This window comes from Elaeis guineensis, chromosome 7 (assembly GCF_000442705.2).
Source record: "Elaeis guineensis isolate ETL-2024a chromosome 7, EG11, whole genome shotgun sequence".
NCBI classification, from domain to species: Eukaryota; Viridiplantae; Streptophyta; class Magnoliopsida; order Arecales; family Arecaceae; genus Elaeis; species Elaeis guineensis.
In genome coordinates, this window is record NC_025999.2 from 30414693 (window position 1) to 30486781 (window position 72089).

At 36.1% G+C, this 72089-nt stretch overlaps 2 protein-coding genes across 6 annotated transcripts; one reads left to right on the forward strand and one right to left on the reverse strand.

Moving 5' to 3' along the window:
* The first annotated feature begins 3947 nt into the window (after positions 1 to 3947).
* Positions 3948 to 29891, forward strand: LOC105061383 (probable uridine nucleosidase 1). 3 transcript variants are annotated; one of them, XM_073261106.1, is made up of 9 exons: positions 3948 to 4174; positions 23339 to 23454; positions 23631 to 23690; positions 27208 to 27390; positions 27585 to 27689; positions 28950 to 29046; positions 29136 to 29243; positions 29332 to 29467; positions 29537 to 29891. In XM_073261106.1, exons 1-9 carry the CDS (start codon positions 4075 to 4077, stop codon positions 29643 to 29645), a joined length of 1014 nt encoding a protein of 337 aa, XP_073117207.1. In that variant the 5' UTR covers positions 3948 to 4074; the 3' UTR covers positions 29646 to 29891. The 3 variants fall into 3 exon arrangements, with proteins under 3 accessions (XP_073117207.1, XP_073117209.1, XP_073117208.1); XM_073261108.1 differs by lacking the exon at positions 3948 to 4174 and adding an exon at positions 5301 to 5318; XM_073261107.1 differs by lacking the exon at positions 3948 to 4174 and adding an exon at positions 20475 to 21180.
* A 2352-nt stretch (positions 29892 to 32243) lies between these two features.
* LOC105061384 (protein HIRA) lies at positions 32244 to 48150 on the reverse strand. 3 transcript variants are annotated; one of them, XM_010945407.4, is made up of 10 exons: positions 47792 to 48150; positions 46665 to 46940; positions 46267 to 46518; positions 45789 to 46186; positions 44633 to 45686; positions 35038 to 35248; positions 34646 to 34886; positions 34357 to 34479; positions 33139 to 33256; positions 32244 to 32683 (listed from the first exon to the last, which is right to left on the reverse strand). In XM_010945407.4, exons 1-10 carry the CDS (start codon positions 47897 to 47899, stop codon positions 32513 to 32515), a joined length of 2952 nt encoding a protein of 983 aa, XP_010943709.2. In that variant the 5' UTR covers positions 47900 to 48150; the 3' UTR covers positions 32244 to 32512. The 3 variants fall into 3 exon arrangements, with proteins under 3 accessions (XP_010943709.2, XP_029116617.2, XP_010943711.2); XM_029260784.2 differs by having other exon boundaries at positions 47787 to 47924; XM_010945409.4 differs by lacking the exon at positions 47792 to 48150 and having other exon boundaries at positions 46267 to 46521; positions 46665 to 46854.
* Positions 48151 to 72089: the final 23939 nt, after the last annotated feature.

Consider the following 72089-nt stretch of genomic DNA (forward strand, 5'->3'; position numbering starts at 1 on the left):
TATACAGTAACCATATTCATGTAGGTTCTGAGTGTTGCGATTGCGACTCTTCGACCTATCCGAACATCGGGTACCATTGCTAGATGGTCACTTCGATTAGTACAGGAATTGGTTCCTGTGCTACCGGCTTAGGTTCGAACCTGCGGGGTCACACACATTAGAGGTTCCTATCTGATCTGATGGCTGATGTAGAATCCTACATGTTTGGGACTCAGTGATCGAGAATCAGGATTCTCTGATCATGAGTTCCACACATTATGGGTACCGGGGTCAAGAGTCCCACTGGTTGGGATTTTTCTATCAGGATTACATATCGATGAATTCTGATGCCCGATTGCCCATCGGATTTGGACTCAGTATTTATGAGAGGTCTAATTAGTGATTTGATCGCTAATTAACTCAATTTGATTGATAATTATTTTTGGATCAAGTCCAATTGAATTGGATTCAGTTGGGTTTGATCCGATTAGGTTAAGAGTTGACCTAATCATCGAGATGGTTTGGTCCCTGATTTGATCAGGGGTTGGGCTTAGTCAATTTCTGATTTGATTAAGATTTTATTGAGCCTAATTAAGTCTAATTTAGTTGGTTTAAATTAGTCTAATTGGACCTAAATTATTTGGTTCAATTAGGTTGGTTTAAATAATTAAACCACCTTGACCCAATCTCTATGCGCCACCTCACTTCCATTGCATCCATTTGAATTCAAGAGAAGGAACTTCTCATGAATTATTTTCTCACACCAAGCCCTCTCCATGCCCCACTTTAATGTGCCATATGAATGGATAAGGATGATTGGTTGGCCATTCAAATTCAAAATAAAGTTTGAATTTGAATGGGCAATCAATCTTTGCACCTTATCCCTTTTTTTACGCCCCATTTATTACATGAGAAAAAGTTTCTCATGAAATCACTCCATGTACAATTTAAGCCACGCCTCACACCTTTAGTGGATAAGAGATGAGTTGGTGTCCATTTGAATTCAAAATTTGATTTGAATTCAAATGTGCAATTACTCATCTTTATCCTTTCTTTTGGATAAGACGTTTGACGTTCTTATAAAAGGAGGAGAAGAGTGGGGCATGCAAGAAGAAGATTTTTGGAGAAAAATTTCGGGACGTGAGAAGTCTTGTGCATGAGAAAGAAGTTCATATCCTTCCAAGAGAAAAAGAAAGAAAAGAAAGAAAAGTGGGTGCAAGGTTTCTGGTAAGTTCCCTAGAGTTTTAGCCTGGGGTTCGGGAAGAGAGAAAGTGAGCTACGAGTGTCATGAGCCCACAAAATCTCAAGGAGATCTTCAACATCTCTCAAGCACATCTGTTGACGATCCGAAACATCCGAAGAATCGACAGACATCGATCGAAGGAGTTCGATCAACATCGACCGTCAAAAGGGCTCTACAACGAGCTAGCACTGTGAGGAGTCGATCAGACCGGAAGCTTCGTGTGGACGATCCGCAGAGGCCAGACATGCTGTGTGGCTGTGTTGCAACGATCAGACTCTTCCGATGGTGATCAAATTGCGGTGATCTACTATCCGCACAAAAGTATTGTGTTCTGAACACATTACAGTAAAGTGTTTACTATTTAAATTTGAAATTCAAATTTAAATGAATGCATGCTATATATCATATTTAGATCCTAGTGTAGGATAAATTCATATTAATTAATTAGATTAATTAATATTTTTCCACTGTAAAATCATAATTTTGAAAAAAAATTAAAATTACCATTTTACCCCTGCACTGAATTTTCCCCACACCACCGTCGGTCGGCTGCAGCAGGGCTGTGTGGGGTCGCCATCGTCAGGCTGCGGGGGCCCACCGTCGGGCCGCGCGGGGCCGTCGTCGGAGGCCCGCCACCGAGGGCTCGTCGTAGGGCCCACCGCAGGGCCGCAGTCGATCAGCCGCCATAGGGCCGTCGCTCGGGCCGTCGCTGGGGAGGGGCCACTGCAGGTGGGGATGGGATGGGGTGGTCGGCCAAGGGAAGGGGAGGGGTGGGGCGGCCGACCAAGAAAAGGAGAGGGATGGGCGGCCGGCCAAGGGAAGGGGAGGCGGGGAGGGGCCGCCGCTGTTGGGGAGGGGCCGCCGCGAGTGGGGATGGGGCTGGGCAGCCGGCCAAGGGAAGGGGAGGGGCGGGGCGGCCAGCCAAGAAAAGGGGAGGGGTGGGCGGCCGACCAAGGGAAGTGGAGGGGTGGGGCGGCCACCGCCAGCCCATCAACGGGCCAACGACATGGGGGGCGTGCGGGTCCGCCGCCGGCCGGCTGTCACCGACAGGCCAAGAAAAAGGAGGGAGAGAGAGAGGAAGAGGAAGAGGAAAGGGAGAGGAAGAAGAGGGAGCTCACTGCCATCGGAGCTCGCCGCCGTGTTGCCAGAGAGGAGAAGGAAGATGCGGAGAAGGAAGATGCAGGAGAAGAGGGAGTTTTTTTTTTGTCTTAAGCAAGAAAAAATGCCAAAAGGATTGACATTTTTGAAAACGCCATTCCAAATGATATTTTTTATTTCAATTTTTTTATTTTTTCTCCTTTTTTATGGTATCTTTAATTTTTTTTTATTTTTTTTGAGTTATTTTTATGGGATTTTTAATAAAAAAATTAATTTAAAATAGAGATAGTAATTTGAAATGATATTTTTTATTTGAGTTAAAGTTAAAATTTTTATTTTTTTAAATTTATATTTATAATTTTTATTTTTTTCCCATTTTTTCACTTTTTTTATGGCATTTTTTATTTTTTTGAAGTCAAATTCAAATTTTTATTTTTTTATAATTTAAAATTTTAATTTTAATTTTTTTCTACTTTTACCTTTTTTTATTTTTATGATATTTTTTTAGGTATTTTTTTCTTTGTTTGAAATATTTTTTAAAAAAATTAATTTGAAATAGAGAAAGTAATTTGAAATGATATTTTTTATTTGAATTAAAATTAAAATTTTAATTTTTTTAAAATTTAAAATTATAATTTTTATTTTTTTCTAATTTTTTTCTTTTTTATGATAGCTTTTATTTTTTAAAATTTTTAAGATATTTTTTTGGAATATTTTTTTAAAAAAATTAATTTAAAATGAGAAAAGTAATTTAAAATAATATTTTTTATTTGAATTAAAATTAAAAATTTTATTGTTTTAAAATTTAAAGTTATAATTTTTATTTTTTTTATTTTTTTATGATATTTTTTATTTTTTTATTTTTTAAGGTATTTTTTGGGATATTTTTTTTAAAAATTAATTTTAAAAGGGGATTGTAATTTGAAATGATAATTTTTATTTGAATTAAACTTAAAATTTTTATTTTCTTAAAATTTAGAATTTTTATTTTTATTTTTTTTTCAATTCTTTTTTTTCTTTTTTTACGATATTTTTTATTTTTTTTATATCAATTTTTTAAATATTTTTTTTAAAAAATAATTTGAAATGGAAATACTAATTTGAAATGATGATTTTTATTTGAATCAAATTTAAAATTTTAATTTTTTTTAAATTTAAAATTATAATTTTTATTTTTTTATTTTTTTTAAAAAAATTAAACTTATCATTTCAAATGATGTTTTTGAAAACGACATTTCAAATAGTATTTTCAAAATTATCATTTGAAATGATAAGTTTATTTATTTATTTTTTTTATTCATCATCTATATAGAAAAAGTAGTGATGTGGATACTATAAAACGTCATTCTAAATATTATTTTATAAAATTTATATTAATTTGATAAATAAATTAAAAATTATATTATTTTTATAAATAATTTTTTTTAAAAATTATTTTAGTAAAGGAGTCGACTTTCTTTTGTACATTGAGCTTTTTTTTCTTGGAAAGTCAACGGGTCCACGAAATCTGGGGCGCGTCCAATCACATGCACCACGTGTATTCTTTGAAAGAAAAAAAAAAACCAATTCCACCACGGAAAAGAAAAACGTATACAGGCGGAGGAACTATTATATTATATAAGGAAAGGAGGGAAGAGTGGGAGAGGAGAAGAGAAACGTCTTTCCCCTGTTCCCCTTTCCTCCTTTCTTTCCTCCTCCCGTAAAACCTAATTTTTTAATCTCCACCGGAGATAAAGCGAGGGAGAAAGAGAGGGATGGAATTGAATGACAATGCCGGATCTTTGGAGAACAGCGGAAATCACCGGCCTTCTGTTGGGTCGGAGAAGGTCATCATCGACACGGATCCCGGGATTGGTATCACTTTATGTTACTTGAAAGCGATTGCTTTGCCTCTTTGATTTTTTTTTTTTCTTGATTTGCTGTTTGCTGTTTAAATTGGGAGTTGTAGTGGAAGTTTTGTATAATTCCAAATGTTTGCTTGTGTGTTTCTCTTTTTGGAGATTTTATTTATCTGAGAATAAATCAAATAGAGAAAAAGTTTATGTTTGATGGATTTTTAATATTTCTTTCGATAATTTTGATGGGTATGGAAGAGAGAATCTACTAATATAAAAGATTGCTTCTTTCTTTACGACATTTTTTTTTTGTTGCTTCACAAGTTTCTAATTGATCGAGTCAGCTAGGTTTATTGGTCTGACTTGGTTAGGTTAGGATTAAATTATAACAAATACTTGGTTTCTGGGTCGTTTTCATAACTTTTTTCCTGTCCTTTCTTGCTTGATACTTGTCACCAAAGACAGAAAGAAGGAACAGGAACTTGATCTTGGATAGGATGAGATGAGAAAGGAATTAGAGAGGCTGGTATCAACCGTGCGTTTAGCACTTGACTGGGATTTTCCATTAATTTGTGATGCAGCTCATCAAGCCGTTATTTTATTTTATTTTATTTTATTCATCAAATCATTATTTTTTTAATTTTGTTTGTGGTGTTTGATTCAATCCAACTTAATTATTTTGAAAAAGATTGGATTAGTTGACCCAAATCTGAACCAAATCTTTTTGTTTATTTTTAGCCAAATGGGGATGCCAATTTAGATTTATGGAGACCACGTGATTCTTCAATAGATTTATTTTATTAGAGAAGAGAGAAAGAAAAGAAAAAGAAAAAAGAGAAAAAAAGAGGAAAGAGAAAAAAATGATATTTTTGGACCAATCAAAAATGAAAAAAAAAGGAAGAAAGACGGTTATAAATATTGGCTCTTGGATCTTGGAGAAAGAGAAGAAAGAAAAGAGATTTCACAAAAATTCTAAATCGTTCTCTCTTTACGTACGACATCCTCACTATCTTCTAATTTGTGGTCACTTTTTTCTCGCATTCAGATTGATCTCTCTTTCCTTTTCACTTCTTCTGGATTCTCCTTGCCTTTCATTCTTTTCGTGCTGGAATTTGTCTACTGCGATGCCGCTAATCTTGGAGGTTGTGGATACCCCATATCTGGTGAACCGATTGCAACCTTGAACCTTCTTTATCTTTGCCTTCTCATCTAAGATATCGTAACCTATTACCTTTTTAATCTTCCATCAAAATCCATCTATATTTTTTTAATAATTAAGCTTGAAAAGATTCAATTCCTGGACATTTCTTTTGGGACTATTATATATACATGGTGTTGGTGTATTGAACTTAGTTATTGACCTTTCATTTTTAGTTCTTATGATTGTTGTTAATCAAAATCTAAATTATGTTGCTATTAAAATATGCTTTATTTTTTGTGCTAGACTCTTAAGTTAACTAAAAAAATCTTATCAAATTTAGATTCAAAATCTAAAATTGTATTTTATCCTTTAAAGCCCTCTTTCCATTACACTGCTGCAGTAAAATGGCTGTAGCACTACAACAGCGCTTGTGGCTACATTAAGTGATATCAGAGCAAGTTTTGATCCAAGAACTTTCATTTATATGCATTATTAGAACCATACCTCATTGCACACATATTGTATGAATTTGTCCCACCTGCACTTCATTGTTGTCTAGAAAGATTGAAAAAAAAAGCATTAAAAATCCATCTCTTGCATTTTGTTGGCTATTTATAACTTTTTCAAATTATCAACACCTCATTGTAGGATCATTAGCATCTCAAAATGACGAACAATCACTTAGAAAACCTTAGGGATTGGATAGAGGCATATGAAAGAGAACAAGAGGCTATGAGAAATATGCAGAATCAATAAAATCAAATATAACAAATATTAAAAGCCATGAACATGACTCGTCAACATAATGGGGATGGAGCTACCAACTTTGAGAGCGACCCTGATGTAGAAGGATTCGACCTATCTCTTAGGAGAAATCAGCCAATCCAACATCAAGTGAACACCACATGTTGGGATCAGGGTATTAAAGTAGGTGTTGATGAGTTCAAAGGTAAACTAGAAACCAAAGAGTTCCTAGATTGGATCAACAAGCTAGAATATTTCTTCGAGTGAAAAGAGTTCCCCAAGGACAAAAAAGTCAAGTTTGTCTCCCTTAAGTTAAAAGGTCATGCCTCAGTTTGATGGAAGACTAGGAGAAAATTGCCTCTTGGGAAAAAAATGAAAGAGAAGCTTAGAAAAAAATTTCTTTCAGCTGATTATCGACAGATCTTATTCCAAAAACTTCACAATCTTAAGCAGGGATTTAAGACGGTGCAAGAATACACTGAGAAATTTTATATCTTGCAAGTCCGTAATGACCTTAAGGAGGATGAAGAATAGCGAATAGCTTGCTATCTTGTTGGGTTTTGCCCTTAACTTCAGGATGAATTAATCATTTGCAATTTTCTGTGGATCGATGCGGCCTACAATCACGCACTTATGGCTGAGTCTAAGTTGAAAAGGCAAACATTCCGATAGGGAAACACAAGTGAGAAGATCACTGTAGGAACCTAATCAACCTCAAAAACTGACACCCAATCCCCTCTAAAATCTGTTGTTGATACTAAAGATAAGGAGATTTTTGGTCCTAAGCCCTCAGGATCCAATATCACTTATTACAAGTGTAGGCAGCTGGGCCATAAGTCATCTGAGTGCCTTTGAGATTGTTTCAGCCTAAGACAAATTTGATTGAAAATGTCTATGAGAGTAAATAGGAAGAAGAAATAGAAATGCTATAGAAAAATGCTAATAGAGATAGCAAGATCCTCGATGAGATTGCTGAAGTTACCGAACCGAACCTAGTGATGAACCGAGTCCTAGTAACACCTAAAACTGCTAAGGACAATTGGAAACGATGCAGTCTTTTCCGAGCTATCTGCAATGCTGAGGGAGAAATTCTGCTGTCATAGTTGACAATGGGAGCATGGAGAACTTTATCTCCCAAGAGATGGTTGACAAGCTTCCGTTAAAAATTAAGAAGCTTGCACAACCTTATCAAATTGCCTGATTTAAAGATAAGGATGAGGTTTCAGTAATGCGAGAAAATTTAGTTAAATTTTTCATCAAGAAGACTTATACTGACGAGATTTGGTGCAATATAGTGCCCATGAATGTATGTCGCTTCTGAGAAGACATTGGCAGCTTGACCGTAGCACCATACATGATAGGAAGAATACATATATAGTCACTAAGGACAATAAAAAGATTAGGCTGATTCTGCTTAATAGTACATCAAAGTCGAAGCCTAAGTCAGATTTATTATAAAAATCATCATCCACTGAGGGGCAATTTGCGATGGCCTTGAATGAGTCCCAATTTGCCAAAAATCTAGCAAGATCTCCTATGGTTTATGCCTTGGGGATAAAAAAAATAATTGAAACTCTTGAGGTTTCCTTGGCTATTCGACCATTATGAAACGAGTTTTCTGACATCATACCGAAGGAACTCCCTGATGGCCTATCTCATATTAGAGATATCCAGTACTGCATTGATCTGATGCCAAGGGCGAGCCTCCCGTATGTAGTCCATTATAGGATGAGTCCAATAGAGCATGAAGAATTGCATCGACAGGTCACTGACTTGTTGAAGAGGGGGTACATTAGTGAGAGTATGAGTTTTATGGCTGTGCCTGCTCTCCTTGAAGGAAAAAAAAGCCTGTTTCTAGCAGATAACCAGGGTTGCATCTAAAATTTTCTATATATTGAACTAAATAAAGATTAAATCTTTATCTGTATTGCAGTGGAATAGGGATCAAATCTCTGAAATCTGGATTCAAATCCTCGCGTAGGCCTAGATCTACAGGTCCTCTACTTCGTGCACATACCAAGCTCTGCAGGAAAGCGGTATGAAGCTTCAGATTGAAGCACCTTCGCAAGGCCACCAAGGGAGGGAAGAGAGATGCTGGGTTGATGCCTCATACCAGCAAGGAGGGCACCTAAAGAAGGCCCACGGCAAGAGAGGAGGGAGCGGCAAGAGAAGGGACATGCCAAAGGTGGGACGGCCACAATGCCTCACGCTTTTCTCTCTCTCTTTCTCTCTTTCAGACATTCTGATTGCTTTTTTTTTATAGGTAGAGATCCTATTTATAGATGATTCCCCATGACCCAATAAGATTAGGATTCTTAATTCAAATAAACTTTGAATCAGTCCATAACTTATTAAAGGAGTCCTAGTTGAGAAAGGATTGGCACCTAACTTGGCACCTACGTGCATCCACTCCCACACCCATATGGGACGGCTCATAACCAGCACCATACTAGGTGTTGGTCGGCCATGGAGGTGAGAGAGTCAGTGAAAATGGACTCTAAGGATCTCATCCAAAATTGGGTCAATTTGAATCTAATTCGAAGCTGATTCGAAATAATTTCGAAAGGTTGTCAATCCTAAACTATTTAGGATTTAGAACTAAGTCTAACTTGAAATTTTGAACCCAATAAAGTCTAATTAAATTAGATTTAATCTGAAATTAATTAACATTTTAATTCAATCTCTCATAGACTCCTTAGATCATAGATCAAAAACTGTTCATCTTCAAGATTAAATCTGAATCTCATATGTAGTGCTAGCTAGACATAGTCAACTCTTCAATTCCATATGATCCATAATTTAATTCTCAATCAAGTTAGTCTATATGTTCAATCAGGTCGAGTATTTCTAAATTGGACATACAAATATAGGCCAATATTTTTTTACGTCACCTGACTTTTGACGTGACTCCACAAGTTCGAACACTAAGCTGGTAGCACAGGAACCATTTCTTGCACTAATCGAAGATACCATCTAATAATAATTTTCGATGTCTGGATAAGTTGAATAATCGCAAGAGAATATTTCAGAATCTATGCATATGGTTACCGCATAATTCATCCCTTTGACCCTGAATGCTCTAGGATGATCCAGGGTTAACATCAATCCTAAGTATTTCATTCAGATTGTATTTCAACCTTTCAAATCCATCTCATGGATTATTTTGGCCTAAGATTTTACTAAATTGAAATACAGCGATATATCAGTTTCTATAATCCGGAGGGATCAATCTCATCTTGATCCACACACAAACTTCACAAGTATTTGAGCGTACCTAGTAGTATTTCGTCACTGTATTAGAAATTCAGATAATCCGGCACCAAAGCACAGTGAGTTGCTTGCAAGTCACTATAGTGATCTCAAGTTTGAGAGATATTTATGCTCATACACTTCGCGAGCAACTTTTGACAGTAGAACGCTCAGCAAGTGAGTCCCTTATTCAGTGACGATGTACTCCTAGATCTCATCTGTATACCATACCAGTGTCACCATACTCCTTGGTTAAGAGGACAACCAACCCATATGGCACACAACGACATTCACTCGATAAACGTCATCGTCCTGTAATAACGTATCATTTGATCACGAACATGTTTAAGAACTATACGATAAATCCTTCTTTATCGAGTACTAATATAGTTCTAAGAACTTCATCACAACACAAGAGTTCTACAAGGAAGATGCAACTTTGTAATGAATAATGTCAAAATAATTTTTATTTATCAATGAATAATTCATATACAGAAGGAACTCAATCGTCATACGATTGATTTTAGGACATATTTTCCAACAACTCTCATTTGGACTAAAGCCAATCGGGACAGTATTTTATATCCATCTTTCATTTGAAATCATCGAACTCTTTGATCTCAAGAGCTTTAGTGAAGGGGTCGGTTAGGTTCTCCTTTCCGTCAATCTTCTGAAGCTCGATGTCATCTTGGTCCACGATCTCTCGATCAGGTGATAGCAGCACAGAATATGCTTGGTGCGCTGGTGCGATTTTGGTTCTTTCGCCTGAGTTATGGCTCCAGAGCTGTCACAATATAGCAGGACAGGGCTATCAATAGGATGTGTAACTCCCAATTCGGTGATGAATTTTTGCAATCATACTGTCTCCTTTACAGCATCGGGTGCAGCAATGTATTTCGCTTCGCAAACAGAATCGACTATAGTATGTTGTTTGAAACTCTTCCAGCAAACAGTTCCTCCATTCAGGATAAATATGTAGTCCGATATGCTTCTGCTGTCATCACAATCTGACTGAAAACTAGAATCAGTATATTTCACAAGTTTCAGATCAGTGTTTCTATAGATAAGCCATTGGTTTTTAGTATTTCTCAAATATTTAAGGATTGTCTTCACAATTTTTTAATGATTTTCACCTGGATCAGACTGGTACCTACTCACTATCCTTAGTAAATAGGTCACATCCAGTCTCGTACACGTCATGGCGTACATGATAGATCCTACTATCGAAGCATATAGTATTCTACTCATACGCTCTCTCCTGAGGGATTGTCGGACAATCCTTCTTGGAGAGAATAATTCCATGACCTATCAGAAGATAGTCTTTCTTAGAATTCTCCATATTAAACCGTTTTAGTATGGTATCAATATACGTGAATTGGGATAGACCAAGCAACCTTCTAGATCTATCCCTATAAATCTTCATTCCTAGGATGTAGGATGCTTCTTCCAAATCCTTCATGGAGAACTGTGATGGTAACCACAGCTTCATACTCTACAAATTTAGGATGTCATTTTCTATTAACAGTATGTCATCTACATACAGTACAAGGAAGATGACTACAGAATCGGTAGTCCACTTGTAGACGTAAGACTCTTCTCCATTCCTAATGAAGCCATGCGTTTTGATCACCTTATCAAAATACATGTTCCAACTCTTAGATGCCTGTTTAAGTCCATAAATGGATCTATTAAGTTTACATACCTTAGACTCGTCTGTGGATATGAACCCTTCAGGCTGTATCATATACATCTCTTTTTCCAGCTCTTCATTAAGGAAAGCAGTTTTGACATCCATTTGTCAGATCTCATAATCTAAATGTGCAGCTATAGCAAGCATAATCCGGATGGACTTTAGCATTATCACAGGGGAGAACATCTCGTCATAGTCAATATCATAATACTGACAGTAATCTTTGGCAATTAGATGGGCTTTACAGGTCTCTACCTTTTCGTCCGCTCTTTTCTTTTTGAAAATCCACTTACACTCTATGGGTTTTATCCCTTCGAGTGGATCAACCAGTGTCTACACACTATTGATCTACATAAACTCAATCTCGGACTTCATAGCCTCAAGCCATTTCTAGGAATCGAGCCTTTGCATGGCTTCCATATAGATGATCGGATTCTCATCGTTCTTATCTAGTTCGATGGCGTCATCATCCCGGACCAAGAAATCATAGTATCTGTCCGACTGATATTGTATTCTACTGGATCTCCTCAATGGTACTTCTACTGGCTTCGGATTCGATTCTTCAATCAAATCTAATTCTGTGTGTGTCGGTTCTTCTACCTCATAAACTTCACTAAGTTCAATTTTATAAGCATTAGCTCCTTTAAGAAACTCTTTTTTCAAAAAGACTATCCTGTTGCTGACAAACAATTTTTGATCTTCAGCGAGATAGAAGTAGTATCCTTTAGTTTCTTTTGGATACCCTACGAACAAACATTTATCGGACTTAGATCCACGCTTATCTGTCTTTAAACGCTTGACATAAGCTGGACACCCCCAGATCCTAAGGTGTAAGAGCATCGGCTTACGTCTAGTTCATATCTCATACGGAGTTTTATCGACAGATTTGCTCAGCACTTAATTCAAAATATAACAGACAGTTTCTAGAGCATATCTCCAAAAAGAGATTGACAGACTCGTAAAGCCCATCATGGATCAGATTATGTCTAACAAGGTTTGATTCCTCCTTTCTGACACCTTGTTATATTATGATGTTCCAGCAGTAGTCTACTGTGAGAGAATCACATTCTCTTCTAGATATGTCAGGAAGTCACTGGTGAGGTATTCATTTCCTCGATCTGATCGAAGGATCTTAATACTCTTCTCAGTCTGTTTTTCTACTTCAGTATGAAATTGTTTGAACATGTCAAATGATTCTAATTTATGCTTCATAAGATAGACATATCCATACCTCGATAGGTCATCTGTAAATGTAATAAAGTAGTAGTATCCTCTTTTGGCACTTATATTCATAGGTCTGCATACATCACTATATGTTAGACCTAGGACATCGTTGGCTCTTTCATCTTTTTTTTTAAAAGGTGATTTAGTCATCTTATCAAGCAGATAGGATTCGCAGGTTGGTAATGATTCACAATCATCTATTTCAAGGATACGCTCCTTGATTAATCTGTTAATCCTATTCTTGTTCAGATGATCAAGCCTATAATGTCAAAGGTAGGATTCACTAACATTGTCTATTTTAGGACGTTGACTAGATGTGTACATTACACCAACAGACCGTGATATTATGTATATGCCATGTCTTAATTATCCTCGCATAATTATAGTATTATTCATAATGATATCACAAAAATCATCCTTTATTATAAACTTAAAACTAAGTATGGTCAAAAGGCCTACAGAGATGACATTCATCAAAAAAGAAGAATAATAATGACAATCATCTAATATGACACTATTAAATTCGAAGACAAGTTGCAAAGTTTTCAAAGTCAGAACTGGAACAAGGCTTCCATCTCCAATATTCAGAAACCGCTCGTCCTCTTGAAACTTCCTACTTATCTGCAGTCCCTGCAATGAATTGCATATATTAATTGGACTTTCGATATCCAATACCCAGGTAGTAGTATCACAAATAGAAAAATTTCAAGGAGTTATCATATAAGTACCTTATGAAGTAACCATTTGCTTCTTTCTCTTGTTCTTAGGCCGGTTTGGATCAAGGGTGGCTATGTAAGGAGGATAATTTTTTTTTCAATGATCCAGCTTCTTGCAAAAGAAGCATTCTGTCTGACTCTTATCGACTTTCGACGTTTTGCTCTGCTTAGGATCGACGGCACAAGTTTTCTGCACTTTCTTCTTTTTTTCTCTCCTAGAGAATCGATGATCTGCAGATGAACCTCCCACAACATGCACCGGCTCCTTCTGGAGCTGGTGGTCCTTCTCAAAAGTTTGCAGTAATTCTAGCAAACCATAGTAGTTCACTGCAGGTTTCGTCATTCTATAATGATTGAGAAAGGATAGGTAGAATTTCGGTAGCGAGTTGAGGATAGCATTTTGTCTAACTGTTCATGCAACGGAAAGCCAAGTTTGCTCAGACGTTCAATCTACTCAATCATATACAGTACATGATCGGTGATTGAAGTCCCCTCTCGCATACGGATATTGAATACTGCGCAGGAGGTTTTGTCTCTCCGCATCTTCAGAGATGTCGAAGGATTCATTCAATATTTGAATAATCTATTCTGACTGCGCATCCTTAAACTTACAGCTAAATTCATCATTCATGACGGCCCTCATCATACAACGCACAGTCGTACGGTCATTGAACCACTTCAGGTAAGTATCTCTCATGGTACGAGGAGCGTTAGCAATAGGTTCTTCAGGTGCCTCATCTGTAAGGATGTACAAAATCCTCTCGTGCTTCAAGATGATCTTCAACTTTTGATACCAGCTATCGAAATTGGATCCGATAAGCTTATCGCTGTCCAATAGTGAACAGAGGGATAGTGTGTTGGCCATAGCTGAAAGAAAAAAATAAAAGCCTATTAGTATATGAATTACTTTTAATCCCGAAGATATGGACTTTAATCTAAAGGTTCTCTCATTATTTTGTACAAATTAATAGTCTCTACCTCCAACTCGAGGAATTATATTAATTCTTTAGCTGGTTCTAGAATCCACACAGACTGTATTTGAGTCCGAGTGTGACTCGGCCAATCCTAGTGCATCCATCGGTAGGTTCATAACCAATTATTTCTCCAAACAACTTCTAGCATTTAGGTTTTGCCTCAGGCATCCCTTCAGCAGGCGTGTGGTGCCTCCACTGAAAATCCTGGTTAGGTCCAACCATTAACATGACAACATCAAGTGCATTTAACAAATGGATATCCAGGCCCGAGTATGGCTCGATCAACCTAAGTATTGATCTGAAGGTATAATAAGATAATCATATGATGGATGATAATTCCAATACGTAATAGACACCAGACGTATGGCGTCTTCAATGCCTATTGAAATATTGGACTAATTATCATGCATCTTAATAGGAGGTTATGAATAAGTTATCACCATAACTGTATCATTTTATGGACCTAATTATTTAGAGGAATTGATTTTATTGACTTGAGAATAAGAGAAGAAGTTGATCTGCAAGTTGTAAATCCTCTCACTGACTTCAACAAGTCATGTAGAGGATTAGACACAAGCTGGTCTAAAGACACCTAAGTCAGTCATACTGATTTATCTTGATGGCATGGGTCAGCTTGAATCAACTAGTGATCTAATCAAAATATAATCTACCATGTTGGCCAAGTAAGTGAGATCAGTGGGAGGGATATGCCATTAACTCACCGTAGATGCTATCTAGGTGAGTAGCTCCCAATTAATAACACTTAATCGAATCTGTCGGACTTACCTTAGACACCAATTGGTTAATTAGTTTTGATTTGATTGACCAGAAGATTCAGGCTCAACTACGGAGCCATAATCATGGTCCATTTATTAAGGTAAAAAATATGGACTTAATTAAACTTCAACTATTGAGATTGATCTAGAGAAATTCTGACCTAATCTAATTCAACTCTTGATTAGATTTAATCAATTTTTCTACTTAGTCCATATATGTTTCTAATCCTAGATCTAACCCAATAAAAGGACCTGATTCATGCTAACCCATAGCCCATCGATTTATGTGGTATCTTAATGATCTTCAATTTTCAAATTTAGATCATTTAAACTTAATTTAAAATTAAGTGTGTAAAATATGTGCTTCAGTTTGTAGAACTATTCTACCAGAGTTTCAAGTGAAGCATACTATATGTTTCAAGTTATGAAAACAAATTTTTATAATATGTTTAACAATTAAACATGCATAGTTATGATTTAAACTTTATACATACATCATATGCATCATGACAACTTTTAGATTAATACCGATTATATCTAGTATAACATATTTTTTAGATTTTAAAATAATTTTATATCTGAATTTATCTTATTGTAATGAATCATAAATCGCTTTAGATCTAATCTAAACATATTTATGATCAAAACAATTTATAAAAATTTGTTTGCTTTTCTTCTTTATGAAATCGGATCACAATGACACCTCTACACATCATAAAAGTAATCCGTCGAATGGACAAAAGAGGGAGATTAATCTTTTCGATCTTTTATGATCGGACGGTCTGATGATCTCACAATCCGAGTACTGGACTACTAAGATCTGAAATCTAATTTCAACATGTAATTTTGACAAAACAATTTATGTTATGAATATGTCCTTGATCTTATCAATCATATTCTTCATCTAATCTAATTAGATTTGATGCATCATATACATCATATCAGATCTGAAACACATTTTATACTGATTATAAAACATCAATTTTAGATCTGATATCATATAAAAAATTGATTAGATGTAAGCATGAATGCATAAAGATTAATTTTCTGGTTAAATCTGTTTTGATGTAGTTTAGAATTTTGTTAGAAATTAGATCTGAAAATCTATCAAAACATATTCAATTCAGATCTAAATTAAGTCCAACTTCATAACTGAAATAACAACATTAAAATTTTGTTAAAACTAATTTAAAATAGATTTTAAATCAGGTTGTTATTTCAATAAAAGTTAGCACCAATAAAATTCTGTTATAACAAATTTATAACAAACTTTAATCAACCATTGATTAGGTTTATATAATCCAATCAAGATCAGATCATAAATTTTATTTAAATAGATCTAAATCAGATTTAATATCTAATATAAAATTTTAATTACATACAATATGTAAATAATCTAGAAAAAATCAGTTATGCATCCATGTATCAAAGCCTAGCTTTGATGCCACTTGAAGGGAAAGAAAGTCTGTTTCTAGTACATAACCAAGGTTGCATCTAAAATTTTTTATATATTGAACTAAATAAAGATCAAATCTTTACCTAGATTGTAGTGGAATAGGGATTAAATCTCCAAAATTTAGATTCAAATCCTCATGTAGGTCTAGATCTGTAGGCCCTTTACTTCACGCGCACGTCAAGCTCCGTAGGAAAGCGGGATGAAGTCTCGGATTGAAACACCTTCGCAAGGCCATCAAGGGAGGGAAGAGAGGTGCTAGTGTGGCACCTCACACCGGTAAGAAGGACACCTGAAGAAGGCCCACGGCAAGAGAGGAGGGGGCGGCAAGGGTGGGATGCTCACAATGCCTCACGCCTCTCTCTCTCTTTTTCACACAATCTGATTACTTTTTTTCATAGGTAAAAATCCTCTCTATTTATAGATGACTCTCCATGACCCAATAAGATTAGGATTTTCAATTCAAACAAGCTTTGAATCAGTCTATAACTTATTAAAAGACTCCTAGTTGAGAAAGGATTGGCGCCTAACTTGGCACCTACATGCACCCACGCCCATACCCATATGGGACGGCCCACAACCAACACCATACTAGGTATTAATCGACCATGGAGGTGAAAGAGTCTCAGTGAAAATGGATTCTAAAGATCTCATCTAAAATTGGATCAATTAGAATCCAATTTGAAGCTAATTTGAAACAATTTCGAAAGACTATTAATCTTAAATTGATTAGGATTTAGAATCAAGTCTAATTTGAAATTTTGAATCCCATAAAGTCTAATTAAATCAGATCTAATCTGAAATTAATTAGCACTTTAATCCAATCTCTCATTAGGCTCCTTGGATTATAGATAAAAAACTGTTCATTCTCGAGATTGAACCTGAACCTCATGTGTAGTGCTAGCTAGATATAGTCAATTCTTCAATCCCGTATGACCCATAACTTAATTCTCAATCAAGTTAGTCTATATGTTCAATCAAATCGACTACTTTCAAATTGGATATATAAACATAGGTCAATACTTTCCTATGTCGTCTAACTTTTGTGCGTGATTTCATAGGTTCGAACACTAAGTCAGTAGCACAGGAATCATTTTCTGTACTAATCGAAGATATCATCTAGCAATGATTTCCAACATTTGGATAAGTCGAATAATTGTAAGGGAATATTTCAAAACTTATGCATATGGTTACCGCATAATTTATCCCTTCGATCCTGAATGCTCTAGGATGATCTAGGATTAACTGTCAACCCTGAGTGTTTCATCCACATTATATTTCAATCTTTCAAATTCATCTCCTGAATTATCCAGACCAAGATTTTACTAAATTGAAATACAGCGATACATCAGCTCCTATAATTCTGAGGGATCAATCTCATCTTGATCCACACACAAACTTCGCAAGTACTTAACTATACCCAATAGCCTTCAGTCACCGCATTAGAAATCCAGATAGTCCGGCATCAAAATACAGTGAGTTGTTTGCAAGTCACTATGGGATCTCTGGTCTGAGGGACACTTATGCCCATATGCTTCGCAAGCAGGTCTTGATAGCAAAATACTCGGTGAGTCACTTGTTCAGTGACAATGTACTCCTATATCTCACCTGTATACCATACCAGTGTCACTATACTCCTTGGTTAAGAGGATAATCAATCCATATGGTATACAAACGACCTTCACTCGATAAACGTCATCATTCTGTAATGATGTATCATTTAGTCGCAAACATATTTAAGAACTATACGATAAATCATTCTTTATCGATTACTAATATAGTTCTAAGGACTTCATCACAACACAAGAGTTCTACAAGGAAGATGCAACTTTATGATGAATAATGCCAAAATAACTTTTATTTATCAATGAATAATTCATATACAAAAGGAACTCAATTATCATACGATTGGTTTTAGGACACATTTTCCAACACACCCAAAAAGGACAGAACATGACGGATGCGTATAGATAGTCGTGATATCAATAAGATCACACTGAAGTATAGGTTCTCCATCCCTAGACTCGATGACATGCTTGACATGCTAGAAGGTGGGAAGAAATTCTCTAAGGTCGATTTGAAGATTGGATATCATCAGATCCGTATCTGACTAGGAGATGAGTGGAAAATGGCTTTTAAAACCAAAAGACTATATGAATGGTTGGTTATACCCTTTGGGCTATCTAATGCCCCAAACACTTTCATACGTACCATGAATCAGGTATTGTGGCCGTTCATTGAGAAATTCATCATGGTATATTCGACAATATTTTGATCTATAGCACGAGTCTTGAACTCCGTCTGAATGATTTGCGACAAGTGCTTCAGACCTTGAGAGAAAATTCGTTGTATCTGAACCTTAAGAAGTGTACCTTTTTAACTGACAGTCTTATCGTCCTAGGCTATATTGTGTCTGCCAAGGGGATTAAACTAGATCCCGTTAAGATTAAGATGATTCAAGGCTTGACAATCCTGAAAACCATAACTGAGATTCGAAGCTTGCATGGACGTGCGTCGTTCTATCGATGCTTCATTTGAAATTTCAATTCCTTGATTGCCCCGATCATAAACTGTTTGAAAAGGAGAAAATTTTGTTGGACTCTTAAGGTGAAACAAAGCTTCAAAAGGGTTAAGGACAGGCTCACAAGCACACCCATACTTGCCCTATCTAATTTTGATACGGTATTCGAAGTTGATTGTCATGCCTCACAAGTGCGAATAGGGGCTACATTATTCCAACAAAAGTGACCCATAGCCTTCTTTAGTGAGAAATTGAATGATGCTTGATCGCATTATTCTTTGTATGATCTCGAGTTCTATGCGATTGTGTAGGCCTTGAAGCACTGACGATCATATTTGATTCATCGGAAATTCATCCCTAGCTCAGACTATGAGGCCTTGTGTTATTTGAATTTCTAAAAAAATTTTTAACAAGAGGCATGCCAAATGGACTGTAAATCTATAAGAGTGCACTTTCTATTTGAGATATAAGTAGGATATAGTTAATGAGATTGCTGATGCTCTTAGCCGTAGGATCCATCTCCTTATCATTGCTTCTTTACAAATTGTAGGACTTGAGGCTATTAAAGATTGGTACAAAGATGACCCTTACTTCAGACCTATTATGAAAAATGTTTGTCTTCTGACACTAGTTTATCCTCCAATTTCTACGTTGAGTCTAGATACCTTTTTAGACAATCCAAGTTAGGCATCCCAAAGGGTTCGCTGAGAGAGTCCCTAATTCAAGACCTACATGGTACTGGTTTAGGGAGACACTTCGGATAGGATAAAACCTGGGGTTAGTTCAAGAGCGCTACTGTTGGCCAAACATGCATAGGAACGTAGAACGATTCGTTCAATGTTGTATGACCTGTCAAATATGTAGGGGTCAAAAACAGAACATGGGCTTATATACTCCTCTACCCATTTCCTCTGCTCCTTGGGAAGACGTCTCTGTAGACTTTGTTCTTGGCCTACCCAAAACTTCACGACATATTGACTCAATCTTTCTGGTTGTAGATCACTTATACTAAAATGATCCATTTCATTCCTTATAAAAAAGATATTCGATGCATCATATATTACAAAACTATTTTTTAATAAAATTGTGCATTTGCATGGCATTCCTAGATCAGTCACATCAGATAGGGATACTAAATTTATAAATTATTTTTGGAGAACTTTGATGACCAAATTAGAAAGTAGATTAAATTTTAGTAGCCCATATCACCTGCAAATTAATGGATAGATAGAAGTAGTAAATCGATCTTTGGGCAATCTTTGAAGATGTTTAGCAGATGAAAGACCAACACAATAGGATTTAATCTTACCACAAGCTGAGTTTGTATATAATAGTTCCATCAATAGAACCATTCGAAAATCTTCTTTTGAAGCCCTTTATGGCCATCCTATTCCCCATTTTCTTGATCGAACATTCATTCCATATTTTGGTAGAGTTAGTGCAGAAGCCGAGTCCTACTTGAAATAGATTCAGGAGGTGCAACAGTAGGTTCACAAAAGGTTGCGGGATTCTACTACTAAATAGAAGGCAACAATGAACCTACACCATTGAGGTATGGGTCTTAGTAAGGGAGATAGTATTTTGGTCTATTTTATGAAGGTGATATTCCTAGCCAGAAGTTATAGCAAGCTGGGTAGGAAGAAGTTTGGGCCGTTCAAGATTCTCAAGAAGCTGGAGAAGAATGCTTACCTTATTGATCTGCCACTAGAAGTGTCTGCCTCTCCAATCTTTAATATGAGTAATTTGTTCGAGTAACATGGAGAAACACCCACTACTACACATGTCGAAGTGCTATTTTTCATTGCAGATGCAGAGATGACATCAGAGGGCATGGAGCAGGTTTTGGATGTTCGCAAGATTGGGACATGTCGGGATACACATCACCAATATTTGGTACATTGGCAAAGACGTTGAATGACTGATAGCAGCTGGATTTCAAAAATAGAGTTGCACTAGTTTTGAGAGAATCTGTACCAAAGCTATCAGGAGGCTATCTCGACGAGGTCGAGATTTCTCCCATCCAGGGAGAACTGATGCTGCACATCAAGCCATTATTTTATTTTATTCGTTAAATCATCATTTTTCTTTATTTCATTTGTGGTGTTTGACCCAAATCTGAATCAAATCTTTTGATTTATTTTTAGTCAAAGGTATCCAACAAAATTATCTTATTAGAGAAGAGGGAAAGAAAAGAAAAAGAGGAAAAAGAAAAGAGGAAAGAGAAAAAATGGCATTTTTGGATCAATCAAAAAGAAAGAAGGAAGAAAGAAAAAAGAAGGTTATAAATATTGGCTCTTGGGTCTCGCAAAAAGAGGAGAAAGAAAAGAGATTTCACAGAAATCCTAAATCTTCCTGTCTCTGCATATAGCTTTCCCTCTATCTTCTAATTCATGATCGCTTCTTTCTCGTGCTCAGATCGATCTCTCTTATTGGAGTTTGTCCATTGTGGTGCCACTAATCTTGGAGGTCGTGGATATCCCGTATCTGGTGAACCGATTGCAATCTTGAACCTTATAGATCTTTACCTCTCATCCAAGGTAATCGATATTTCACGTAAGCTCATAAGCTATTACCTTCTTAACTTTCCATCAAAACCTATCCACTTTCTTTTAATAATTAAGCTTAGAAAGATTCAGTTCCTAGATGTTTTTTTTGGGATTATTATATGTACTTGGTGTTGGTGTATTGAACTTGGTTGTTGACCTTTCATTTTTAGTTCTTATAGTTGTTAATCAAAATCTAGATTATTGCTACTGAAATTTGTTTTATTTCCTATACTGGATTCTTAAATTCAACTTAAAAGATCTTATCAAATTTAGATTCAAAATCTAGGATTGCATTTTGTCCTTTAAAACCCTCTTCCCACTATACTGCTATAGTAAAGTAGTTGCAGCACTGCAACAGCACTTGCGGCTACATTAAGTAGCATTGCAACAGCACTTGCGGCTACATTAGTTTGCCTCCTATTCTTTGATGTATTCACATTTAAATTACCCTTCCTAATCAGTATAGCCAATGTGTCCTCTTCTATCTCTAAGTTGGAACCTGTATTTAGTTTGATTGTCCCCCCAAGTTTTTATAACCTGAACTTTAATTAATTGTCTCAAAAATTATAATTATTAACTTGCAATACATCTGCTTATTCCTAAATAGCACAATTATATTTGGTTAAAGGAAAATGAGTAACATGCATTAAACCTTGTTATACAATCATTGGCAGCATAGTGAAATCAGATGGAATTTTAGTTCCATATCCATTTCTTTGTCACATTACGGTCCATAGAGTCCAACATTCCAATGACAGGTGTAATACATATTTTACAACTTTCATGTCTGTAATAGATATAATTATATTAATAATTTCAATAACCTGTTTTATGTATGCACACATCCTATCATATCTTTATTATTTTATTATCTTAATAATTATATTACTTTGGTGATACCTCTTGAGAAAGTTTCCTTCTTCCTATGCTTCCCACTTTGTTAATATCTTACAACGAATGACCAATTTTCTTCCTAGAATACTCGCAGAATAACATTGGGTATGAACTGGAAAGTGAAAACAATGATTGAGAATATTTATTATCTCGCTCAGACTCTTTATAATAATTCACTGCTGGACTAAATTATATATATGTATATCTAGGTGGGCTCTTGAATACTAGACATTGATGATCAGTCAGATACCTAAGCAACTACTATGGATCACCAAATGCCAAAATATACATTGAGCACTACTCAAGTGGCAAACCCTTTGCAGACACCTAGGAGAACCTGCCTAGGTGTTTTCCTAAGTAGTAATCATTATAATAGTACTTCTAAATCCATATTTCCCTTAACATCTTCATCTTCATCTTCATCTATTCACATATGTAGCCTCCAATGTACCCGATTGCATGGTACCTAGCACAATTGATCATTTTTGGTCAGCTAATTTTTCTTTGTGAATCTCATAAATCTATGATAATTCATGGCATATTTTTAATCATAATGATTTTTGTGCTATTATTGGGCTTAAATAAATGATGAAACAATTACTTGTGGTAAACATCTCCCCATGTTTGAAGACCGAACCCTTGTTTTGGAGGATAGGTGCAATCACTAGACTACTTCTCTATTTTCAAGATAATGCACAATACTCCTAACGACATCTCCTAAGCTTTCACCCCAATTGCTTTTCTTTGATCCTGAATATCTCATAGTTTATTGATTTATTTATTCAAATTTTAAGTTCGGGAGTTATCATACTTTAAAAAGTTTTATGATATGTTGAAGTGACTACTTTTGCCCTTCCTAGAACTTGCAACATATAATATCTATTTGAATCAAGGTCCACAATTTCGGTACCAGATTTTCGTATTGATACCTTATTGGTTCGGTACGATACAACCAATATGGTACGATATGCACCCATATTGAATATCTTTCTAACCATTTTTCTTACTTTTTATCTTAGTATGCCTCTATGTGGATCGGTACATACCTTGGCACACATCAGTATACCTCGATATGAGGCAGTACGGGATCTGTACCAATCTAAACTTGAGTTTTGTACTAGTTCCACTTGGTACTATATGGTACGCCCCATGCTAGGCGGTACAGGACTTGTATGGCACGTCTATGATTTGAATCAATGTAAAAAATGTATCTCCTATGACACAACCATTCAATTTTTCTCCCCCTTGATTACAGATGATAGCATGACAATTATGATGGCATTTCAAACACCAGAAATTGAAGTTTTAGGTTTGACTACAATATTTGGCAATGTTAGTGCAGAAGATGCTACTTCCAATGCTTTACTATTGGTATGTATTTTTCCTTGATTCTCATTCTGCGTGCTATAGTATGGTTTTTTTGTGTGTCCAATTGAAGCTCGCTTGCCTGCTTTTCTTGACTTATGACTTATTTCTTTGGAGTATTGTTCTGATGTTTTAGAAACGCATTTATGATGATACATAACATATAATGTGTAAAAGGATAGTGTGAGATCGCAGGGCGTCCAGATGTTCTGGTAGCAGAGGGCAGTCATGAGCCTTTAAAGGTATGACTTCTTGTCATTGACATATACTTCATCTGAGGATTCCGATTTATCAGCAAAATTTTCTTTCTTATTTTATTTTGATGACTATCTTGTTCAGTTCTGAGCATGGGTTTTCATCTAATACAATTGTTAATTTCTTCTACGTTGTGAAATGTTTTCTAGATTTGATTGAGATTGTCGTTGTGCTCATTTGGAATGTCTCTGCAAACTCCAAGTATTATTTGACTTATTTTATATGTTTTCTTTTAATAGTCTGCATTTATGAGTAACCTGGATGATTATATATGATAATCGCAGTATTGCATCTACTTTTCAAGAGTGCAAATGTAGCAAATTATCCATATTTTTTATGCACAACCCCTAAAAATATGTGTTTACACGTTTATGAAGTCATTTATGATTTTGCCAAGCATTCTTGTACTGATAATGCATGATAGCATGAGCATTATACACTGCATGGTAGTTATGTATAATATTAGAAAAGCTGATTATATATATATATATATATATATATATATATGTATGTATATATATATGTATATATATATATATATACATGTACACACACACATATACATACATACATACGTACATACATATATATATATATATACACATCTATATATATGTATATACATATATACATGTACATATATACACACACGCGCGCACGCGCGCACGCGCGCACACACACACACACACATATATATATATATGTATGTATGTATGTATGTATGTAGGTACGTACATACATACATGAATATATATATATATACATGTATGTATGTACGTACGTACATACATACATGAATATATATATATACATACGTACATACATACATGTATATATGTATGTATGTATATGTATGTACATATATATATGTATGTATATATATGTAAATATGTATACATACATATATACATGTACATATGTATACATACATATATACATGTACATATGTATATACATATATACATGTACATATGTATATACATATATACATGTACATATATATAGATGTACATACATATGTACATGTATAGATGTACATACATATGTACATGTATATATGTATATATGTATATATATATATATATGTACATGTATATATGTATGTACATGTATATATGTATATATGTATGTACATGTATATATATGTATATATCTATATGTATATGTATATATATGTATATATCTATATGTACATATATACATATATGTATATATGTGTGTGTGTGTGTGTGTGTGTGTGTGTATCATGCTTCCTAATGATATGAGCCACCAAATAGCAATGTAGTTTTCATTATAAAAGCCATCTAATAATCATTAATAATCATTCAACCCCTAGAGATTCCTTGAACAAACTTTCCTTGATATGATTTCATGTCTATGTGGTGCTATGGCACTTAGAAAATCTAATTTATGTTCACTTCATGTTACTTATGGATATGGATATATTCATTATCTTGTTGCACTCGACTTTGATGAATTTGTGGAATGGTTGGTGTTGTGCAGCTAAGCAACCCAAGAGAGGGAGGGGGTGAATTGGGTTCCACAAAATTTTTAAGTGATATGTGTCACAATAAATGTGCTTTTGAAAATATAAGTGATGTGTAGTGGCAAGTATAGGAAGCATGCTAGATAAGAAAGCAAGTAAACAAATATACAAGATAAGAGAGCAAATCAAGAGATCAAAGCATCACAAATACAAGAGTTTATAATGATTCGGTGTCAAACCCAGCACCTATATCCACTCCTCATGCTCCTATTTGGAAATTTCAATTCACTAATTGTTCTCAAATGATTACAATATCGGATTCCACCAACTAAACACCCTAACTTTCCCCAAGCTAGTCACTCATTTCTCGCGACGAGCAAACCCAATATACTTCGTTTCATGGTACAGATCAATCTTTTCCTAAGTTTTGGTATACCCAAAACTTGTTCCCATAAGTCCAAGAAAGATACAATAAGAAATAATTAAAACTCTTTAATGAGCACAATAAAAACAATAAGAGCACTTTACAAATTAATGGAGAAGTCTTTGAATGCACCCCTCAACTAAAAGTGAGTAGTGAATGCACTTGAGAGAGGTGGTTGGAGTTGAAATGAATGCTTCTTACACTAGATGCTTTAATCTTTTTGGAGAAATTTTTTTCTTGATTATTTTTATATTTTTCCTCCTATTGAAAGTCTTTATAGCCTCAATGAATGTTGGAAAATCATTACTAGCTGTTTAAAGCCATGAAGAGTGGTTAAATGACATTAGATGTATCTTTTTTTTGGGCTGAAAAACTAGCCATTATGGCATGTTAGGGCCCAGGATTTGACTTCTATAAAAAAAATAGAGTTAACTCTTTGTTTGGCCTTATGGCCTAGCAGGGGTTGAACCTCAGGTCACCCTCTGGTCCATGGGTCGACACAGGGATCGCCTCCTGTGGCGTGCCAAGTTAGCCAAGTGTGCCAAGTGCCAGCTTTTCCAAAAATAAAAGGGATGACCCAGGGGTTACCCCCTAAGTTTTTGGGGTAAGCCCTTGATGCTCAGAGTACTGATTTTTCATGTTTTTAGCCTCCAAATATCACGAAATCACCTCTCATCCTTTCGAAATCATCTTTGAATACTTTGAGGCTCTCAAAAACTATCACCCTTGTCTCCAACTTAGAAAATGACCTTCTTCATGCATCCTTATGTGCTCAAATTTTTTTGGACTTTCCTAAAACAACTTTTTAAACTTCTCCAAAGATATGTAGCAATTAGTACTCCTCTCAAATATTTTATAATCATCAAAATCAATTCTTAGGTCAATAGTTGGCATCATGAATTTTAGTTCATTTCATCTAAATCAGAATCTTTAATGGTTCCAAAAAAATCAATTACGATAAAACTTTTGACCTTTAAAATCAGTTAGTATGAGGCGAAGTATTCCCAGAACCACCACTTGTAACACTGAAATTATTTCCAAATTTGAGAAAGGTATCTGTTATCTAAGTTAAGAAAACTGTCGCATAAATGAAACTGAGAAAATGTTTTTTGAGCTGTGATAAGAATTGCATGATCAACTTGTTGTTAATCTTCTATTCTACCTTTTTTTTTGTTGCCATTTTAGTGCATACTGGATGTGCCACACTAGAAAATTAGAGGTTCAAGATTTTGTATTACTTTAAAAGCTCTTCATTAGGCAGGAAAACAATACACTTAGAAGGCCTGATTAAAAAAATATCACTTGTAAAATAATATAGTATTATTTTGATTTGGATGTATATTAGAGAGTTGTCTAGATCTACCTCATTTTTTTAGATTCTTGTTTGAGTCCAACCTCTTTTATCTAAATGTTAATGAAATGAACAAATTGCTTGGTTCATTTTTAGTTACCTGCTAGTGTCAATGTCCTTTTGCCTGGGTACTTTTGTTGCATTATCTTGTCACATATTCTATTCAAGGGAACATAAGTTCTTTGTTAACTTAAAATGAGTCTCTATTGTTATTCAACTGAGAAAGTTACCTTATACTGATAGGGAGGAAAGCCACGTGTTGCTGACTTTGTACATGGATCTGATGGCCTTGGGAATATATTTCATCCACCACCTGTGGGGAAAAAATCTGAGAAAAGTGCATCTGAGTTTTTGGTTGAGAAGATTTCTCAGTATCCTGGTGATGTATCAATACTTGCATTGGGACCATTAACAAATTTAGCATTGGTAAGAGTATTATTCCATCATCTATTTGATTTTTCTGCAATAGATGCTAATGTCTCCTACTGAAATTTATGTTAGAACCTTAAATTGGAAAAGTTATAACTTTAATTAGTTGCAAGATGGTCTGTGTATTTTATATTAGTTTCTTTCCCACCATTATGATTTTGATTTTCTTGACCTGGATTTTGTGTGCTTAGGCCATCAAAAGAGACTCGTCCTTTGCTAGAAAGGTGAAGAGGGTAGTTATACTTGGTGGGGCTTTCTTTGCATCTGGAAATGTCAACCCTGCTGCTGAAGCAAATGTAAAAGAATGGACTCATCATTCTTTCCATGATATGTTATGGTTTTTCTTATCTTCTTTTACATGTTTATGTGTTTATCTTTCCCTAGTTATTTGGTCTTCAAAAGATATTCTGTACCATATAGAAGCTTCTTACTGTAGCATAAGTAATTTTTCTATTATAATCAATACAATTTATTGAAAGAAAAGAATTACCTTAATTGATCCATGAGGGGTCAATTGAGGTAACAATTCAGCAAAAGAAAAGGACTCATTTTCTGACAACAGGAACAGAATTATGCTAAACATAGAGCATGTATGCAATAGTTTCTTCTATGTGTGACTTGAGCAATGAAATTATTATGAAATCCGCCAATTATTCCCAACTTAATTTATGATTCTTATCTTTCCATGTGAACATAGTGACGAAATACATTATTTGTACTCTTGGTTGGATGAGCAGAGAACACGTGATTACCTGAATTTCTTCACATATTGTTCTTAACTTCGATATGAAGTACACTAACCACTATTTATTTCTTAATTCTTCTGAGTTTCTAACAAATTTTTGCAAACCACTCCTAATTACTTGAGTATGGATTTTATCCACATTGAAATGGTTGCTGATTCATAACATCGTGGTTATAACTGTGACAATATATTAAATGTCCCTTAAAATGTAATATACATTCCCTGGCTCATAAAATTGCATTGCTTGCATCACCTTGTATGATAATTTTATTATTGGAGTTAAAGCATGCTTCTTATCTGGTGTCAACAAGGCTGGGCCCTTTGTTATATTTACAGTATTCACTTCAGTAGGCCTTGACACCACCATAAGTATCACACCCTTATCATCCTTCACAGCACAAGGTCTCAAGAATCAGTATACGAGTACCGAGGGCAGGAGTTTGCTGCTTTGGTTTCAGGCCCATATGCATGTCTATTGTCTCACAATATCATTTCTCCATTGATATGTTCTCTATACTTTGGCTTCATACCTGTATTAGGATTTTGCATGTCAAACCAAGTTTCGGTTTCTTATTTTCCTGACCTAGATGGTGAATGTGGCTGGTTGCAGTATTTTAGCAACCATTGGAGACCTAACTCTTGGCTCCATCTCATGAAAAATCTCTTTGAACCTTATTCTGACTTTTCAGTACTTCCATTGGATTTGTTTAATTGCTTCATTAGACTTGCTGATGTAAATATTTTCAAGCCATCATTGTAGTGTTAAGTAATAGAGTTGAGAAAATTCTAAAGATTTTCACTCACTTTGCAGATCTATGGGGATCCAGAAGCTGCTGACATTGTGTTTACTTGTGGAGCAGATATTGTTGGTGTTGGCATAAACATCACTACTCAAGTCAGATTTACAGGTTCTAGTCCCACGCTAGGCTTTTAAGTAGGTTTTTGTGGTTGCTTTGTAATTTTCAACTCTCATTATGTGTGCAATCTGTGATTGCAGATGAAGACCTCTCAGAACTAAGAAATTCAAAAGGAAGGCATGCGCAATTCATATGTAACATATGCAAGTTCTACAGAGACTGGCATGTGAAATCTGATGGTGTCTATGGTATATTTACATTTGTTCCCTATCATTCCTCATTCTTACTTGCAACCACCTCTCGAATGGTTTGACTTAGACATGTTTTATAATTCAGGGATTTTCCTCCATGACCCAGTCAGCTTTGCTGCACTAGTCCGACCAGATCTCTTTACATTCAGAAAAGGGGTTGTGAGGGTGGAGACACAGGGCATCTGTGTGGGCCATACATTAATGGACCAAGGATTAAAAAAGTAGGAGTGTAAGTTGATTTCTATTGCTTGTTCTTGGTCTTTATTGATTCTACTAAACTTTTGGTGCAGGTGGAACACAATTAACCCTTGGTCAGGCTATTCACCAATTTCAGTTGCATGGACAGTTGATGTGCCTGGAGTTCTTGCATTTATCAAAGAACTACTTATGAAACCATGAAAACAGAAATCAGTCTTAGCTACCCATGTGATTTGTGCTATGGATCTGATATGGTGGTGTTAGCTTTTCTGTTTATTTAGAACCTGCTTCTCTCTTCTTCTTTACGGCTGTAAATGTTGGATTTGAAAGCTTGACTTGTCACATTGAGTCACCAAATATTTTGGTGAAAAGCATCCTTTGGTGAAATTTCTACATGACAGCTGTTACATATTTTATTAAGTGAATAGATCAATTTCTATTCCATGATTGAAACATTATCATCTGTTTATCTATTAATGTGAGAACTGCTCAACTACCTGATTTTGCTATTTTAAATGTCTTATGGTCAGGGCCCTATAAAGAGACAGGTTTAATAGCATATGACCCAAAATCTTGATCAGTTGTGTTCAATGATGTGATATTTTGCTCTCAGTTTACTGTCCATGAAAGATGCAATATGGCTGTCTTGGAGAGAGCATATAAATTTTACTGCACTGCAAATAGGGGTGAAATTGGAAAGAAAACAGAAGAGACAAACTGCTCTTAACTAAGAGACTGGTTAAACAACCTGGAGGACAATAAAAACAATTTCAAGCTGATGAATTTTTATTGAATTAAAGAAGCTGGGAGGAAAAGAATGCCAGCTTCATGGTAATGTTCCTGCTTATCTCTGTTCGCTCCTAGCAATATGGTATGGCCCATGGCTATCCTTGTCAACCTTGCATCTGCTGCCTTAATTATAACCAGCAATTGTTTAGATTTCTTCATTGAATTTTCCATGTTATTCGATGAACAACTCCTCGAAGAACTTGCCCGTCCCCTCTCTCTCTCTCACACACACATTATTTTATCTTAGATTTGGTGCGTTGGTCATCCCTTCTAGGAGTTTCAACAGAGACATCTGTGACCTAGCTAATAAATTAACCAAAATGATCCCCTATTGTCCGATCGGTAATCAATTTTCTTGATTGTTTATATTTAAATGGTAATTACAATCTTAATCTATTCTACCAGTATAATCTGAAATAAGGAGAGTGGAGATGCGAATCATTAGAGTTTATATTCCTATAACAAATAATCATCAACAGTGTTCAGTCATAATTGTCTTTATGAAGGAGGATCATGACGAAATTGGGTTGAATAAAAGAGACTGGTTTGTAAGAATCCTTTCAAGTATAAAAGAGACTCGTCTGTAAAAATCCTTTCAAGTAAAGGTGAAATCCATCAAAATCATCAAGAAAATGAATGACTACAAAATAAAAAGCGACCCAACGGGCAGGGTCAACAAATGTTAGAGGTGTTTCCATTGTAGAGTTTTGACTGATCAACATGAAATCTGTCTAAATAATCTCACCATACCTAGGCTACTTAATTATCTGTCCCTATCAAGAGTCAAGTGACCTCATCAACGAAATTAGTAGTCAACGATTCTCTTCTATTTTCATCTCTGGATTTAACTGTCCACTCGTAGCTTCATCCATTCGTCTCTGCTGTATTGACACGAAAGCCCTCGTAAGAATTAGCTATAGAAAAAAATATTTCAAGTTGTACTTGTATTATGTCTAAAATAACATTGGAGGTCTTCAGATGTGTCAAATTCGCCGACGAATGGAATATTATTTGATTCACAAACAAAACTTTATTTCATAACAATCATTAATATTGGAGATTTTGGAAACAAAAATTTGATAACTCATATGCATCTTCTCTCGTATATCCAAACCCACTTCCTCCCTTTATTCCAACAAACTTTTTTTTATTTATCTAATATTATTGATCATCTATTATCTGATTGACTTTTGTTATTAAACGTACATTGCATGCACATCTATGCTAGTCTATATGGAATCTCAGAACATATAAATTCTAATATTCAATAATTTTACTATAGAATCTCCTCTCTCTTTCTTTCATTTTCAGGACTCCAAGACTATGATTTTTTTTATTTAAACTCTTTGATTGAATATCCAAAAATTAGTCCTACTGATGGCTATTAATACGATTCACGGTGAAATTGCTAATCTTATAACTGAATCTCTTTTCATGCCTAAGAGTTGCTCCCTGGGATTGGTGTTCTGCGTCCCCCTGCGTCCACATGTTTTCAGTACATGTCGAACTCCAAAATTCTGAGCTCAGATCCTCGACGGCAAAACCTGTCTAAGTCTTCTATTTTAAACCACCTGCATAAAAGAGTGTTTTTCTGAACTTCCAACAATTTTGCTTGAAGGAATAAATAGTAGCTCTGATAATTATTCATCAGTAATCTCCACGATTATACAAGTGAGAACCAAAATCTTGAGCCAACTCAACCAGTTGACAAACCGGCAACCAATTCGGAGGTTTTTTCATAATCTTGAGCCACTCCGAAACTTTGGAATTTGGGAGGAAAAGAAGCTATACAAGAACTCGAAATTAAAAGGTATAAGAGGAAGGGAAAATTGATAGAGGGGCCTGTTGCAGCTACTAAATAACACAGTCAATAAGTGGAAAAACTCAAATAAAACCGCCAACAACCATCTATTTGTACCTATCCTTGCTGCATTCAAGTGCATCAATAACCATAGAGCACCAATTATATAAAGTGGTTGAGGAATAGAAGAAAGCATGAGATTGGGCTGGTAGTATTTAATAGATTTCATTTTGCATACATTATCCTCTTGTTGCACGGTCAACCGTAACATTATGTTATGAGGTATGAGAGACAACACTAGGAATAAGTGAGGTAAGTCATGAGGCTATTCTATGGCATAAGCTAGATGTTAGCAGACACAGATGATGGCAAAATGCACTAGTTCATCATCTCTTTCAATGCGTTCCTTACATCAACACATACAGGTGATTAATTCCCATGCGTTAAGGCAAAAGCACCCCCAACATAAGCTAAACTACTAGCTGGCATCAATTGTGGAGGCGGCCACATCCATTTGATCTGCATTTGTTTCAGCAGCTTCATATTCAGAAAGGAGATCCATGAACTCATTTAACAACCGCTGGACTTTCCGATTTGATGCCATGGCTGGAAGGATGTCTTCCCTGAGGAGTTTGTGCTTCTTCATTCCCTGCAATAACACCAAGATTCATAACTTGGAAGGGAAATTAAATGGCAATTATAAAGTAGCATCAAAAAAGGGTGAAGCCAACTTAAGCAAAGGAATTATTCCAGCTTGCTAATATTCTATTGTCTCAGAAGGTTTGAGTTATACATGAAAAAAAAATAAAGCAATGATGCCAGCAGGAATAATTATTTCGCAACTGTAACCAGCAATGCAAGACAATTTAATTGACATGCAGAACTGTGTGCAGTACTTATATTCAATTTAAATTGTCTTGCAGAACAGTGTGCAGTACTTGTATTCAATTTACTTTCCCAGATAGGATCGATCTACTTGAGTCTGCTCGTGCATAAGTAATGTCGAATACATTGATCAAATTGTAAGAATAAGTAACAGAAAATATATTTAGTGATAAAGATGAATACAAAAACATAGACAAGTAGAGGTTGAGAAAGCCTCACAAGCACGTAAGGATCCCATGCTCGGTTATTTGCATCAGCAGATGCAGCCTCAGCCATTCCAGTGGGAGGGCCAAGAAAGCTCTCGCAGACTTCACGTAGGCGGGATTCATCAGCTTCTCTGTAACATAGCAAAACAAATTTTGCCCTACTCCCTTCACACTGGATTTAGATGCAGGTAATTGGGGCTTGCTTGCAACCACTGTGCCTACACCTTGCGAGTGCAGATGAAGCACATTTTATGGTTGTTTGCAGCCACAAAAACCTGCAGCTAGACTCAGTTATGGGAGAGTAGAACAGACCCAAGAAAATGGATTATCAGTGCTCACATATAGAATTACAACTTCTCAATGTCAAACATTAATTACAAAATAAAGAGGATGGCTTGGCATATTTACACATGACCAATTCCTATGCACCCATAATAGGCCGCATTCCAACAAAGCTGTACACAATTTTTGTAAGCCCTTTAGGAGTAATGTAAGTTTCAGGAGGCACATGGGATCAGAAATTCTAGTCCATCTATCACTGAGGTCTGATATAATGAATGTAAGCAAGCTATAAAACAGAATTCACAAATTTCTGGTTGCCCAAGGACTTAACTGGTCCAATAATGAAGTTGCTCGAATCAAGTATGATAGGTAACTCCCATCAGAGAGTAGACTTTGAAGGAAAAAAAAAAAAGACACAAACACTGGACAGGCTGGAATCAAATGGTTAAAGTCGAAGTACAAGGTTAACTATGTTTTCAACTTTGAGGTTAAAAATTTACAATTCTGTATAATGCTTTCAGGAAATTTTATCATTTGGTCTTATCAAATGTCTATTATCAATAATTCATTGCTCTGAATCGTTAAAAGAAAAAAAAATTGAAGAGTTTGTGTATTGCTTTCCACAAATTTAAGCTTATCAAATACCCTGTTACCCAGCAGCATTGCAATAAGTCAGGAATACTGCCTAAATCGATAAATATTCTATGAAGAATCCAATCTTCTAGTTTACCTGTTTTCTTTTTAAATTTTGAAGTCAACAGAATGCAGTGAAACAAGATACTGTCATACCATTTTATTACACAACATGCATCCTAAAAATCTGGCTGAAAATTAATTAACTCTCAATTTTAAAGATGAAAGTTAAAAACACAAGCAGCAAATTAAAATAATTCCGACTATTCAAAGCATCATTAAACCATCTACAATAGATAAATGTAAGCACACTAACCTGGCCAAAAACCGGATATAGGAGAGCAAGCACTGGCGATATTCATTAGGTGACCTCAAAGCAAGTGCCGATGCCAGCTGCGTCTCCAGATGAGCACGTGTCTGCACCCCATCATCTGTCACCCTGCAACATAAGTCCACAATAGAATTCCTAATGAATTGGTGCTCATATGAAGATTTAGAAAGTCCCAGCATCTGACACACTAAAGGAACGACAAAATGATGGAATGTTTATTTATGGCTGCTTTAAAGTTTCTTAAAATGGCCAACAATATAAAGGATGAACAAACCTGCTCCAGCTTGGCCTTCTTGCAATGAATTTGCCCACATCAACTTGCAATTTGCCCAATTCACCACTCTGAATAGAACTCAAGTTAAAGGAGCTTGCATAATTGGAAGCTGGAAAGCAATCATCAGCTATCCTTAGCCAGCACATCAGGTTCATGTCAAAAAGAAATGCATGACGAGTTGCAAGAACGACCAAGGGTGAGCCAGACCTCGAGAACCTTGCAGATATGACTCTAATTGTGCCTGACATAGAACCAGATGCAGATTATGTAAATATAATATATCTAGGATGACCATTTTCAGCAATCAAGGTACAGCATAAACATTATCAGACTAAAATCTGAAATGTTTAGATTTTTTAATATTGAAAACATATATTTTTGAAAATTCATACCAGCATCTTTTGCTGACAAATCCTCTCTTGAAGTGACCAAAGAAGCTAAAGAGTCATGCAGAACACATGTCCTGTTAAAAAGATCCCACACATATAACAATCCCCTCTTTGTGACAAGTAATAACTTCCAGCACTCATCACAATCTATAAAAACTGCTGCAGATCCCATCATCATGGCTGGCATTGCTCGTCTTCCACACTTCGTGTATATCTTATCAAATGGAAGGAAAAGATCTTTTCATTATGCTATATAACTATAAACTTCTATGGAAAAATACTAAGTAATGAGGAATTTGCATGTGATTCAGAACAGTTCACATTAATCCAACGTAAAACCAGATAGTTTAGTACCATATACACTAGATGGTATTTGCACAAAAAATTAAATAGATGCCTAAAACACTTTGTCAAAATAACTATAGTCATACAGTACTTGAATGAACGGATTAGTCATGAGGCTTGAAAATGTTCCATAAGAGGCATCATATGCTATTTCCTCACATCAATAATCAGATTTGACATGTCTGTACTACAATGGCACCAAGCTTTGGGTAATGGCTGACTTAAGCTATTGATGTAGTTAAAAAAAATAGACAACAGATTATCCAAATAAGTCTTTCACAAATCCAATACAGGCTGATTGATGTGGAAATCTACCAGTACAAGACACCAAACAATTCATGCACAATATAAGACTATGAACAACTTCCCTAAGTATATATGCACACAAGAAATCCTTAAAATATACAAAAACGGCTTATGTTTTCCCAATTTTCAATTCCAAATATAGCATCAATTAGATTTGTCTTAAAAAGCCTAAAACAAGGTAGACTTCTATAGAAGAAGATGCTTTAAAAACTTCTAAAAAAGATATCTTTTATCTGGTCTCTAAGACCTTTCAAGAAAGAATTTCAATGTTTTTCAGAATTTAAATTTTAGTTAAAATATCTCAAGTCTAAAATCTTTTGCAGGTGCATGCATCTGCATGTTAAAACAAGTGTTCATGCATGCACGAATGCATGTATGAATGTTCGTAAGCATACACATGCCTCTATGTACGAAAACTAGTTGCATAGCACATGCAGAAATTCCCATGAACCTAGTCATTCTAATTAAAGAAAATTGTAGATATAGACTGATAACAATATCTAAATCTAGATCAACATGTAACACTTAGTATGAATTAGAAAATGCTCAATTGATGCTTCTTCTGCCTACTAATTCCATGCAAATAATGTAAATGCAAAAAAAAAAAAGGGGAGATTCCTGTAAGATCATGAGACTTAATGGTTAAGGTGAAAATGCAGTAATATTTAATTCATTATGAAGAGAGTGACAAGATATTGAGTGCTAAATTAGTTGTCCTTTCTAAACTAAGAGATGCATTTAGCCAAGTTGGAGTAACAAGAATATCACAAGAAACTAAACAAAGGGCCACATATTGCTTGTAGCAAAAAAAGCCTTCTTAACTTTATTTCAGATACGATCTCAATGCATCAATGTACATCAGGTTCTCCAAGCTATGGAATGCCGTATCGGGCCGAACTGCCTGATATGGGACGTACCGAATTGGACCGACAGCTAGCCGATCCAGTTCGGACTTCTTTTTCGAAAAATCCTCTGAACCGCACCGAATCGGGCGGTTCGGCACAGTTTGAAGCCATACTGCCCAAAATCGAACGGTATGGCTCGCTTCAGCACAATTTGACGTTAAACCGAACAGTACCAACAAAGCACATAGGGGGTGGGGGGGGTGTGGGTGTTGTGGTGGGACCTAGGCTGTCAATTAATGACAACCAGGCTTCCTTTTCTCATTGAAAGCCGAGAGGCTCTCTCAGAACTCCCGAGAGGTGCTCTCAGACTTTCAACGACACGAACAACCGAAAGCCTTCAAAAAAAAATTAAAAAAAAGAAAAAAATTTCGTCAAATTACAGCACTTCTTCGAGGAGACGATGATTTTCAACCGGAAGTAAGGTAATGTATTATTCCTTTCGTAAATATTTTATTTTTTATGTTTTTGTAGCTAAAAAAAAGGATAAGAACAAAGTAAGAAGATCAGAAAAAATCATGCTAAAATTTTGTGATTTTGGTATGATTTGATCATATATGATAGATCTTTGGAAGACCTATATGATGACACTAAAATCGTTGATTTTTATTAATTATATATTTTTTAAAATATATATATTTATTCATAAAAAAATTATTAAAAAAATAAATTCAAAAAAATATAAAATCAAAGATCCAGAATCATGTTTAAAATGATTCAAGCTACTTGAATCTAACCTCAGATTTTTTTTAAATTTTTTAAATTAAAAAATATTTTTATAATTATTTAAATAATAAAAAATATAATGAAATAAAAAATTATATAAAATTAGTACTATATTTTAGCTAATTCAGAAATATTATTTTAAGTATATAACATATTTTTTTGAATTTATGAGTTTTAAAATTATTATTGAATTTTTTTTGAATTTATATATAATATTTTTTTAATATTATTAAACTGTCGTGTTTTGTTATACTTGCAAAGATGAATAAGAAGAGATTCAGAGTGTGATATTGGTTGGAATCATGGTGAAATACTCAGCTCGGTATCATTGAAAATGCAAATGGTGCAACACAGAATTCAAGGAAGGAGGGATGACTAGATTGAAGCAGCACCTGACTAATGGTTATCCTGATGTATCCATGTGTCGGAAATGCCCACAGGAGGTCCGACAGTTGATGAAGCACTTCGCTGATTCGAAAGCAGCGAAAGAAAGGACAAAGCAGAAGAGGATGAAGATGGACCGTCGAGCTGCAGAGCCACTTTTCTATCACTTTAGAGAGTCAGAAGAAACTTTCACTCTAGATGATGAGGCACAAATTGAAGCTGCCATTCAGGCGAGCTTGGATGATCAGTACCGGCAAGAGAAGATGGTCAGATATAGAGAACGATTTGGACCATCATACTGCGAATCGGGATTTGAATCAGCGACTGATGAGGAAAAATTCAAGTTCAGAAAGACTACCTCAATCAGAGAACCGGATGGGAGGAGCAGACACAGTATTTCATCTTTGTTGGGAGCTTTTGATAGTAGGAAGAGGTCCTCCAGAGATATTCCAGCAGGAGCCACCATTTATGATTTGGATCCACATACTTTTTTCAACAAAGATTCAAAGCAGCAGAGAATTGACACTATAGTGAAAAAGGATAAGAAGGATATATAACGAACTATTAGATCATGATTTCATTTCAGCCATATTCCAGTAAATGTAGCAGGCAATCCTTACTACCGATCTGCCATTTCAGCCATAGAGACAGTCGGCCAGTGTAGATCCGCTAGGACATAAGGACATCTATGGTCAGCTTTTTGACAGTAACAAGAAAGATATGTAGAGATGGATTACTTACAAGAATAAATGGTCCACATACGAACTGACAGTGATGTATGATGGTTGGACCGATCCTACTAGATAGAGCATCATTAATTTTTTTACATACTGTGATGGAAAAATATTTTTTCACAAATCAATTGATATTTCAGATAAAATGCATGATGCCGCATATACCTTTGATCTGATGGAAGAGGTGATTGATTCAGTGGATGAACAGTATATCGTGCAAGTCATCACAGATAATAGGCAACAATATAAGGCTGCCAGAGAGTTGCTGATGGAGCGGTAACCACAGATATACTGGATTCCATGTGCTGCACATTGCATTGATCTTATATTGATGGATACTGAGAAGATTCGTAAGGTACAGCAGGTAGTGAAGATTGTCCAAACTATTATTAGATTCATCTACAATCACATATGGATCCTTTCATTGATGCGGACGTATACTAAGAGAGATCTTGAGACCGGATGTCACACGATTTGCTATCAATTACATAGCACTTGATAGTCTTCTTCAGAAGAAAGCAGTCTTACGTCAGATGTTTGTCAGTATCGAGTGACAGGAGAGCAGATATGCGAGGACCGACACTGATGGAAGTCATGTGGAGAATTAATGACGAGTCAGTCATTCTGACAGCAGACTGAGAAGATAGTGAAGGCTATTAAGCCATTATACAAGATGCTTCACATCGTGGATAGTGAAAGATACCCCCAGATGGACTTCTTATATTATATGATGGAAAGGATAAAAAAACAGATCAGTGAGAATGATCCAAGACATGCTCAAAAATTCATTAACATCATTAAGCGCCGTTGGAACTATCGGATAGGTAGAGATTTACATCTAATCGATAAGCACGGATTCAAAAATATTTTAAAATATTTTTTTCTTATATTTATAAAAGTATACTTAATCAATTATGAAATTTTTCTGCAGCTTACTATTTGAATCTTTAATTTCAATATACCATTCTTGGGATAGATATGGATAACGAGCTTCTTGCTGCTCTTCGTAATATGATATATAAGATGGTGTCCGATCCAAAAATCGCATACTTATGTCTGTAAGAGTATGCTAGTTTGAAACAGATATGATTATTCAACTGAATTCGATCTGTACTCAACGATATATTTATAAATTTAATAAATATTTTTTTTACAGACGAAACAGTTTAGAGAGGGATCAAACAGCTTTAAAGCCCCATCAGCTGTCGTAAGCAAAAAGAAGATGAATCCAGATAAATTACATATCAATAATGAGTAGCATAAATTGACATCATATACCTAATAATATCATGAAATTTGATATGTAATTTTGCTTTTGCAGCTGGATGGTGGATTCATTTTGGAATATTTGCAGAATATTTGAGAGGTTTAGCTGTTCGCATTCTTTCCCAGACAGTCTCTACTAGTGGCTATGAGCGTAATTGATCGACTTTCGTCTTTATCCACGACAAATACAGAAATCGTCTGACACAAGAGTACCTCAATGATCTTATATATGTTCACTATAATTTGAAGTTGAGGCTAAAATACATTCAGGAGAAAGTACAACTGAAGTACACTGATCTGACACTAGATAATTATGCTGACGAGGATGACGATCCGATCATCGAATGACTTGCAGATCAGCAGCAGGAGTCAGAGCTTGATGAGTCGGGATCCCCTCCACAATCAGTCAGTATGGTAGCTAGAGAGATCAGGATGGATCCAGGACAATGGGCAGAAAGAAATATTTCACATAAAGTTCCAACTGATCAGCCACAGTCTGAGAGGACATAAAGGACTCATTCATCACATGACTCGATGTCCGATACATCCTTACAGAGATTTGAGCGAGAAATATTTAGACGAGGACGGTCAGCAACAAAATATCCATCCTCCCAATCATAGAAAACTCAATCACAGAGGGGCATACGAGAAAAATGAAAGACAGTTGCACGTGTACCACTCTCAAGAGTACAGAAGCTATCTGACTTAGATTCGGAGATTAAAGAAAGTGATGATGGTACTAGTAGTCATAGATCTGATGATCAGAGAGACATTGAAGGATAGAAGACCACTGCTTATGAAACAGCTGCAGGATGATATTCGATTCACCGGTGTCCCAATTCACACATGCCATACAAGATAAGGACCATGATAGACGAGTCGATAGAGACCGTGGAGAGCCGATTTCATATAAACGATGGACTCTTAGAGATCGTCCAGCACACGATGCAGCTGCAGATGATCTTGTACGTGGAGTAGGATCTACGGATGTATCTGGATCATCCTCGCATTATCGATCCTATTACCCACAGCCACCTTATGATCCATATAGATATGGTGCATCCGAGGTATCTTCTAGTGATTATTATCCTATGCAGCCTGGAGCATCTTACGAATCAGATTTTGCTACCGACATATTTGAATGGACTCCACAACCATGCCATCATCCCAAAAGATACTTCTCAAAGTCGGAGTTTGAGTGAGGAATCTGAGATGTCTTATAATCCAAAGAGAATGTCTTATCGGATAAATATTCAGGAGTACAGTGCTTCTTGATTAGAGGGATAGACTAATATTCCTCCAGATTATGTCGATGATTGAGATATCTATAAGCATCACAGATACTCGACGAGAAATTAGATATAGAACAGATCTTGAAGTTAGTATATCATTCTTTGTATTTTGTACTTTAAAAGTTTAGATATATTTTAATGCACATTTATATATTTTCTTTTTAATTTTAGGATGATAGAGTTGTAATATAATGTAAATAAATATATATTTGAAATTTTGGATCAAAATTCTCTGTACCGCTATCGAACTCAAAAATTGAACCCAAATATATTAATAATATGCAATATAATGTAATTTTGGGGTTATAATTATGAATTAATAATTTGGAGATCTAAAAAAATGAAACAAAACAATAAAAAAAAAATTGTATCGATACTGAATCGATACGCCAGAACATATCGTATGTTGGTACGGTACGGTACCGATATCATACCATACCGACCCAACATCAGTACGGGTATCAGCATTGGTACCGCGATCCTTGCTCCAAGCTTTATCAAAGCCTGTTGTATGAAGGTCATATCTATAGCTTAGATGGTTGAACATGATAGGCTTTGACCAAGGCCTCGAGGCCTGGAATCATATTACAGGCTTAGCAGTGTGTGATTTCAATCACTATACTGGCCTTCATGTACACCACAACCATCACCAGATTGGCTCATTCCACTGCGTTTTCATGTCATTGATGGAAATAGAAAGTGGGATGCCAAGATAGATAAGTGGCCAAGTTCATCATGAGATAAATTTTATTATTGAGTGGATGGGAGTTGTTTCGAGCACCCTATGAACATCACTTTAGCAAGGAAGGGAAATACGATATAGTGAGAAGACAGAGAGACTTGACTGTTTGATCACTTGATATCTAGCATATCATCTTGAGACCGTAAGAATCTGTAATTCCAATATCTAAGCCAATAGATCAATTGAGCCGGAATTAAGCATGGAATTTGATGGCCTTGGCTTGATATACAGGGTTCATGCATGGATTGGAATCCAATACGGAGATAAATCCATATTTGATATGAATAGTCCAAATAAATGTGGAAAAGAGTAAATATTTGGCATCTGTCAAGAGAGTGGAGAGGAGTTATCTCGCAATATAGCTGTGAAGTCTGGAAAGTTTGGGCCCCAAAGGAGAAGAGAAAAACCTTTAACGAGGATCAAGCAAAACAAATAGGAAGGCTATGAGGCTAACAAATTGGGAAGTAGAAAAGCAACTGACAGAGGACTGCATGTAGATAAGTTTACAACGACTTCCTGCAAGAATTCCAATCCACCGGAGGTATTGCTTTTGGGTAATTTATGTAGACTGTGAATTTCCTTAAGATTCCTGGTGGAATAAATTCGCAAACTTCCAAGGAAACCAAAAGAGATTAACTCCGGACATTTTGGGTTCCAAAAGGTGGAAAATGTTCCCTCTTCTGTATACTTGTTAGAACATTAGGATATATCTCAAATTGCTAGGCGAAGGAAGAACAAAAACTGGTGAACATATATTATGTACGAGCAAATATGAGGATGATGAGCAGAGTCTGTGATAAAACATATCAAATGTACCATAAGCATTACACTAATAGAAAATATCAGGTGTCCACAATTGTGTTAACTGGAGTTCAGACAAGAGACAATCTCAGCAAATAGGGTATTTGACATTCAGGTCAAACGGAGCAAAAAAGGAACCGAAAGCCTGAAATTAACTTGGATGCCATTAATGAAAAAACATGAAAAAACTTTTCACTCAGAGGTAAGTGTCAAGAATAACAATCAATATAGTGGAAGTCACAATACATGGTATGACATGTCATCATCAGAGCACATTTTTTGTAGAAGAACATCATGGTAACCATAATTACACTATTTGCCTACAAAAGATCAATGTAGGTCATTGCTACTATTATCTAACAAGTTTAGGAATAGTAAATATGCCAAGCAATTGGGCTTTAAGAGAATGTCAACTAATTGGCAAACATTAAATAAGATTTGTTAGTGTAAGGTAGCATAGTAAAATCTAACTACAAAATTGATGGAATAAATCTCCATAAAGCAATTTCTGAAATTCAGATGGCAACATAAGCAGATAATCAATTATAATCTTTAGTTAAGTTTATAGGAAGTCGACTAAAATTTTATGATAAGCATGAGTTATAAATGTCAACTATATTAACTCATCCAAAATATAATTGCATTTTGAGTCATCGTTTTACCCTTTCTTGAAGTCAGTAATATAAATATATAATCATACCTCTCTGGTTCATCGGTTCCTTTTTTCGGTTACAAATTTGTAATTTAAACTTTCCTCTCCCTAAATAAATTGTGCTTGCTTGGATATTATGGATATAATCTTTTTTGTTCATCTGAAATACTAGTCCACAGGCACATGGAAAAAACATAATGAAACAAAGGATCTGAAATTATGAATAATCCTGAATAGAAGTTCACATGTCATGGATATTATCAAAACACCCAAACAACTCCAGTAATAGAGGGCTTGAAAAGAGATATGATCTGTAAAAGATAAGAATGGATAAGGTAATTAAACAACACTATATAACTTTTCTGATTTTTACAATAATGCACAGCAGTCTCCTTTACCTGTAGAAGAAAGAGACTGCATTTATCTGCAAATGTGTTGCACATGCGCATATTCCTGTTACTAGCTTAAAATCCTCCCATATATAGCATGAAAACTTTTGATCCTAACATATGTCGTCAGAATGGGTTTCATGAAGTCACATGCTCAGCACATGACTGGAGCCGGACATGGAGACTTTACATCATTTACTAACATGATGCAACTTCTTCGGCCCTACCAGTTTTCCACTCCCCACCTCTACCATTCACTCTCAGGTCTAAGAAATTCATCTCACTTATTTCAGTTTTCACTCTATGGCAGAAAACAAGATTGTTTTAAAAGTATGACTTCACGACTGCTACAGTGGTCACTGTAATGCTTGTGGCCTGAAAACAGTATGCTAAGCACCATAGTGGTGCTATATCACGCTTGAGTATGAAGTAGCCCAAAAATCAGGCATAAGCCTACTACCATAGCAGCCACTATGCTACAGGTTCAAAGTGGGTCAACTATTTCATTGCGGGCTGGACCATTTTCCTGTTGAGTGATTCATCAATCAGCTGGTTCAATAGGTTGGGTAAAGCAAGGGCCAGTTTAATTATTTCATTCCCCAATAGAATGGGACACTTCATATCTCTAATCTTATTTTTCATTCACTCAATCAAAACATCAGATGAAATTGCATATTTCCACTGCTAATAGTTTCAATATACAAACTTATATCAGACTGGTAATACCTAAGGTTCACCACCCACAACCACTTGGGCAATTTGACTACCTTTGGTATCAAAAGATTTTCAAGAGGATATTTGACCCATTAAAAATGACTAGAAACAATACAATCATATTGTATGCCTAAAAGTCCAGTTTGTCTTAATGCACTTCATGTGAAACTAATCTCATGCCATCAAGAAACATCCATCCTGCACTTTTCCCGTTCTTCAGTAAATTATAGTTAAAAATATTCATGGTCCAATAAATGCTACTTAAAGCATAAACCATATATTTAGAGTTTAAAATGTTGTATAACTTCAATAACATTCCATCTAGCATAGGGATTGCAAAAGTACCTGCAGGCAGCCATCCTCGCAACCAACAGCCCAAAAATTGGCATTCCCAGCCAAGACAGTTACTTTTCCAGACATACGATCAGACCAAAGAATTTGAGTTCCAATGGTGCAGGTTATTTCAGTTTCCTTCATAAAAAAGGCATTTCCAACACCAATTACGTCATGCACAGACCTTTCTATGGGCTTAGCTTCCAAGCAAAGTGGTAAGCTGTCATCATTATCTTTCTTACTAAATACACGAATAGAAAGAGCATTGCAAGAAGCCAGAGTATTTGGCATGCATATTGACCCTGAATATTCTATATTCAACCTTCCATCATTGCTAGCAGAGGCTGGTGCTTTCTCAATAACAAGACTTTCATTAATGTTAGCCCTTGCAGTAACACCAGAACGCTCCTTTGAGCCACAACTGTTGCACTTGCCAGGATCAAAGCTTCCACTTAAAGGTCTCTTAAAGGAAGCTTCCCTTGTTCCACCATCAGCAAAAGCCACTCCACGATCATCCTTCTGTTGATCCAAGGCTAAGGAAGAAAAATCCACCTGCTGCACCTGCGCCACACCAGAGATATTTTCCTGATGGGCAGTAACTCCAAGTGCTTCTGGAATTATTCGTTTTCGTCCATCAGGACGCCGGTATTCTCTCTGCTTTACAGGACTGGTAACCCTGGCAGATGCAATTTTATTTAAACCATCACCACTGGCTATTCCATTTTTCTTTCCATCTTCCAGTTGGGCTTCAGGAGCCTTTGGAATAGACTGAATGATGATTGGGTTTGCAATATCAGCAGAGGACTTCCCAGGAATCTGATTTTGTTGAATATTAGAGGCACCTTTCTTGTTAGCTGATTTCTTTGCAGACACTGCCTCTAGCAATAACTGCGCCGGGCTTTCAGCTAAGTTTGCTTGCCTTCCTCTGACATCACCATATCGACTTCTCTTCAACTCATCCAGCTCAGCATCAGTTAACCTATGCCCCAGCTCCTTCACTTCAAAATGGAAAGTAGCAACTGTTCCATCCAAGGAGCACGCAAAAAGTGCATACCCATCCGGACTCCTGTTTCAGAAAAGGTAAATTTTAGGATTTACGGCAATAATCAGATACATAAAAAGTCAACAAATGGAGTATCATGATTCTCAACTAGATAGAGACATTTACCATGATAAATCAACAACACTCTGTGTGAAAAAATGCTTGGCGACAAATAGAGGACGGGCACTTGCTGTTGTCCATACAGTTATAGTGCGATCCTGACTTCCAATAGCAATGACATTGTATGGTTGTAGCTCTTTTGCTGTAGTCTTAGAGGCTCCATTGGTCCATCCAGCAGGTGCAGCCTTGGACTCCTGACTGGTAGAGAAATGCTTCCGAAACATAGAATGGTTGAATTTTACTACAACAACAGGGGCATTGTGGCCTAGAAAGTCGAAAGTAGCAGACCATTCACCTCTTTCTAGCACAGGTGCTGAGTGTCTAGGTTTTTGAAAGCCATGGGTGGTAGTGATAAAATGGCCACAAGGTGACCACCCAAGTCGCCTGAAAAATGTCGAACCGAGCTGAAAAGTGCCAGTTTTATGTAAGTATCTGATTACATAAAAAAAAGAGATAAAAAGAAAGTATATATTTCATCACATACAGATTTTGCCCAGTGCCCTTCTGTTCTATGAGCAAGGCTCCAGTCGCTAGTGCGCCATATGATGACAGACTTGTCATCTGACTGACTCGCTATAAATGAACCAATAGGATCCCAAGCAACCCCTTTAACCAAGCTAGAGTGCCCTCTCAAGACAGCAGTGCACATGCCATTAGTCATGTTCCAGATGTGAACAGTATTATCCAAACTGCCGCTGGCCAATGTCAAGTCATCTGGAGACCAATTAAGATCCACCTACTTCATGCATTGAGAAAAATAAAAACTCCTCTGTTAGACATATTCAATCCAAGGTTAAAGAAAGAAAAATTTGAAAGTCAACAAGCTTCCTCAGCTGCAGCAAAACAAAGCTAATATCAAGAGAAGTGCAAGCAGGTAATTACCACATCTGCAGTATGACCCCTTAAAGTCATGATGACTTTCCAATTCTCTACATCTGGAGGCTCTCCACTGCCGAATTCAGTCGTGCCTGACCCAGGTTTTCTCTCATGAATAAGAATGACCTGATCATCAGACCCAGAAGCAAGATAACGGCCATGCTTAGCCCACCTAACACAATTTACTGATCCAAAGTGATCACGAAGAGTTGCCAATAATCTTTGGGTTGAATGGTCGTTGTCTGAGTCCTTCCCCACTGATTTCATGTTCCATATTCGAACCTACATAAACAATATGCCACCAGATGAACAACATATAAACGTTCTAACATATGTTGCAAAAACAAGTGTGAAATGTAACATCAGTCCAGCAGCTATTCACTCAATAGGTTATTCTGCAGTGCTATTCAAGATAACCATAAACATGACCACAAGATCGTTGTTCGTTTAGAGACAATATTCCTCGAATATGACTAATTTCAGCTACAAAGAAGTGGACAGAAATGGTATACTACCATGAATGCATGTTGGGAAAATGGAAACAGGTTTAAGCAAAAAGAGCTAAAAAAATAAAAAAAGGTCACTGGTGACTAATATGAAGATATCCATCACATCTGTTGATTTGTCATCATCAAATTACATATTGTTTATGTATGTCATCAAGATGTTAAGAATTTAAATCACATTCCACTACAAATGCATATATGACATATCAATTGTCCAAAAAAGATTTTTTTTTAAAAAATTAAAACTAGTTGACCTATAAAGTTAACCACAGATAGAATTTAAAGGCATGTACTAGAGGCAATTGAGTAATGCAAACTTCCTGAAAACAAGTGCCTACCAAGAATTATATCAAGAATGAAATTTGAACACAATCCGTCAAATTTCATAGATAAATTATCATATCCGCAGTCTACCAGACTTAACTGAAGACAAAATAGAGAGTGTCATTGCTCTGAAAACCAGCAAATTAATTAAACCAAGAAGAATAGTACTCGAGTGCGCTACTGTCAAATCCATCATCGAGGTACTAAAGGGAACCGGAATAATAGCTTGAACATGACTATAATCGACGATATTACTTCAAATTGAGAATAATCAAAAACAGATTCGACATAAAAATACCTCACCTTGTGATCTCCCCCACCAGTTGCGAACCTGAGACCGCCCGCTTGGATGTCAATGGAGAAGATCTGCACCCCCTCATGACGAATCCAACTGGGCTTCTCCGTGATCATCTTCTCTTTTTCTTTCTTCCACCGGTTCAATTGGACCTCCAATGCCTTAACTACCTCCACTCTCTCAATTAAAGGAAGAAATCGGCAAATCCATCGCCAGAGACCCAAAACCCTAGGTGGACTCCAGAGCAAAACCCTAATAAGAGCTCAGAGGAGAGCAGAGACCGAGAAGGAAGTAAAAGGGGCGGTGTGAGGAATCAAAACCCTAGAGATAAAGGGAAAGGTTTTTGGGTAAGATTGGCAGCGAAATGTCTCCCAGCTCGCAGCAAGAAAGAAAGAATTCGGTGATCATATTAGAGAGATAATTAATTTAAAAATTCGGGTGCAAAATCTTGATTTATAGGGCCAAACTAAAGGGGGTTTCTCTTTCTATGCACACGTTTTATATAAGTTGGATGACATTAGCCGTCCGATCATAATAATATTTTTATAATAAATAAATATGATGGGATGGATGCACGCACAGTGTTACTCGTCTATTGGTCTTTTACTATGCAAATTTCATTTAAAAAAAAAAAAACTTCAAGGATTCCATCCGTGAGAAGGGAAAATGGCAGATCCTAAAATGATACGGCATTAGTCAGGTGCGTCAATTGGCTATGCCTTTTTTTTTTTTTTTTTTTTTTTTTTTTTTTTTTTTTTTTTTTTTTTTTTTTTTTTTTTTTTTTTTTTTTAATATCAAATAATTCAATCATATAATTGTTCGAACACAAACATCCAAAACAACTCGCAATGCATCGGACAAAATAGAGGCACAGATACTAAATAACAATGCATTTTAAAAAATAAATAAATAAATATATTAAAATATAGTTAGTATAAGAAATTTTACAATATAAAAAAATATAAAAATAAAATGATCATATATTTTTCTGTAAGAATAAAAGGTTAGATGTATGTCCTAAAAATTAATTATTGATAAATATATTATATAATTTTAAGATATAAATTTATATTTATAAAATTTTATTAATTAATAAAAAATATTTTTATTTTCAATCAATTGGACCTCCACTGCCTTATCTACCTCCACCCTCTCAATTCAAGGAAGAAATCGGCAAATCCATCGCTAGAGACCCAAAACCCTAGGTGGACTCCAGAGCAAAACCCTAATAAGAGCTCAGAGGAGAGCAGAGACCGAGAAGGAAGTAAAAGGGGCGGTGTGAGGAATCAAAACCCTAGAGGTAAAGGGAAAGGTTTTTGGGTAAGATTGGCAGCGAAATATCTCCCAGCTCGCAGCAAGAAAGAAAGAATTCGGTGATCATATTAGAGAGATAATTAATTTAAAAATTCGGGTGCAAAATCTTGATTTATAGGGCCAAACTAAAGGGGGTTTCTCTCTCTATGCACACGTTTTATATAAGTTGGATGACATTATCCATCCGATCATAATAATATTTTTATAATAAATAAATATGATGGGATGGATGCATGCATAGTGTTACTCGTCTATTGGTCTTCTACTATGCAAATTTCATTTAAAAAAAAAAACCTCAAAGATTCCATCCGTGAGAAGGGAAAATGGCAGATCCCTAAAATGATACAGCATTAGTCAGGTGCATCTATTGGCTATGCCCTTTTCTTTTTTTTTTATAAAAAATATCAAGTAATTCATTTATATAATTGTTCGAGCACAAACATCCAAAAAGCCTACAATGCATCGGACAAAATAGAGGCACAGAGACTAAACAACAATGCATTCTAAAAAGAAAAATAAACAAATATGTTAAAACATAGTTAGTATAAGAAACTTTGCAATATAAAAGAACATAAAAGCAAAATGATCATATATTTTTCTGTAAGAATAAAATATTAGATATATATCCTAAAAGTCAATTATTGATAAATATATTATATAATCCTAAGATAAAAATTTATATTTATAAAATTTTATTAATTAATAAAAAATATTTTATTTTCAATCATATTTTTATGTGTTCATGATTTATCCTAAAGATTAACAGATATATTATATATTTTCAAGATGTTGAGAATTTGAGACATATATTATTGATGGTTAATTTCTAAAAACTCCTGATCGAAGGATCATCATGGAGGACAGTGATCGATCCAATTAGATCGATGCATGGATCGCCTCTCTTCTGGATAGATGAGTCTCGAGTCTGTAGTGTGGAGATACTGGGGTGAGAGTATAAGTAGTTATTAGAGAACAACTTACACTGAGCGTGACCAATATGAGAAACTATTGGGATGTCTACACACTCATCAGTGATTTGTTTAATGCTGCAGTGACGTGAATGGTTCTTAAATCTGCGGTCATTAGCTACTCGCAGTAAAACTACTGAGTTTGATTGTACCTAAATTTAGACTCTTAATCATTTGAGTCCTTACGGTGTATGTTGACTTCAGTGGATTCAGGTTCACTGTTAGCAGTATGATGTATCTAGATGGAATATATCAATCTTAGTAGAAAAGAAGAAGTCCTATGCGATTTGTGAGACTGAGTTTGGGAAGTCTTCGATCGAAGCAAGTGTAAATACTAGAAAGAAATTTTTACGGGATTCACGAATGAACTCGAATCAAGTCAATCTGAGATATGACTAATGTTGGAGTTTGATGAATTCTCCATAACCTCTGTTAAATCGGAACTCATGATAGAAGGACTAAATCATACTAACTGTACTTAGAGATTCAATACTTTCATTTTATTGGATTGCCACTACATACTGCTAAGTGTCACTAGTGGATTATGAGACTCATCGAGCATCATCTTGATAATCGATGACCCTCAAAGGACAGAGTTGGAATTATTTCAATTTATCGAAAAGATTTTTGATGATATTGTGATGGAGATCATAATGTATCTCACTATCAGACAGAATAGAACCTATGAGATCACACACAAAAGAGATTTTTGTCTGATTAGATGGTTAATTAATGATTATGAATCGTTGATGAGTATAATCGTCAATGTGATTGATGATTAACCCTATACAAAAGTTGTAATTAAGTAATTCGCTAAGAGTTAGTAAATTATAGGAGGATTAATTAGCAATTGATTACCAATTGACTCAATTTGATTGAGCAATGGGGTTCGGATCAAGTCTAATTGAATTAGATTCAGTTTGATTTGGATTGAGTTTGGTCTGATTGAGTTATGAGATAATCCAATTGTAAGGGAGATCAATTCCTGATTTGATTAGGACTTGGATTCAAATAAATCTCAATTGAATTAAGATTTGATTTAGGAGATCAGATTCTTAATTAGATTAGGCTCTCTACTCTTTTTAGATCTAATCAAATTAGATTTGGTTTGGATCAAAATGGATCAATTGAAAGTCTAAATTGGTTTGGACTTTATCTCCTTGCGCCACAACTCAAATCCCAATGCCATTCATCATGCCAATCTAATTTTGGCATGATGAATTTCCACACCAAATGATGGTTGTTGCCCACTCCTTTATCTCCTCTTGGATATGGATCAAGTCTTGTTTGAATTTGAATTCAAATTCGATTTGAATTCAAGTTTGAATTTGATAGAGCTTGATTCTTATCTTGATGAGAATTTGTTTTTATCCATCTAACTCCCATGGGATGCCAACCATAAGAGAGGCTTCTCTTTTGGTGTGACATCTGAATGGTTATCCCACCATGAGATATCTTAAAAACATCAAGAGAAAAAAATCAGGTTTGGGCATGTGACTTGGTGGGCGACTCCATCTTGGCTTGAAGAAGGACCTAGGGTTCAGGTGTTGGGTTTCGAAAAGAGAGAAAGAGTTCTCAAGATCTTTCTACACCTCTTCTTCCTCCAATCCTCCTTCCTCTCTGAGAGTGTCTGAGAGATCTGAAGAAGGAGATTAATCAACCATCAAGAGAGGATATCTGTAAGGGAGCTAGTACTCTAGAGAGATCGATGAACCTCCGATCAGATCAGAAACTTCGTGTGGATATCTGTAGAGATTAGATGCAAGTGCAGCTCAAGGAACCTATAAATCCACGATCATCTGCTACAGTAAAATATCGATCCGTGCAATGGTATTGAGATTTGATCTCATATACATGATAGATATGATCTACATTATAGATTTCAGATTATGTATGCTATGTTAATGTCATAGATCCGTGCATAGGTAGTTTACAGATTAGATCTAACGCATACTAGATTAAAAGGTTTAATCTATATCATCTTCCGCTACTTTGATTCAAAAAGATTTTAAAATACATGCATGAAACTACCGATTCTAACAGTGGTATCAGAGCTAGATTTTTGACATGAACATAAATGCATGAAAATAATGTCTAGATCTAATTTAATTTTCATATATAAGATGTGTGAAAGCGTGCTTAGATCTAAAATTTAATTTGATGCATATATGATATGTGAAAGCATGCTTAAATCTAAAATTTAATTTGATACATATGTGATATATGAAAGTATGTTTAGATCTGAATTATGTTTATATATGAGATATGTGAAAGCATGTTTAGATCTGAAATTTATTTTAAATATATATGTGATATGTTAGATTTAATTTTTAGTAGCCTAGTATTCTTCAAGAATCATAGTAAATGTCATTCTACCATAAGAAACTATAGTGGAAGGGGTGACTATACGAATCAAGAAGAAGAACCGTGAAAAGAAAGCCCTAGATGTATGAGATACATGTTGTATGTTTAGATATGAAATTATTTCGACATCTACCTGAATTTCATGTTCATAATGTACTTAATTAAGATCTGAAAATAAGATTTTAAGATCTGAAATTAAGATTAATAGATCTAAAAATAATATTTTAAGATCTGAAATTTAATGCATAAAACATGGGGATTGGGCTTGGATAGTTCGATTAGGTCTTATAATTCGATTACTTTTGGTTGATCGATTAGAATCGATAGAACTCAATCGATGAGCGATTGATCCAATCCAATCAAGAGTTGATTAGAATTAGATCAAGAGTGCTCAAATCAACAAAATAGTCGTAGATTGATCAGATCGATTAACAGTTATATATCAAATCGATTAACTCAAAGATCTGATTTGGCTCAGTGGCTCGAACTTGAGTTACACAACCTAACCTATTCAAAATTGATTGACCTACTGGTATTTAAAAAAATAGTTTAGCTAGGCCTAAAGAAATGTAGTTATTTAATTGATTCCATTCACTGACTTGGCCAATTTATTGGTGTCTAAAAAGAGCAATAGGAAGACCCCCACTGATCTTACACTTTTATTATCAATTTGGTTGATTAGTCTTGATGTGATTGTTTGATGATTCAAACTAGTCTATGCTCTTAGGGTTAGTCATAATAGTTATGACTAATTAAGATAAGACCTAAATAAATCTTCTCACCAAATATTAAATCTAGCATTTTTCACTATTGTAGAGATGTAGGTGCCTTCCTAACGTTAATCGTTCTCAGTTGGTCACAGTGGTTCGATTGCTTCGGGAGGGCATAACCACTCTATTGATATTAGATACTCTAGGATAGAGATAGAGTTGGATCTAATAACTATTAAGTGAGAGACCCAATGATGACTTTGCATCCGTTGGTAAACAGTGGGTCTGACTTAACTAAAAAATATGTCAATAACTATTAAATGAGGTCATAAGACTTAGAGATCGAATCCGCTATATCTTGCTTAATAAAGCAATGGACAAGATGTTGTCCATTCATTGGTTTGCGCATCATTAATAACTGTTAGATAATGTACGTATAGATCAATAAGACCGCAGTACCCATTAAAAATCGATCATGTATAGATTTTTATTTCTCCATCCGAAGAGTATGAGAGACTCGAAAAAAATAGTGAGAGTCATGTTTGTTTATTAAAGTTTCTAAAATAAATTTATACTAAGTACAAACATTTAATTAAAATCTCTGCAGTTAACCATATCGAGTTTCAACCCTCTAGTCCATATCCTTGACACTAATAGGTTAACCGGGACCAACTACAAAAATTGACTCAAAAACTTGAGAATAGTTTTCAGTTTCAAAAAATTGACTCATGTACTTGATCAAAAAATGCTTATGTTACCAGCTTATCCATCTCCTAATCAACAAGTTGTACTTGAAAAGTGGGTGGACGAAGATAATAAGGTTAGGTGCTACATTTTGGCGTTATGTCTAATGATCTTCAGCATCAGTATTAAGACATGAGGACTGTCAAGAAGATGCTGACTCACCTGTAAGAGTTGTATGATGAGCAGAGTTGCACGGCTCATTTGAGGTCTCAAGGAGATTTTTCAGAGTGAAGATACATGACGGACAATCCATCAATGATCATTGTTTGATAATAATCAAGGATATCGAAGAAGCTCGAGAAGACAATGGACAAAGAATTGCAAGTGGACCTGATCCTACAATCTCTTCCTGATTCATATAGGTAATTTATCATAAACTACCATATAAATAAAATTGACAGCACTTTACTCGAATTGTTAAATATGTTGGCGACAACTGAAGAAAACTTGAAAGGTTCAAGGGGCAGCGTTCTTATTGTGGAGCAAATTTTATCTTCTAAGAAAAGTCTACTTGGAAGAAAAAGAAGCAGAAGACTGATAGCAGACCTAAGAAATTAGCTCCCAAGAAAGCCAGGGATAAAGAAAAATATTTTCACTACAATATCGAAGGTCATTGGAGAAAGAACTGTCCTGCATACCTAACAAGCTTGAAGAATAGGAAGAAGGACATGCCTTCTAAATGTATGTTTGTTTTGCTTGTTATAGAAACTAATCTTACAGTTTCTTCTTCTTCTAGATGCATTTTAGATTCTAGTTCAAGTGCTTACTTATGCACTTCTATGTAGGATCTAGAAGAAGTTAAAGGGCTGAGGGAAGGTGAAATTATTTTTCAAGTTGATAATAGGGTAAGAGTTGCTATTGTAGCCATCGGCACCTATCTTTTGTGACTACCATTAAGATTTAGTTTGCTTTTAAAAGACTATTATTGTGTATCTGTAGTCAGTAAAATTTAATTTTTGTATCTGTATTCGCACAAGATAATTATATTTTTAATTTTAATAAATACTTATTTATAATTTATTTTGAAAATAAAATTGTTACAGTGCCTTTTTAATTGACAGTCTTTATAATTTATTTTGAAAATAAAATTGTTACACATGCCTTTTTAATTGACGATCTTTACTATTTGCATGTCGATGCAAATATTAATGAGCAAATTAGTGAATGCTGTAGGATCTAAGAGATCTAGAGATAGAATAAACCAAAAATATCTGTGACACCTTAGGCTAGACCATATAGGAGATGACAGAACTAATAAACTGAAGAAAGATGATCTTCTCAGACCATTGACTACCGAGTATTATCCATTTGTAAGTCCTATCTTCAAGAAAAGATGACCAAGCTACTCTTTATGAGATATGGAGAAAGGACCACTGAGATATTAGCCCTAGTGTACATTGATATATATGGTTCATTTGATGTACATGTCAGGGGTAGTTTCCTCTACTTTATAATCTTTACCAATAATTACTCATGGTATGGATTTGTGTACTTGATACGACATAAGTCTGAGGCTTTTGAAAAGTTCAAAGAGTTCAGATGTGAAGTGAAAAAGCAGATCAAAAAACTTATAAAGGTTCTACGATCAGATCGAAGAGGAAAATACCTAGGTGGAGAATTTTAAGACTATCTCAAAGATAACAGTATAGTCTCATAGTGGATACCTCTAGGGATGTCTCAGCTCAATAGAGTATCCGAGAGGAGAAATCAAACCCTATTAGATATGGTTTGATCCATGATAAATTTTATGAATCTTTCGATTTTTTTTTGAAGACATGCGTTACTTTCTATAATTCATCTTAAATAGGGTTTCCTTTAAATCAATTCCTACCATACCATATGAGTTATGGCATGGTAAAAAATTTAGTCTTAGTTATCTCAAGATTTAGAGATGTTCAACTCATATCAAGGACAGCAGATGGACAAATTAGAGGTTAGATCAATTAAGACTCATTTTATAAAGTATCCTAGAGAATCTATCGGATACTATTTTTATCTCCCAGATGATCACAATATGATCATGAGCTATCATACTATCTTTTGAAGAAAGAGTTTATCCAAGATGGAGGTAGTGAAAAAAAAATTGAGCTTGAAGAGAAAGTCTTTAAAGAGCATCAAGTCTAAGAGCCTGAACCCATTTGTAGGGAGCCAGTAGATGTGGTACTTTTTCTACTTCATAGATTAAGTAGGATCTCCCATCCTCTTGAAAGGTACTTACGTATACTTATAGAGGATCTAAAGGAAGCATTCTTTATGGGAGATATGGATATTAGGAATAATCTTAAGACCTATGATGAGGCGATGTTAGATGTAGATTTCGAAAAATAGAAAGAAGCGATGAAGTCAGAAATTAATTTCATGCATTCCAACTAGATTTGGACCTTAGTAGATCCACCTAAAGGTATTATATCTATTGGGTGTAAATGGTTCTATAAAAAAAAAAAGTTCGGATGGTAAGATAGAGATATATAAAACAAGACTGATAGCGAAAGGTTATAGTCAACGCAAAGACGTTAACTATCAGAAAATCTTTTCATCCATAGTCATGTTGAAATCCATCGGGACACTACTTATTATTGTGGCTTATCATGATTATGTTGGATGTATGCCCTAGAAGCCAATCTTAGCTGACGTATATCATATTACTAGAATATATTTTTATACTTAATAGGCACTTATATTACCATTCATATTTTATGTGTCCATGAATCATCTAAGGGATTAACAAGATGATAATATATATTCTCAAAGAGTTGAGAATTTAAGACATATATCATTGATGGTTAATTTCTAAATTACTCCTGATCATAGGATCATCATGGAGATGGTGATTGATCTAGATAGATCGATGTACGGATTGCTTCCTTTGTGCAGTGAGTTTCGAGTCTACAGTGTAGTGACACTAGAGTGAGAGTGTAAGTAGTTGTTAGAGAATAACTAGCACTGAGTGTGACCAACATAAAAAATCATGTGGATGTCTGCTCACTCATTAGTGACTTTCTCGATGCTGCAGTAGTGTGACTGATCTTTTGACCTATAGTGCTACAGCTACTTGTAGTGAGGCTGCTGGAGTTTGACTACACATAAATATTAACTCAATGAGTCTTTGTAGTGGTGTTGGCGATAGTTGATCTAGTGTAGGAATAGGGTATGCACCTAGATAGAATCTATCGATCATAGCAGAAGAGAGTAATCCTATGAGATTTAAGAAGTTGAGTTCTCAAGTCTATGGCCACAGCAGTATGATTGATGTAAAAGAATTTTCATAAGAATCACATATAGACTCGAGCTAATTGAATCTATCATATGACCGATGATGAGATTTGACGATTTATCCATGATCTGTTATCTGGTTGGGACTCACAATAAAGGGACTATATCATATATTAACTACACCTAGAATTCATCACCTTTTATTCTGTTGGATTGCCACTACATACTGCTAGGTGTTACTGGTGGATTATGAGACCCACAGACATCATCTCGATAATCGATGATCTTTGATGGGCCGAGTTGGAATGGTTTCAACCCATTGAAAGAAGTTTTAATGATATTGTGATAGTGATCACAATATATCTCACTATGATATTGTGATAGTGATCACTATGGGATTACACACAAAAAGACTTTTAACTGATCAGATAGTTGAATTACGATTATGAATCATGATAAGATTTAATTATCAATTTGATTGATGATTAATTCAATACAAAAGTTACAATTAAATAACTCGCTAAAGAGTTAGTGAGTTATAGGAGGATTAATTAGTAATTGGATTATTAATTGGCTCAATTTGATTGAGTAATGAGTATTGCATCAAGTCTAATTGAATTAGATTCAATTTGGTTTGACATGGGTCTGATTTGATCAAGCCTAATTGGGTTATGAGATAATCAAAATGTATAGAATAATAATTTCTTATTTGATTAGGATTTGAGTTTGATTTAATTTCTAATTAGACTAGTATCTAACTAAGAAGTTTTTGGGTTCCTATTTGGACTAGGAATCCTTCTCTAATTAGGTGACACTTAATTCTTAATTGGATTAGATTTTAATCTAAATAGTTTAGACTCTTAATCAGATTAGGATTTCAATCTATTTGGATCTAATCAAGTTATAATACGATTAAAATTGATTAAAATTTTATTTATTTTAAATCAGCCATCTAAAGAAGAATCCTAAGTGGTTAGGACTCTACCTCTCCTTGTGCTATTATGAAGCCCCATGCCCACTTAGTTTTTGGACACCACAAATACTCCACGCCCCTCTCCCTTTTGCATGTAAGAATTCATAGAAAACTCTTTTCTCTGTGAGATATCTTGGCGCAAAAGAAGATAAGGTTTGGGCGGCATGTTTTAAGAGTCCAAAAGAGTTTGGACTCTAACCAAATACCTTATCTATTCCTATTTAAACATGGGATTATGTGGGGCGGTTTGAACATGATGCGATCAGATTTTGGATGCCTAAATACAAGGGACGTGCGTGAAAAATATGGGAGAGGAGAATGCACGAATTAAGGTCCATGGTGTGAGGTTTGTTTTTGCCTACATCTCTTCTTTCTTACAAACAACCAATGGTTGGTTGTTTGGGTCTTCTCTTCCTCTTTTGTCCAAGTTTGGACATGAAATTTGTTCTCTTCCTTTTGTCCAAGAGTTGGACATGAATTTTTTAGATCTCTAGCATAGAGATCATGTCAATAAATTTTAGAAAGAAAGAGAAGAAAGTATTCTTTTAATGATTTGTAGCGCATAGAGATCATCATCCTCCTATTCTCTTCTTCTTCTCTAAGAGAGTCTTGAGAGAAATAAAGAGTTTTTAATCATCAAGATGCGATCTCTGTAAGAAAACTAGCACTCCGATGAGATCAAGAAGCTTCTGATTAGATCGAAGCCTCATGTGGATACCCGTAAAGATCGGACACTTGTGCAGTTTCAAAAATCTTCGGAAGACATCTACGATCATCAGTTCATAGTGTAGATCGACCCGCATCAAGATATGAAGATTAAATCTTCTCTGTTTATTTTTTTTTTTTGATTTTTGTATCTGAATCCTATCTCACATATGTAAATCTTATTTTATAATTTTAAGATTTGATCTTATGCATGCTTAGATTAAATTAGATTTAATCTGAATTTTTAATTTTTACTGCATATTTGTTTTAAAATTTTTGCATGTATGAAACTATAAAATTCCAACAGTGGTATCAGAACCACGTCATATGCATGAGATTAAAATTTAGATCTGAAATCTGTAGAAAAAAATTTTAGATCTAAAAATTTTTGATGTCGTTCTGATGTAAGGTTGCCCTGGCATAACATGTTATGCTGTATGGTTATCCTAGAACGATATTAATTTAATTAAAATAAAATTTTAGATCTAATTTTTATCATATATGTAATATATATTTTATTGTTTAGATCTAAAAAGAGTTTTAAGATCTATTTTGATTCGTATATATAATATATGAAAGTATGTTTAGGGCTGAAATCAGTTTCTATGACCTAAACTTTATTCATGTATATGATATATGTTTATAATGTATGATCTAAAAATTATTTTGAAATCAAAAATTACTTTTCATATAAAGAATTTAGATCTAAAAATTTAGATTTAAGATTTGAAATTAGTGTTTGTGCATGAGAGATTGGTCATGGGTAGATCAAATTAGGTCATATAATTGAATTACATCTAGGATTTCTGATTTGATCATAATAGATCAAAATTGATTTAGCTGTTGATCAAATCAAGTCAAGTGTTGATTAAGATTAGATCAATAGAGCTTAAGATCATACAATTATTATTGATCAAGTTGATTGACACCCATATGTAGAATCGATTAATCTAAGGACCTAATTCGGCTCTATGACTCGAATCTGATTCAACTAAGCTAACCTATTTAGATCAATTAACCAATTGGTATCTAAGATAAGTAATTGAAAGGTAGTTATTTAATTAGTTTCATTTGCTGATTTGATCAATTTATTGGTATCTAAGAAAAGCAACGGGGGACCCCCACCAATCTCCACTAACCTGATCAATTTGGAAGATTGAGTCTCAAATTTGGTTGCTTGACAGTTTGATTTAGCCCATGCCAATTAGATCAGTCATGTGATGACTGATTAAATGAGACCTAAACCCAAATTTTTTCATAAATATTAAGTCCAATGCTCTTCCACCATTGTAGATATGCGGACGTGCTACCGATGTTGATTGTTCACGGCTGGTCACAGTAGTTCAGTTGCATCGAAAATACACAACCACTCTATTAGCAAAGAGTTGCTCTAGGATAAAGATGGGGTTGGTCCCAATAACTATTAGGTGAGAGATCCAATGACGGCTTTGCACCTGTTTGTGAATGATGAATCTAACTTAACTAAGGAGTGTGAGCAATAACTGTTAGGTGAGCCCACATGACTTAGAGACCAAGTCGCTGCAACATGCTTAGAGAAGCATCTAGGCAAATAATTATCTACGTATCAATATGTATGTTATCAATAATTATTAGGTGAGGTGTACGGCATCGGTGGGACCACAGCACCCACTAAAAATTCAGTTGTCACATTAGGATTTTCATTTCTCCACCTGAGGAGTGTGAGAGATCTGATAAAATAATGAAAGTCTTTTTGCATCTAAAAATTTCTAGAGTAAATTATAAAATAAGTACAAATATCTAATTAGAATTTTTACTCTCTACTATTTATTGTGTCAGCTTTCAACCCTCTAACTTGAATCCTAGATATCAACCGTTTAACCGAAACTAATTACATAGAGTGGCTCACAAACCTAAGAATCGTTCTTAATTTAAAAAAATTAAGCAATATTTTCTATCAGATTATTCTAATGTTAACAGCTTGTCCAATCCAAAGTTAACGAGCTATACTTGATAAGTGGCTGGACAATGACAATAAAGGTAGGTTCCATAAGTTGAAGTCTATGTTAGATGAACTCTAACGTATGCATGAGCACATATACACTGCCAATGACATATTGATTCATCTACAAGTGTGTGAGGTGATCAGAGTTGCACAGCATATGAGTTGCATGATGGGCAGTCAGTCTATGATCACTATTGGATAATGATCAAGAACATTATGGAGCTTAAAAGGCTTGACATGACCATGTATAAGGAATTGCTTGTAGATTTGATCCTGCAATCACTTTTTAGTTTATATAGATAGTTTATAGTAAACTACCATAAGAATGATCTTCTTGGCATCTTATCTGAATTGGTCAAAATATTAGTAACTAAAGAACCTTGAAAAGTTCAGAGGTATATACTTGGAGAGCCTAAAGAAATAAGGACACGCCTTGAGTAGGCTTGTTGAAATTGCTCAATACTATCTTTACAATTTTTTTTTCTCCCAGTTGAGTTAATGTTTAGACTCAAATGCTTTTTATGCACTTTAATATAGAGTCTATGAAAGGTAGAGGGCGAGGAAGTAATCCTTAAAATTGGTAATAGGATAAGAGTTGCTACTGTGGCCATGGGCATCTATCCTTTATGATTATTGTTTGGATTTAGTTCTTAGAGATAGTCTCTATCATTTGCATTGTGACGCATCTGTGAACTTAATTGAGCAAGCAGTAAATACCATTGGATCTGAGAGATCCAGAGTTGAGATAAACCTTAAATATAAGTAGAATCTTAGGCTAGGTCATATAAGAAAAAAAATGATTAACAGACTGAAAAAATATAAACTTTTAAGCTCATTGACTGTTGAGTCATATATAGTTTGTGCATCATCTCTTTGAGAAAAAGTAATCAAGCTACTCTTATGGGATAACAGAAAAAGGACCACTGAGATACTTATCCTAGTACATATTTGATGTGTGTAGCCCATTTGATGTGCTAACAAAGGAAGTAGTCTCTACTTCATTATCTTTACCGATGATCAGTTATGGTATGGGTAAGTATATAAAATAAAAATATGAAATTTTGAAAGATTCAAATAATTCAGATGTAAAGTAGAGAAGCAAATTGAAAAATTTTTAAAATACTTCGATCAGATCGAGGATGCAATATGAAAGAAAATTTTTTTTGATTATCTCATAAAATGGCATAGGTTCATATTAGACTCCTCTTAGTACATCTCAACTCAACGAGATAATTAAGAAGAGTCATGGGATTATATGAGATATGATCAGATCCATGATGGACTTCACTGATTTATTTCTTTAGGGACATACTTTATTTCTATGAAATAAGATTTTTTCCAAATCTGTTCCTATCACACCGTATGAGATTTGGCATGGTGAGAATTGAATTTTGGTTATTTCAAGATCTAAAGATATCCAGCCTGTGTCAAGGATAGTAGGAGGATATGTTAGAGGATAGGTCTATAAAGCTCATTTCAAATAATATCTTAAAAGAGTTTGGAATACTATTTTTCTTCTGATAGGATCACAATGTGATTGTGACCCATCATGCTATCTTTTTTAAAAATTATTTATCCAAAGATCAAACAGTGGGAAAAAAGTTAAGCTCGAAGAGAGTGCCTTTGAAGAGCAGCGAGTTAAAGGATCTAAAAAATTTATTCACGATGAGCCAGTATATGTATATTCCTCCTTCACCTCGTACATATAGTAGGATCTTCCATCCTTCCGAAAGGTACTTGGATATGCTTAACAAAGGATGTAAAGAAAAATTATTTCTCGTAGGAGATAAGAAATATAGAGATGATCCCAAAACCTACAACTAGACGATGTCAGATATCGACTCCAAGAAAGCAATGTGAAATAGCTTTTTTGACTGGATATCTTTTAAAGATTTCTATATGAAGTAGCTTATGAATTTTACTTCTCGTGATAAGAGATCACAAAATCTACAATAATCTTAGAGTTGGAACATTCATCTTGATGATATGATCAAATTGTTTGATCAGAAATGAAGAATTATGTATTTTCAAAAGGATCAGTGGGAGTGTTCAATACTGACATCGGTTAAAATATGGTTCTATATTAAATTCTCCATGAAAGGTCTAAAGCAAGCATCCTATATTATGAGAATATAAAGATCTATAGAGATAGATATAATTGGATGCTTGTATTTTCATAGATAAAGTATAAAAAGTAGATACTGAAAGGGTTCAGCATAAAAATCTCGGAGAGGGGTCAACTACTCTCTTGGGCATAGATGTATGCTGATGTGCAAATCTTAAAATTTGTAAATAAAACCGCAAGCGCACGGTGTGCAGAGTAGCACGACCAGCGAGTACGGGTCGATCCCACAGAGACTTGGTTTTAAAAATGATTTTTAAATCTATGCTCAAACGAGCTTTAACAAAAATCGAAAGTCAAAAGTTGTTTGCTAAAGACAATAAGACTAAGGATCTAGGGTTTTTGAATCCACTAGATCTAGATTAGAGAATTCTACCTAGAATTTTTCTTATTGATCCTAACGACTATTCCTCTTGTCTTTCCCAAGCATAGATTATGAAGGGACTAAGGCCCAACGATAACCCATCAAGATTCTTTACAGGAGAGTAGTAACTAGGATCCCTTAGGGTTTTCTCCTCCTATGCACTGAATCAAGCATGAACTATGAAGGGACTCTGACCCAACTGTAGTTCATCAAAAATTCTTGGCAAAAGAGGAAGAAAAAGAAACCCTAAGAAAAAGAAAGAACCCTATGTAAAATCCCTACTCATGATCTAGCTTCATCGCAAACCCTAGAAGGGATGCTTAGCTAGACATGATCTAAATCTACTTGCAAAATTTAAATACAGAAAAATAAACTACCCTAATTTCATAAATTAAACTATCCTAATTGCATAAATTTAAACTGCATAATTTAAACTAACCTAATTGCATAAAATTAAATTGCATAAATTAAACTATCCTAATTGCAAGAAAAATAAATTGCATAATGTAAAGAGATGAAATTGCATAAAAATAAGATTTTATATATAAAAAAAATTTATTACAAAAATCTCAAAGCTCGAAGCTTGAAAAGAGAGCTAAAAACCCCACTATCTAGGGTTACAAGCTTGATCGGAAGGAAGAATACCTAAAACAAGGGCCTTTGGGGGCTTTTTATAGGCATTTGGGGGTTATAAGGTTTTCAAAACTTTCGATGTGGGACTAAGAGGTTTTAGAGAGTTGTTAGGGGGGTTTATGATGCGCCGATGGGTCCATGATCCACGCGCCTGTTGCTGTGGATCAGGCGGCTAATCAGATCACCAAATCAGTTGATTTTTGATCAATTTTGATATGATTTGACTCGGGTTTGACCCAATTGAGTCTTCTTTCTTCATTCTTCAATTTCTGGGTCAATTTAACTCCGTTTTGCATAAAATTTACGTCGTTGGAATCCTCTTTCCTTGTTCTTTCTATTGATGATCTCTTCTTCTACAAAATATAATAATAAGTATCAATTTCTTAATAAAGTTAGATAATTTAGATATTAATTGATACTTTTTATGTCAATTTGTGACATAAATCATATGCCATGTAATATACTTGAACTGATATAGTTAATACTGTGAATGTCACGAGCAGATATCAATCGTATCCAGACTAGGAGTGTTGGATTGTTATAAAAACATCCTTAAATACTTGAAAAGAACTAAAAATTTATTCTTAGTTTTTAGAGAAAGATCAAAGCTAGGAGTGGGAGGATACACCAAATCAGATTTTATGTCTGATGTTAATGGTAGAATGTTTACATCATGAGGTGTGTTCCTATGTAATCATGTCAATATCTTGGAAGGGTTTCAAGTAATCGATCGATGGAAGTTGAGTACACTGTAGATATGTAGGATGCATTCTGATTCTAATATTAGTTACAGAACTAGATGTCATGCTATCGATGCCATGATACTATACTGCAAAGACAATGGCACCATAATCCTTGCTAAAGAGTCTAGGTCTCATTAGATATCCAATCACATAGAGCAACAGAACACGTAACTACCTCAAATAGAAATACATAGAGGTGCAGAGAGCAAACTCTACATAAGATGTGGTTAACCCACTGGTAAGCCACTTAGCTAGCTAAAGACTAAAGCCTGTCTTAAGAAGATGGGACTTGGTATGTGGCAGATTGGCTTTAGTACAAGTGAAAGATTGTTGGATGTATGCTTTAAAAGCCAATCTTGACTGACGCATATCATATTACTAGGACATATTTTTATACTTAATGGGTACTTATATTATCATTCATATTTTATATGTCCATGAATCATCCAAGGGATTAACAAGATAATAACACATTCTCAAAGAGTTGAGAATTTAAGACATGTGTTATTGATGGTTAATTTCTAAATTGCTTCTGATCATAGGATCATCATGGGGATGGTGATTGATCCAGATAGATCGGTGCATGGATCGCTTCCTTTGGATACATGAGTCTCGAGTCTGCGGTGTAGTGACATTGGAGCGAGAGTGCAGGTGATTGTTAGAGAATAACTAGCACTGAATGCGACCAATATAAAAAGTCACATGGATGTCTACTCACTCATTAGTGACTTTCTCGATGCTGCGGTAGTGTGACTGATCCTTTGACCTACGGTGCTATAGCTGCTTGCAGTGAGGCTGCTGGAGTTTGACTACACATAAATATTAACTCAATGAGTCTTTGTAGTAGATGTTGACAATAGTTGGTCCACTGTAAGAGTAGGATGTGCATCTAGATAGATCTATCAATCTTAGCAGAAGAGAGTAGTCCCATGAGATTTAAAAAGTTGAGTTCTCAAGTCTATGGCCATAGCAGTGTGATTGATGGAAAAGAGTTTTCATGAAAATCACACATGGACTCGAGCTAATTAAATCTATCATATGACTAATAATGAGATTTAATGATTTATCCATGATCTGCCATCTAATCAGGACTCACGATAGAGGGACTGTATCATACGTTAACTGCACCTAGAGGTTCATCACTTTTTATTCTGCTGGATTGCTACTACATACTGCTAGGTGTCACTGATGGATTGTAAGATCGATGATCTTGATAGGTAGAGTTGGAATGGTTTCAATCTATTGAAAAAAATTTTAATGATATTATGATAGGGATCATAATATATCTCACTATCAGACAGAATAAAATCTATGGAGTCTCACACAAAGAAGCTTTTGGCTGATCAGATGGTTGAATTACAATTATAAATCATGATAGAATTTAATTATCAATTTGATTGATGATTAATCTAATATAAAAGTTACAATTAAATAACTCGCTAAAGAGTTAGTAAGTTATAGAAGGATTAATTAGCAATTGGATTGCTAATTGGCTCAATTTAATTGAGCAATGGGGCTTGCATTAAGTCTAATTAAATTAGATTCAATTTGATTTGATATGGATTTGATTTGATAAAACCTAATTAGGTTATGAGATAATCAAAATGCATGGAAGAATAATTCTTTGTTTGATTAGGATTTGGATTTGACCTAATTTTTAATTAGACTAGGATCTAACTAAGAGGTTTTTGGGTTCCTATTTGGACCAAGAATCCTCCTCTAATTAGGTGACATTTAATTTCTAATTGAATTAGGTTTTAATCAAAATAGTTTAGGCTCCTAATCAGATTAGGATTTCAATCTATTTGGGTCTAATCAAGTCCTAATATGATTAGGATTGATTAAAATTTTATTTATTTTAAATCAGCCACCTAAAGAGGAGTCCTAAGTAATTAGGACTCTACCTCTCCTTGCACCATTATGAAGCCCCACGCCCACTTAGTTTTTTGGATGCCACAAATACTCCACACCCCTCTCCCTTTTGCATGTAAGAATTCATGGAAAACTCTTTTCTCCATGAGATATCTTGGTGCATAAGAAGATAAGGTTTGGGCGGCATGTTTTAAGAGTCCAAGGGAATTTGGACTCTAACCAAATACCCTATCTATTCCTATTTAAACATAAGATTATGTGGGGTGGTTTGAACCTGATGTGATCATATTTTGGATGCCCAAATACAAGGGATGTGCGTAAAAAATATGGGAGAGGAGAAGGTGTGGATAAAGGTCCATGGCATGAGGTTTTGTTTTTGCCTGCATCTCTTCTTTCTTACAAACAACCAATAGTTGGTTGTTTGGGTCTTGGCTCCCTCTTTTGTCCAAGTTTGGAATGGAATTTGTTTTCTCCCTTTTTGTCCAAGAGTTGGACATGAATTTTTTAGATCTTTAGTATAGAGATCATGTCCATAGATTTTAGGAAGAAAGAGAAGAAAGTATTCTTCTCATAATCTCTAGTGTAGAGATCATCATCCTCTTATTCTCTTCTTCTTCTCTAAGAGAGTCTTGAGAGAAATGAAAAGTTTTCAATCGTCAAGATGCGATCTCTACAAGGAAGCTAGCATCCCGGTGAGATTAAGAAGCTTCTGATCAGATCGAAGCCTCGTGTGGATATCTGTAGAGGTCGGACACGTAAGGTTTGAAAAGACCTTCGGAAGACATCCATGATCATCAATTCACGGTGTAGATCGACCTGCGCCAAGGTATGAAGATTAAATCTTCTCTATTTATTTTTTTCTATTTGATTTCTGTATCTGAATCCTATCTTATATATATAAATCTTGTTTTATGATTTTTAGATCTGATCTTATGCATGCTTAGATTAAATTAGATTTAATTTGAATTTTTAATTTTTACTGCGTACTTGTTTTAAAATTTTTGCATGCATAAAATCATAAAATTCCAACAGATTATGAAATCTAGTAGATAGATATTGTTGGGTATAAAATACCCCCAGTCGAAGTTTGCAAAAGGCCGACCCTTCCAGGGCTTTACCGGCTTCCAACCTTGTGTGACGACTTTCTGAACTCCCTCGACCATCCGGACTTCTCCGACAATGAGCTTCTCCATTCATCTATCGGGCCGCTCCAAAGGCTCTCTGGGCTTCACTATCAGCCGACCTTCTATAGTAATCAACTATTCTCCGAATCCCTTACAGACTTCTTCTAGCCACGGACGACCCTACTTCGAACTTCTTCCGGACTTCGTCAATATTCGAGCTTCTCTGACAACGAGATTTCTACAGTAACCAGACTCCATCTAAGTTTCTACGATGGTGGACCACCTTCTGGATTCAACCCGAGCTCTTACGAGAGCCGAACTTCTACAGCAAGTAGTCTACTCCGAACTCCTACTGCAGGCGGTCTACTTCGAATATCTACTCTGAATCCCAGATGAGCTTCTATAACGGGATAGGCTCCACCGACCAGGTCACTACTTCGAGCTTTCACGACAACTGATCTTCGACCGAGCTTCTACAATAAGCGACCTCCTTTCAGCCTTCTGTAAGAACCATACTCCGTTCGAACTTTCATAGCGGATGGATTCTGGATGAGCTTCTACAACAGACGGGCTCCAGCAGTTGAATTTCTACAACGGCCAATCACCTCCGATGTCTACCGAACCTCCCCAGCCATCAACCTTCAATAGCATCAGTCGGACTTCAACAACACCATCCAGACTTCCACAGGATCCCCAGACTCTTCCAGTGGACGAATCTCCCCAACGCCATCCGAAGTCCACCGCCGGCCGACCCTCCGCCAGATTCTTCATGAAACTGGACTTCTCCAACAGAAAATCTCCGTCCGAGCTTCTACAGCAGATGGTTTCCGCATGCAGCAACAGTGCTCTAAGCACCCAACAATAGTAGACCCATCACAACCTCGAAAACATTCGAGCTTCCCCTAGATTGACGAGATAGAGAGCCATTCTGCTCCATCAGACATCCCAACCGAGCTTCAGCCGACAGATCCGAACTCTTTGGCAAGTCGCGACAATGGCTGCTACCCTACCCCACACTCTGTAATGGATTCCGCATGGCTCCACCACTCTCTGGCAAGTCGCGACAACAGACACCACTCCACTCTTCGTAACAAACTCCACGTGGCCCTCAACGGCCCCTGACGCCACTACTCTCCGTAATAAACTCCGTGTGGCTCTGAATGGCCCACTACCAGGCGGTTATAGATGTCGCTGTCAATCAGTTACGCTCTCCATCTATAAAAAGGGACCCTCAGATATGTTCTTCTCTAAGCTCTAAACTCTATCTCGAAACTCTGCTAAAATTCTCACTCGAGCACTCCATTTCTGTTAAAGCAGAGTACTGACTTGAGTGTCGGAGGATCTTGCCGGAGCACCCCCAACTCCGGTTTAGACTTTCTTTGCAGGTCCCAACGGCGGCCGCGGTCATCTCGACTCTAGCTTCTCTGACTTCGGCAGAATTCTGCACCAACAGAATTGACGCTAGAGGAAGGACTGTGTCTTCGCAGTACCCTTGTTCTTAAAAGAGTGCTCAACGAGACTGTCTCTGATCATCTTCTCCGACATCCTCTTCTCCTTTCCCTTCTAGATCTGCACCTGATACCTCTTCGAAAGGCATCCACCAGGCGATCCACGGCCTCCACGGCCAGATCTCAGCGAGCTCTGCAAGCTCCGACCTCATCTCTAATTTTCCAGCCTCCTCCTCCTCCTCCGACAATGGCAGTTGGCATGGAGCAGTTCGACCTGCTGGTTCAGCAGGTCAGAGGCCTCACCGAAGCAGTGTAGGTCATGCAGCAGCAGCGGCAATAGCCGCAGGCGTCAGTACGGTTGGAAAGAGCATTGTCGGAGTTTCAAAATCCGACAATAGGATGGGCCACTTGGGCCAGTCACCCTGTCTTCCCCGAAAAGGGGAAGCTGAGGGTGGAGAGCCCTCAGTCTGATCATGATTCCACTCCCAGAGGATCCCTACCTCCATTCTGCCAAAAGATCCTCGAGACTCGCAGTCGAGAGGACCTCCTGGATCAAAGGCTCCAGGAGATGAACCGATGGATCGAAGAGCTCCGCCACGCTCTCCCTGCTTATGGTGAGGACATCTGTACTGACCCTCCTTTCTCTCAAATGATCATGCAGGAACCGATCCCGCCAAACTTCAAGCTCCTCCAATTCGAAAGCTACGACGGGACCTCAGATCCAGTTGACCACTTGGAGGCCTTCCGGACAATGATGCTGCTTCATGGTGCGCCAGATGCCATCCTATGCCGAGCTTTTCCATCTACCTTGAAGAGAGCAGTAAGGAACTAGTACTCGGCACTGAAGTCGGGTACTATCTTCTCCTTTGATCAGATAAGCCATCAGTTTGCGGCTCATTTTGTTAGCAGCCGGTGTCTCCGAAGAGGTTCGGAGTCCCTTATCAACATCAAGCAAAAGGAGGAAGAATCCATCTGAACCTATGTCAACCGATTTAACGCCGTCGCATTGGAGGTCTGGAACTTGGATCAATCGGTTGCAATGGCCACCCTAAAGAGCGGTCTTCAAAAGAATGATCTTCTGTTCTCCCTGAAAAAGAAGTATCCTAGAAACTTTGCTGATTTGTTGGCTCGGGCCAAAGGATATGCCCGAGCAGAGGAAGCCTTCAAGTTGAAGGATGAGGAGGCCGCGAAGGAGCGGCAGGTGGGTGGCTCCAGCAAGCCCGCAGCTGAAAAAGGGCCAAGTGAAGCTCGGCCATGTTCTCGAACTCCTCCCAGACACAGACGTGTCTGGACTCCTCCCCGAGCTCGTAAGCAGAGGAGCCCGGACCACAAAGTTCGATGGAGCTCTCCCCCAGGAAGATTCCACAGCTACGCCCCTCTCAATGCTCCAAAAGCCCAGGTGCTGATGGAGGTCAGGGAGCAGCTGCCGAGGTCGGAAAGGATGTGCTCGCACCTCAGGAAACGTAACCCAAATAAATTTTGCCTCTATCATCGTACCATGGCCACGACACGGAGGAGTGTATTCAGCTCTGAGACAAAATCGATGAGCTCATCAGGTGGGGTCGGCTCGACAGATTCATCCGATGCCGGCCTGAAGGTAGGGAGGATCGGCCGAGGGCCCTGCCATAATCGAAGCCGCCAAGGAGGAAAGAATAGCTTGAAGATCGGCCTCCAATCGGGATCATCAACACCATCTCTGGAGGGCCCCGGAGGGGAGAGGCCAGTGGATCGGCCGGACCGCTTAAGCGGCAAAGAACTAAAGGATCTATAACCTTTACTGAAGAAGGCACCCGGGAGATCCAATTCCCCCATAATGATGCGGTTGTAGTTTCTTTAAATATTACTGATTATGATGTACACCGCATTCTTGTTGATAGTGGAAGCTTGGCCAATATTTTATTTTACGATGCTTCTCAAAAATATCTATCCCTGATGGTCGGTTAGGACCGATTAGCTCTCCGTTGGTAGGGTTTACTGGCGATGCTGTGCCAATGGAGAGAGTAATAACTTTGACTGTAGTTACAGGTCGGTATCCGAAACAATCTAAAGCGCTAGTGGATTTTATGGTAGTGAGGGCGCCGTCTGCCTACAATGCAATACTCGGCCGACTTGGCCTCAACGCCCTCCGAGCTGTAGTATCGACCTACCATTTGAAATTGAAATTTTCTACTAGCCAAGGGGTCAGAGAAGTCAGAGGAGATCAAGTCCTGGCAAGACATTGCTATAACATAGCCCTACAAAGAAATGGTCAGCCTGACCCCTGTCCGGTTGATGGATTGGACACCCGCGATGACCTGACTGAAGAATGGGGTGAGCCAATAGAAGATCTTATCTCAATTCCTTTGAATGATGGGAATGAAGAGCACATGATGAAGATCGGCTCCAACTTGGGGAAAGAGGTGTAGACACAGCTTATCAATTTTTTACAAAAGAATGCGGATGTTTTTGCTTGGGCTCCATCGGACATGTCAAGGATCGATGCTGAAGTTATGGAACACCATCTGGCTGTTGATCCCAAACACCGACCGACGAAGAAAAAAGTTCGAAGTCATGCACCGGAAAGATAAATGGCAATAGCTGAGGAAGTTGATAAACTCCTGAAAGCCGGGTTCATCAGAGAGGTCAACTATCCGAGCTGGGTTTCCAATGTGGTCTTGGTTAAGAAGGCGAACGATAAATGGAGGATGTGTATAGACTTCAAAAAGCTGAATAAAGTCTGCCCGAAGGACAGTTACCCTCTGTCCAGAATCGATCAATTAGTGGATGCAATCTCGGGCCACGAGCTTCTCACTTTCATGGATGCATTTTTCGGCTACAATCAAATCAGGATGGCACCAGAGGATGAAGAAAAAACTGCTTTTATTACTAATCATGGCCTTTATTGTTACAGGATCATGCCTTTTGGACTCAAAAATACAGGGGCGACCTACAACGGCTGGTAAACAAGATCTTCAAAGAGCAGATCGGCCGCAACATGGAGGTCTATGTGGATGATATGCTCGTAAAAAGCAAATCTTCGATGAAC

Excerpts from the sequence above, each read along its gene's own strand:
- LOC105061383 (XM_073261106.1), top strand. The coding sequence starts at position 4,075 with ATGGAATTGAATGACAATGCCGGATCTTTGGAGAACAGCGGAAATCAC. Across the intron at positions 23,455-23,630 it reads CTTCCAATGCTTTACTATTG|TGTGAGATCGCAGGGCGTCC; the intron begins GTATGTATTTTT and ends GTAAAAGGATAG. Across the intron at positions 23,691-27,207 it reads GCAGTCATGAGCCTTTAAAG|GGAGGAAAGCCACGTGTTGC; the intron begins GTATGACTTCTT and ends TTATACTGATAG.
- LOC105061384 (XM_010945407.4), bottom strand. The coding sequence starts at position 47,899 with ATGATCACGGAGAAGCCCAGTTGGATTCGTCATGAGGGGGTGCAGATC. Across the intron at positions 46,941-47,791 it reads CTGGTGGGGGAGATCACAAG|GTTCGAATATGGAACATGAA; the intron begins GTGAGGTATTTT and ends TTGTTTATGTAG. Across the intron at positions 35,249-44,632 it reads GCGAGGATGGCTGCCTGCAG|ATATACACGAAGTGTGGAAG; the intron begins GTACTTTTGCAA and ends CCATTTGATAAG.